The sequence below is a fragment of the Aegilops tauschii genome, chromosome 5 (genome assembly GCF_002575655.3).
Source record: "Aegilops tauschii subsp. strangulata cultivar AL8/78 chromosome 5, Aet v6.0, whole genome shotgun sequence".
Classification (NCBI taxonomy): domain Eukaryota; kingdom Viridiplantae; phylum Streptophyta; class Magnoliopsida; order Poales; family Poaceae; genus Aegilops; species Aegilops tauschii.
The window spans coordinates 538,186,568-538,258,656 of record NC_053039.3 but is presented as its reverse complement, the minus strand read 5'-3'; the positions used below and the strand labels follow the sequence as shown (position 1 = coordinate 538,258,656).

The 72,089-nt window shown below is 44.7% G+C and overlaps 2 protein-coding genes across 2 annotated transcripts; both read left to right on the top strand.

Moving 5' to 3' along the window:
- Window positions 1-33,180: 33,180 nt before the first annotated feature.
- Window positions 33,181-34,046, top strand: LOC109774939 (F-box protein SKIP19-like). The gene is made up of 2 exons (XM_020333700.3): window positions 33,181-33,497; window positions 33,686-34,046. Exons 1-2 carry the CDS (start codon window positions 33,181-33,183, stop codon window positions 34,044-34,046), a joined length of 678 nt encoding a protein of 225 aa, XP_020189289.3.
- A 664-nt stretch (window positions 34,047-34,710) lies between these two features.
- On the top strand, window positions 34,711-36,008 carry LOC141023124 (uncharacterized). Its single transcript, XM_073499452.1, has 2 exons — window positions 34,711-35,516; window positions 35,663-36,008. Exons 1-2 carry the CDS (start codon window positions 34,711-34,713, stop codon window positions 36,006-36,008), a joined length of 1,152 nt encoding a protein of 383 aa, XP_073355553.1.
- Window positions 36,009-72,089: the final 36,081 nt, after the last annotated feature.

Genomic DNA, 72,089 nt, shown 5'->3' with positions numbered 1-72,089 from the left:
TGTGCAACATTTGATGTTTGATTGTGTGGTGGCACAACATGTGTGGGGCTTTATATCCGATCTTTTTGAGATTGATAGAATTACTAGTTTTGACAATATTTTTGCTTTCTGGCGAGTGCATAAAAAAAAGCCTGTGCTTAACATGGTTATTGCTGCTTCCTTGTGGAGTTTGTGGAGACTAAGAAACAAATTTTGTTTTCAGGGGCAGAAATGAAGAAACGTGAACTGCATTCTTGCAAAACTAAGCTGTTATTTGCACCAGTGGAAGGTTCTCTGCGACGATGCTCAAGCAACCCTGCTGCAAAGGTGCATCCTTCTGTTGGACAAGCGACGTGGAGAACTGATGCGGATCGTCTGGAAGTGAGGTGTGGGAGGGGAGCATGAGGGGGGCGACCAGTGGAGAAATCTATCGTTGTTCCCTTTCCTTCTGATGTGGCTCTGTCATAATAAGTACCTAGATTTCGTTCCTGCTATGTTGGAGAGAACTTCTGCTCTCGAGCTCTAGGTAGCGTAGTCTCCTGGAGAGTAGTTTTATTCGCTACTTAGGCGCTGTGAAACTGGTTGTGACTGCTTTATCTGCTTCAATCTATAAAATTGGGGCAGGGGGGCAACCCCTTTCATTCAAAAAAAAAAAAAAAAGTGGCTGGTGGTGGGATGGATAGCTTATGACGGAGGATCATAGCATTGCGACGTTTCCATAGGTTGTTGTCTCTGTTTTCAGCCCATAAATCTTGAATATCTTCAGAGTTTGTCGGGCAAAAGCTGTGCAGTTTTCCACATTCGCATTTATTAATCGATCCCTTGATTCCTTGTTGATGGAGCTTTGCCAATTGGACACGTGTGGGGAGGACATGTTCTTTATATGGCACATCTTGAGAGTGCGGCATGTGTCGATGTGCTTGATCTAGCAACTGGTATGATTGGTTCAGTACCACATTGATCCATATAGTTGTTTTAACATGGTCAAGAACAACCGGCTGGCCACCTTTATATGTCCGGGCAGTCTGAAGGAGATGGAAGTCCAACAAGGAGCTATGTGTGTCGCCACGAGCTCTTGGGGGAGGTACTGGTGAGGGTGGGGGTGGGCGTGGGACTTTAACTCCAAGTTGCATGTACAACCCGGCCACAACTGCAAATGCAGCCAATTTATTTAAATACATGGAAAACAATGAATATATTTTAAATGCATGACCAATACTTTCAAAATACACAGTTAACATTTTTAAATACAAGTAAAAATTTAAATATGTGATGAACATTTTAGAATAAACATGATAGTTTTTTTAAATAATGTTGACCTTTTTTGAGCGACGAACATTTTCTATATAATCAGCGAAATTTTGAAATACAATTTGAATATTTTGTAAATATGTGATGATCATTTTCAAATATGTTTAACAATTTTAAATGCATGATGAACACTTTTTAAAATGTGCGATGAACATTAAATTTGAAGCTTGTCTTAGTTCTATGGACGTTTTAGGCCTCAAAAATACTTTTTACACTTGCAAAAAAAATTATTTTTGTGAAGATATGTTTTAAATTCATGTTTTTCTAAAAAAATACCCTCTCCTATCCTAATTATTTGATGCAGGCTTAGTACAACTTTGTATAAAGATGCGTCCATTAATTTGGATCGGAAGGAGTACTAACATTTTTTACTCATGCACACAACACAAATGTCTGGTGTCGCCTTTTCTATAGAACGGCACATAGTGTTCTTTGTTATCTTTTTTTTCAAAAATATCAGATATATTAAGATTCATCAGAAGTACAAAGCACCTCAAACATAATCAAAATTACATCAAAGTCCATGGACAACCGAACGACCATTGCCGCCGCCAGAATGAGACGCCGACGCGCCACTATCGCTGCTCCCATACCGGAGTCAGCCTGACCTTGTCGATGACAGGCGGGAAGTTTTCGTGCGCGTGCCTCTAAGGACCAGCGTTCGAGAGCCGCAGTCGTCGCCACTGAATCCTTGAATCGACCTAAAAATCCCGACACCCAATCTCGCTGTTGCGTACACACGACGAGAAACCCTAACCTCACCGCTATGGGGAGCTGGCAGGAGTCTACGCTGGAGTCTGTCTAATCTGTCCTGACGAACAAACTTGAGGAGGATCGGAGCCCTGAAGACTGATTCGAAGAAGAAGCGTCGTCATCCGTCTAAGGGTCGCCCTTGCGAGAATCAAAACCCTACCTATCTAAGCCGAGGCACCAGAAATACCATTCCCGCCACATACATGTACCGTAAATATTTACGGAATGTGACATTGGACCTATAAATTTTTCTTTTCGACCGCCGAAGCGGCAGGCAGATGGGTGGCGTCCACGGAAAAAAAAGCTAGGAGTACAAGGAAAAAAAAAGAATGATGTCACATGGCATCTACATACAAATATCAATACTGCTAGCATTGTGAGTTTCAAAAAATAAATACCGCTAGCATTGTGAAAAGAATTATTAGCGTTAAACATGATCATTAGTGATTAATACATACTCCTTCCGTCAAATAATAAGTAACGTTGATTTAGTACAACTTACTAAATCTTCGACACTTACTTTGGGATGGATGGATATTTTTTAGGCATTAATCTAAGCAAAAATTTGTGTTGGCCTAGTTAGAGTGCCTTGATACACTTCCTAGCTTTACGGTTTAACATAATCTACTATATATTAATAGCTAGCCTCCACTACTCGGAATTCTCTGCCTTCTCTTTGAACCACATCACCTAAATTAATTTAGCCATTGGATATACCACATCAATCTACAATAGCGATCAGATCTATACATTAAGAGCAGCTGCACCAAGGGCTTCCAGTAACTGAAGCATTCATGCAAATATGCATGGAGTAATGATAGAGACGAAGGTGTCCCGATGTTTCGATGAGATAGCAATCGTTTTCTGTGGGAGTCGACTTTGACGATCCAACTATGAACGTGCGAAGACGTCGCGCCTTAGCAATCGCTAAACCAACTTCCGAGGGGTTACTGACCATACCGGAGCACGATCAACCTGACCATGAGGGTCTATTTCCTGCGAGCAAACGAAGAACAAGCCAGAAACTGAGATTGCAATCTGGATATTGCGAATAAAAGAGGAAAGCTTTATTAATGAAGGTCGGGTTCTATGACGCCTGTGTCTGGTCGTTGAACACAAACGAAGTACGCGAAGTTGCCGCTATGGCGAACTTTTAATCTAAACAAAACCCAAATTCTAAATGATGCCCTAAGGGCTGTATATATGGAGTAGAGAGGGGGGAATTTCGTGGCCTTGGAGGAGGGGTCCGAAACCAACCCTAACTCTTGTTTCCCCACACATACGAACTCTAAAAACTGCCTATAATCAAGTATTTCAAAATTACATGGGCCAGGCCCAAAAGTAAGGTGACGCAGCACCTAGGATAGCCTCTGGACGAAATTTATGAAATGGCATCTTGTATATTTCGTCCAAGGCTTCATGCACTCATTATGGTGGCTTCAAAGTCCTGGAATCATCACTTGTAACTCCGTTCTTGTTCCCCTTGCGCATGCCATCATCTCCATGCTTGAACTTGCTCCAAGGTTCATCTTTCTTGTCCAAGCTAGGCCCTTCATTTGTAAGCAAAACAAATGTATCCAATTTAGGCAGCATCATATTCTCATGAACATTAGAATTGTTACCAAGAAACAAAAGTACCTGATAATTCAATTGGCGTGCGCGAGCTCTAGTAATTGGTCCGGTATGTATAGCAGCAGGGGCTGTGGGTGTAACAATGGTATTCATGTCCTCATCATCCTCCCCATCTTGAAATGAAGTCGTCCTCGACGAAAGCTCATCTTCCTCTCCCAAATAAGGCTTCAAATCTGCAATGTTAAAAGTGGGACTAACCCCAAAATCTGCAAGCAGCTCAAGTTTATATGCATTATCATTTATTTTCTCAAACACCTTAAAAGGACCATCAGCACGTGGCATTAGCTTTGATTTGCGCAAATTAGGAAATATATCCTTACGCAAATGTAACCAAACAAGATCTCCAGGTGCAAACACAACATGTTTTCTACCCTTATCTCCAACAAGTTTATATTTAGCATTCATACGCTCAATGTTTTTCTTAGTTAACTCATGCATTTTTAAAATCAATTCAGCACGTTCTTTAGCATCAAAATTAACCTTCTCCGAAGATGGAAGAGGCAACAAATCAATAGGTGCACGAGGTAGGAAACCATACACAATTTCAAAAGGGCACATCTTAGTAGTAGAATGCAATGAACGATTATAAGCAAATTCAATATGAGGCAAGCATTCTTCCCACATTTTCTTATTATTCTTCAAAACAGCCCTAAGCATAGTAGACAATGTTCTATTGACTACTTCAGTTTGTCCATCAATTTGGGGGTGACAAGTAGTACTAAAAAGCAGTTTAGTCCCCAACTTAGCCCATAAACATCTCCAAAAGTGGCTAAGAAATTTAGTATCATGATCTGAAACAATAGTATTTGGCACACCATGCAAGCGAATAATTTCACGAAATAATAAATCAGCAACATTAACAGCATCATCGCTTTTATGACATGGTATAAAGTGTGCCATTTTCGAGAACCTATCCACGACAACAAATATGCTATCCCTCCCCTTCTTTGTTCGAGGTAAACCTAAAACAAAGTCCATAGATATATCCTCCCAAGGAACACTAGGTACAGGCAAAGGCATATATAAACCATGAGGATTTAGTCGTGACTTAGCTTTTTGACATGTAGTGCAGCGAGCAACAAAACGCTCAACATCACGTCTCATCTTTGGCCAAAACAAATGTGTAGCAAGTATATCCTCTGTCTTCTTCACGCCAAAGTGTCCCATTAATCCTCCTCCATGCGCCTCCTGCAACAACAAAAGACGAACGGAGCTAGCTAGAATGCATAGCTTGTTAACACGAAACACAAATCCATCATTAATGACGAACTTGTTCCACGTTCTTCCTTCATGCACATATAGATCTTTGATGGTCTCCAAACCAAATATTTTGAAGTCAAGTTGTGAAAGCATAGTATAGCGACGAGACAATGCATCAGCAATAACATTTTGTTTACCCTTCTTGTGGGAAGACGTCAGCAAACTCCTGCAAAATGTTAGTGACAGCAGGGGGCAAAGAGGAAGGCACGTCCTCGAATGAAAATAATGCCTCTTTGCACACAAAAGCATAGCAAACAGATTTGCTAAAATCTAGCTCATCAATATCAGATTTTGTGGCAAGTAAACATGCACTTTTCAATTTAATTTAAGAAGCAACACTAGATGGTTTATTATTAGGTTTCATTTGTTCCTCAAATCCTTTTGCCACAATCTGATTTTCACTCTTATTTTTCTCCTATTTTGCTTTATTAGCTCTATTAATATCATCTTTCAAAATAGATTCAGGAGTCATAGGAAGCAAAGTAATATGGCTATCCTTATGAATAAGAGTATACTGATTATTTCTACCATGGTGTACAGAATTTTTATCAAATTGTCATGGTCTACCAAGTAATAAGGAACATGCTTGCATGGGTACCACATCACAATCAACATAATTAGCATATGTAGAGATACTGAAATGCACACGAACAGTACGTGTTACCTTAACCTTGTCGTTGTTGTTGAACCATTGGATGTAGTAAGGATGTGGATGTGGTCTTGTGGTGAGAGATAGCTTCTACACCATCTCCATGCTAGCCAAGTTGTTGCAGCTCCCTCCATCTATGATGACGCGAACATAACATTCCTTCACAACTCCCTTTGTATGGAACAAATTATGCCTCTGATTTTGCTCAGCTTGTGTGACCTGCACACTCAAAACACGTTGAGCAACTAAACATTCATACCTATCAGCATCTTCAGGAGCCATGTATTGCGTCTCATGATCAGAATCATCTCCACCGTGTTCTTCACGTGTAATAAGAGCCAAAGTCTCCTCATCATAGTCACTAACGGACTCATATCCACCATCCTCAGTAGCAATCATCACACGCTGAGATTTGCATTCTCTCGCCAAATGTCCTCTTCCCTTACAACGACGACAAATAATATCACTTGTGTGCCATGTTGATGCCATGGAAGAAGAAAAACTCAGTGCAGGCCCGATAGGTGTGCTCTTGGCAGATAATGGTGGTTGTGCCTGCTTCCTTGTATCACGGCTGGATGTAACAGCTGATGGAGGTGTTGGTGCAGTAGAATGTGTGGAAGTAGAGGATGCACGCGGTGTCCATGATGAAGGTCGACCTGCAGAAAAGTTAGTCCGCGCCAATGCCTGTCGATCCTGCACTTCACGTTCAGCTTTACAAGCAAGATGGAATAAACGAGTGATATTATTATAATCCTTATACTCTAGAATGGTCTGGATCTCTCTATTTAATCCACCCATAAAACGTGCAAGCATAGCTTCATTCTCCTCAACAATACCACATCTAATCATGTCAGTTTGTAATTCCTGATAATATTTTTCTACATAATTTTTTCCTTGTCTTAAGCGCTGCAATTTTTGAAGTAATTCACGTTGATAATATGGTGGAACCCAACGAGTACGCATAGCAGTTTTCAAAGCAGCCCAAGTAGCTGGAATAGGATATAATCTACAATGTTCAGACCACCAAACACATGCAAAACTAGTGAAAGCACAAACAACAGTAGGAACACGTCTCTCCTCGGGATATTGTAAACATGTAAAACGTTGTTCAGTTTCTAACTCCCAAGTAAGATATATATCAGGAACATATCTACCCTCAAATGGTGGAATATTCAATTTTAGTTTAGGGAGATGGTCATGATCCCGTACCTCATGTGGTGGTGCATCCCTACCGTTGCGATGATATGCATGAGGACGACCTGGTGGTGGTGGTGCTGGTGGTTGCACGTAGTTCTGATTTTGATCAACCTTATCCTCGTAATGGTCCTCCACCTCTGCAGTAGCAGCAGGAGCTACAGAAGCATCAACAGCGGCACCAGAATTTTTCCCAGGGTCAATGGGAACGCGCTGTGCTTGTCCCACTTGATTTGAAAGGCGACGTTGCTGTTGTTGTTGTAGAGGTGCGACAGGTGCAGCCGGTGGTGGTGGTGGAAAACGCGAAAGCAATTCAGTAAACTTGTTATCGAGCTTTGCTTCAAACGTCTTCTCCATGCCATCTATCTTCTCCATGGCCTCTTCAAATCTGTTTAGCACATCTTGCACCTGTCCACTCATCATTTGCTGAAACTTATCATGAAGCTCCTTGTTCGTCAAGTTCTCCCAGTCAATCTCGCCGGGTTGTGATCCTGCCATGGTTAGCAGCAATAGAAACACACAAGAATATGATCCTACAGACTACTAGAAAATGGCGATGGTGGGGTGTCACAAATCCGTCAAGCAAATCTCAAATTCTTACCAGTTCTTACCCAGCAGCAGTCGGTGAACAGCAACTGTTGTAGTCATAACTCTCAAAGCTTGAATAGAGCGATTACCAGGGAGAGTCAAACGCACGCCGTAGATGTATGTGGAGCTGGGAAGGCTTATAATATGGTAGCAAAAAGGGTCGGCAATAATCAATTCAGAGATGCAAAGTTGAATAAACGCTCAACGACGGTACTGTGCTGGTCCTAGGCTAGACCGTGCTAGAGACGCGAGCCTAGAACACTAACAAAATCACGACGCTGCACGTAAACAAGGGAAAAGCACACTCTGGAAAAAAATCGCTCTGTTTTTTTTGTGCTCCTCTTTTTTTTTAGAAAAATCACTATAATGCCAAGTGTCTCAAAACTCTTCCCAGGTTAAACTGACAGGATGGGCATGAATTTTTTTTTTGACTTTTTTCCGTAAATCAGGGCAGCGACGACGAAGTGCGACAAAAAATCACTATGATGGCACGTGGCTCAAAAGACTCCGAAAAGACTAAAAATAGGGTAGGGAAAAAATATTTTTGCCTGCGAAAATTTTGGCCTAAAAACTACCCGGGGGTCTCCAGACTAAAAATTTTGGCCTAATTTGTTTTCCCGAAACCTACTCAAGCAAGGAAACACGAATCGGAAATTAGACGGATCTCGAAAACAAACCTAATATGAAAGTAACTCGGATTGGTGGTGGATATATGGTGGTAGGATATGGCAGCGGTGGTGGTATATGGATACGGATTGGTGGTGGTATATGGATACGGGTTGGTGATGGTATATGGAGATGGATCGGCGGCGGATAAGCAGTGGTGGTAGATGGCAGGGGCGATGATGATGGTGCGGCGGCGGCGTGACAACTTATGACCAGAACTCGAAACTCTAAAAGACTAGACTCTAAGACCAGCAACTAGACACGACGATGCAACCGCAAATTCAACAAAGAAAAATACTGAAAAGACTATGCAAAGGCTCAGACTGGTTCGGATATGATGAACTAACCCTAATTTTTTTTTGGCTTTTTCGTGGACTGTAGGTATGAAGAACAGACTCGATCTAAACTACGAAAAACTGGAAAATCTCACCGAGCAACTTGGAAATCTGATACCACTTGATAGAGGCGAAGGTGTCCCGATGTTTTGATGAGATAGCAATCGTTTTCTGTGGGAGTCGACTTTGACGATCCGACTACGAACGTGTGAAGACGTCGCGCCTTAGCAATCGCTAAACCAACTTCCGAGGGGTTATTGACCACGCCGGAGCATGATCAACCTGACCACGAGGGTCTATTTCTTGTGAGCAAATGAAGAACAAGCAAGAAACTGAGATTGCAATCTGGATATTGCGAATAAAAGAGGAAAGCTTTATTAATGAAGGTGGGGTTCTGTGACGCCTTTGTCTGATGGTTGAACACAAACGAAGTACGCGAAGTTGCAGCTATGGCGAACTTTTAATCTAAACAAAACCCAAGGTCTAAACGATGCCCTAAGGGCTGTATATATGGAGGAGAGAGGGGGAATTTCGTGGCCCTTGAAGGAGGGGTCCGAAACCAACCCTAACTCTTGTTTCCCCACGCATACGGACTCTAAAAACTTTCTATAATCAAGTATTTCGAAATTACATGGGCCAGGCCCAAAAATAAGGTGATGCAGCACCTAGGATAGCCTCTGGACGAAATTTATGAAGTGGCATCTTGTGTAGTTTGTCCAAGGCTTCATGCACTCATTATGGTGGCTTCAAAGTCCTGGAATCATCACTTGTAACTCCGTTCTTGTTCTCCTTGCACATGCCATCATCTCCATGCTTGAACTTTCTCCAAGGTTCATCTTTCTTGTCCAAGCTAGGCCCTTCATTTGTAAGCAAAACAAATGTATCCAATTTAGGCATCATCATATTCTCATGAACATTAGAATTGTTACCAAGAAACGAAAGTACCTGATAATTCAATTGGCGTGCGCGAGCTCTAGTAATTGGTCCAGTATGTATAGCAGCAGGGGCTGTGGGTGTAACAATGGTATTCATGTCCTCATCAAGTAACTGCCGCGTAAAGTCTGACGTAGTTCGAAAATAAAATGACGCATGCATGTATATGACACTTGGTGCTCCATGAAAGAAAATGAGGTATGTATGTATGTTTTGTTTAGTTATGCTCCATTTTATACTTATACAAATAGACACACATTTATTTATTTATTTAAATATTGATAAACAAGTTATCTTGCTATATGAGAAACTATAAGGGTTAATTATCCTTTTGCCCTTAGTGGTGTCCATGTGCTCAGTTTTGCCCTCAGATGTGAATTGTGCTCAGTTTTGCCCCTAGTCCGTGCGCACCGACTCGTTCCGTGAACTCTGCCGTCTCCGTCAGGTCAACCTTTTGACTCGGCCCTTACAGGTGGGACCAAGCGGCAGAGACGACCAATTTTATTCAGACCATTGCATGCGTGGCTTGTGGGACCCAGCAGAGAGCCGTTCAGTAGAGAGTCGTTGCGGGTGTGCTATATAAGCGGGCGACAGCGGCGGTGACCACGGCGACAGAGAGCACGGTGGTGACCACGGTGACAGAGAGAGAGCACGGCGGTGGGAAGCTAGTTGTGGAGGGCGCGGCGGTGGGAAGCTAGCTGTGGAGGGCGCGGCGGCGTTGAGATCCCCTTCGGCTCCAAGCTCCATGTCTTCCTCAAGCTCCCGCGCCACCTCGCGGATGCAGAGCCGGGCGCGTGTGGACATGCCTGTCTTCGTCTGTCCGCGGTGCCGGGCGGGCGTTGATCGGAGGGTTTCTCACACACCGAGGAACCAGAATCGTCCGTTCTACGTGTGCAGTGAGAATGGGGTAAGAATCGGGGCAATTGCACCATTTTCGTGGTCGGGATCTTTGAGCAATGGGTTGATCTGTTTGGTGTTCATGCAAGTGACATGCTTATTTCTTTGGGTCGATGCTCTAGCCAAGACTCTGATGAATGAACTGCAAGAAGAGCATGAAGAATGGTTGCGCATGCTGCCACGTACGGCAGTGGCCGCAGCACGAGCTCCGAAAGAAGAGATGGAGGGCGAAGCACACACTGACAGAGAGCTAGCTGTTCAGCTTAGGATGTTGAAGAAGAAGGTTAGGAAGCTTGAAGATCAAGCACTACCAATACCCACTTGCAAATACTTTTGGGCATTTGTAGGTATGGTAATCGCATTGGTTGTAATGTTGAAAATGTATGGAAAGGCATGAATTATGGAGGAATTTGTAATCTTGAAATTGTATGAGAAATTCACCTAGTTTAAATGTTGGTCAAAGTTGTTTAAATGTTGAAAAAAAGAGAAGAAGTGACCAACATTTAAATATGTTGAAAAAAAGAAGAAGAAATGAGGAATTCAGAAACTTTTGATCAATGAAATGCAGCTCTCTGCTCTGCCTTTCTGTCAAAAAAAAAAATGGTTGCTCTTGGGCCAAATTCAGAGCGTAGAGCCAAGTGCAGGCTAGACTAATGGGCCAACTGCATCCAATTAGGCCCATTCGGGGGTTCTCTTGCGTGTTTTTCTGTTTTCTGTTCTGATTTAATTTAGGCAGTAAATCATAATGCTGGAACTTTTTTGTGGAAGCTAATTGAGTTATTCCAGAGCCAAACAATTAAGGTTATAAATTTTTTGGAGCTGTTAATTAATCCAATTCAAATACACCATGATTTAAATCAAAGACCAAAATGTCATGGAAAATGTGCCTCAGCTCTGGTAGAGGTTTACACCTGCTGCCAAAATAAATGAACATTTTTTAAGGGCATTACATTGAGAAAAAATAATTTGTCTAAAAAATGAAAGGTGGAAAATGCACAAAAAATTGGTGCGGCTGGGGACTCGAACCCAGGACCGCGTGGTTTGTGGTGTTTAGGGCTGCGCTGGTAACAGCTAGGACAGATGGCAAGACTTTGACATGGGTAGGGAAGGAAGGTATACATAGTGAGACTGTGAAAATTGTCAAAAAAAATAGTGAGACCATGAATGTTTGCACACGCGTGAGAGTGGTTTTCCTTTGTTTTGCACTGAAATTTTGGAGGGTTGGAAGGTTGAAAATATATGTTTGCACTGCCACATGATTTTGGTTAGAGTGGCACTTGGTTTAGGGTTAGAGTGGCACTTGGTTTAGGATTTAAAGGAAATAAATTTGCATGTTAGTTCATGACTTATTTTTTTGAATGAAACAGAGGGCTTCTCACCCCCTCCGATTTTCATTAATGAAAACCACAAGTTCTCGAACTTCATGACTTGGTTTACGTAAGAAATGATATGTTTGGGCACGGACATTTTTTAACACACATAATAAACCATAATAACTTAGATAATATGCAACACACCGTACCATTACAATACGACACATGACGAAACATGACACGACATGACACGGCATAGAAAAGCAACAAAATAAAAAACGAAACATGACGAGCTTGACTCCGGGCTTGAACATCTTCATCTTGACCTCCTTCTTCCACCTTGGCCGCGCGGGCCCCTTCAACAACGTCTTCATCTTCACACCTCCTCCTCCTCCTCCTCGTAGGGAAGGGAGTGCATCTGGGCTGGAGTGGGGAAGATGCTCTCGTAGTTGGTGTAGATGTTGTACACGGTGAAGAAGATGGCCTCGCAGCCGCACCAAAAGACTTGGCTGAGGAGCTCGCCCAAGTCAAACGGGTTGGTGAAGGTGACCGTGAGCAGTAGGAGGATGCCGCCGCGGTCACAAACCTCGTTGAGGGTTAACATCCTCGGCGAGCCCCATGGGAGGTGGGCATAGCCGGCTCTGAGGAAGGCGCGGGTGAGTTCGACGGAACCCCTCCACCTTGAAATAGCCCACACACGGGGCTCCCTCTCCACGAGCATGCCCGGTGGGTAGCGCAGCTCCGGCACGACAGGCGGACGGTTGAAGGTCGGCCCGTTGAACTGCATCTTCACTTGGTCTCGCTTGGGGAGGGCTCGGTCGCTTGGGTGTTTGAAGTTGGAGAGAATGGATTGGATCTGGCTTGTGGGTGGGAGAGGAAGAGAGGCACCCCATTTATAGGCATGTGGGTGGGAGAGGAAGAGAGAAAGGATGAGAACGGTGCGTGTGTGTATCCGGACGCGTGTGTGTATCCGTTATGTTTTGCACTCTTAATTTTTGCATGAAAACGATGCATGGGGCGCGTGCGTGCATCTGAATCAATGCATAGCTCTTTGACCGGGCGGTGCATCTGACTCGCTGCCCTGAACCACTACCCTGAACCACCTAGCTCGCCTCGCTAGCCTAGCTCACCTAGCGCGCCTCGCTCGCCTCGCTCGCATGCATGCACGTCGCCGCCTCCCACGCATGCAAACCCACGTCGCTGCCTCCCATGCATGCAAGGCCTGGAAAGGCTGAGACGGGCTATTTACCGCGGTCTCAGGCCCAGACAACGAGACGGCCCAATGGTCCATCCAGCGCGCCCGGTATTTGTTTAGAAAAAACAATCTCCCAGTCAATCAGATTGCATCTCGCGGATCGCCCCCTCCTCCCCACAGATTCCTTCTAGAAGGGTTAGATCGGCCCTTGACCGCCGCTAGGGTTAGATGAACGGTCCTTGTTCAGCGTTAGGGTTAGCGGGGTTTGGGACGGGTTTGGAGCAGTCAAAGCTATGTTTGACCAGATTTCAAATGAGCATAATAAATTCAATAAAAATCAAAAAATAAAAAACCTGCGCACATAGTCTTCTTATGTCATATACTAATGATTTAAGTTGATAAACAAGGTTTACATACATTTAAACGATAAGTTCATGTGTATTGTGTGATATCTCGAGTATCTAAAACTCTTTTGTATGAAGTGAAGAGAAGTGTTTTGGGGAAATGAACATGAAAATTTCAAAAAACTGACCACAGCTTCATTTTGGAGTGACTAAGAAGAATCCAGGCTTAGTTTTTCATTTTGATGTTTTACACTTGTTTAAATCTTGGTCAAAGTTAAAGTTGACCAGAATTCAAATGAGCAAAACAAATTAAAAAAAATAAAAAAAATGGAAAAACCAGCGCACATAGTCTGTATATATAGAATATATGTGTAGGAAAGTTATTTGGCTGATTTAGACAAGGTCGGAAAAAACCTTGCTTACAAATGAGGCCGTTTACCCTACCTTTGGACCCCTCTTTTTAGCAAATTTTTCATGAAAATTTCAAAAACCTCACCACAGCTTCATTTTGGATTGACTAAGAAGGATCCAGGCTTAGTTTTTCATTTTGATATTTTAGACTTGTTTAAATCTTGGTCAAAGTTAGGTTTGACCAGAATTCAAATGAGCAAAACAAAATTCAAAAAAATAAAAAAAAGGAAAAACCATGTGCTCATTCAAACATCATCCAACAGATTTAAACATCATGTCAAACATAGTTCTAACATAGGTCCAACATCATCCAACAGAAATACAACATGTCAAGTGATAAATGTTTCATAATACAACATCATCCCTTATTCATAATGTTTCATAATTATTCATATATAGCGTTGGGGCTTCTGTCTGTTCCTTGAGCTTCTTGCCATCACTTTGCTCCTCGTGCACCTTGTGCTCATTGCTTCTTCTCTTCTCCTCTTGGTTGTCGGTACCTTGCGCGTCTTCTTCAAACCTATCATAGAGTTGTGCAAAACATAAAGGGTAATGAGATCATGTCAAGTGATAAATGTATAGTAGTATTTGACCCTTGCAAGATTTACATACCTAGCAGAACTCACAACAACAGAAGGTTGGTCGCCATTTGGAGCCTCACTTGGATCATCATTTGGGGCCTCACTTGGATCACCATGATCACCATTTGGAGCCTCACTTGGATCACCATGATCACTATTTGGAGCCTCACTTGGATCACCATTTGGAGCCTCACTTGAATCATTATTTGGAGGATATTTTGGATCATCATCAAAATAATGCGGTTGTTGACCATCATCATTTGGAACCTCGTCAAAATCCTCATCTGATGCAACCGGCTGTTGACCATCATTTTCATCATCTGTTGAGGCAACCGGCTGCTGACCAACATTTTCATCGAAGCCTTCATCGAAACTCTCTACGAACGCTGGATCTACTGTGTTATCACAATACTTACCGAAATGACCAGACCCACCACACCTTGTGCACTTACGCTTCCTCGCTCCAAGTCCAGCTCCTTCGCTGCGAGGTCTGATTTGACTCTTCCTTGGTCTACCTGCTGCTCTCTTCAGAACTGGAGCACAAAGCTTGAATCCAGGGTCCACCATGTACCATTGTTGTTTTCCCTCCATAGCAGGCAAGGCATAAGCATATGTGGCTTTGAAACTTGCAACAGAGTAGTAATCATGCACATACTGTTGTATGTTCCCTGCTAGACCTGGGTGAGAAGTGGTGAAAAATAAGGCATGAATGTGTTGGGGAACGTAGCAGAAATTCAAAATTTTCCTACGCTCACCAAGATGCATCTATGGAGTCTACTAGCAACGAGGGGAAAGGAGTGCATCTACATACCCTTGTAGATCGCGAGCGGAAGCGTTCCAATGAACGTGGATGACGGAGTCGTACTCACCGTGATCCAAATCACCGATGACCGAGTGCCGAACGGACGGCACCTCCACGTTCAACACACGTACGGTGCAGCGACGTCTCCTCCTTCTTGATCCAGCAAGGGGGAAGGAGAGGTTGATGGAGATCCAGCAGCACGACGGCGTGGTGGTGGATGTAGCGGGTCTCCGGCAGGGCTTCGCCAAGCTTCTGCGAGAGAGAGAGGTGTTGCAGGGGAGGAGGGAGGAGGGAGGCGCCCAAGGCTGTAGGTCGCTGCCGTCCCTCCCCCCTTTATATAGGCCCCCTTGGGAGGGGGGGGCGGCCAAAACCCATCTAGGGTTGGGGGGGCGGCGGCCAAGGGGTGGAAAGGGGTGCCTTGCCCCCCAAGGCAAGGGGGAAGTCCCCCCACCCTAGGGTTCCTAACCCTAGGCGCATGGGGGGAGGCCCATGGGGGGGCGCCCAGCCCACTAAGGGCTGGTTCCCTTCCACTTTCAGCCCATGGGGCCCTCCGGGATAGGTGGCCCCACCCGGTGGACCCCCGGGACCCTTCCGGTGGTCCCGGTACAATACTGGTAACCCCCGAAACTTTCCCGGTGGCCGAAACTTGACTTCCTATATATAATTCTTCACCTCCGGACCATTCCAGAACCTCTCGTGACGTCCGGGATCTCATCCGGGACTCCGAACAACTTTCGGGTTTCCACATACATATATCTCTACAACCCTAGCGTCACCGAACCTTAAGTGTGTAGACCCTACGGGTTCGGGAGACATGCAGACATGACCGAGACGCCTCTCCGGTCAATAACCAACAGCGGGATCTGGATACCCATGTTGGCTCCCACATGTTCCACGATGATCTCATCGGATGAACCACGGTGTCGAGGATTCAATCAATCCCGTATGCAATTCCCTTTGTCAATCGGTATGTTACTTGCCCGAGATTCGATCGTCGGTATCCCAATACCTTGTTCAATCTCGTTACCGGCAAGTCTCTTTACTCGTACCGTAATGCATGATCCCGTGACTAACGCCTTAGTCACATTGAGCTCATTATGATGATGCATTACCGAGTGGGCCCAGAGATACCTCTCCGTCACACGGAGTGACAAATCCCAGTCTCGATCCGTGCCAACCCAACAGACACTTTCGGAGATACCCGTAGTGCACCTTTATAGTCACCCAGTTACGTTGTGACGTTTGGCACACCCAAAGCACTCCTACGGTATCCGGGAGTTGCACGATCTCATGGTCTAAGGAAAAGATACTTGACATTGGAAAAGCTCTAGCAAACAAAACTACACGGTCTTTTATGCTATGCTTAGGATTGGGTCTTGTCCATCACATCATTCTCCTAATGATGTGATCCCGTTATCAATGACATCCAATGTCCATAGTCAGGAAATCCTGACTATCTGTTGATCAACGAGCTAGTCAAGTAGAGGCTTACTAGGGACACGTTGTGGTCTATGTATTCACACATGTATTACGATTTCCAGACAATACAATTATAGCATGAACAATAGATGATTATCATGAACAAAGAAATATAATAATAACCATTTATTATTGCCTCTAGGGCATATTTCCAACAGAATGCATGGAAATCCAGTTATCTGCCATTGCCTACAACTGCAAGTTCTAGCTTCTAAATCCACTGGATATCTCCATTCCCTCTTCTCTTTATCCAAATATGATATCTCTTCTATGGTACCCGAGCAAAGAGTTATGTTCATTTCCAAGCCTGTTGTTTTCTGCTTCAGTTCATTCATCACGGCAGGGATGATAATGTGGCCCATGAATTTTGCCTCGTCTATTCCTGCACGATAATGAAATTTCTGCATGTATTCTATCCTGATCCTGTCAAGCAAATCCACCACATAATGACCCTTTAGTTTCCCGATCGTTGAGTTGAAAGACTCTGCTAGATTATTGTGCACATAGTCAACTTTGCTCACTTCACTGAATTGGCTTCTGGCCCATAACTTGGAGTGGTGTGTTTCCAAGTATTCTTTCACTTTGGGATTCATGTATAACTGCCTCAAGTGGTAGTTGTGCTTCTTCACATTGCAAGTCAAAGATGCTGGCCATAAATTGTCGGTATACACCTTTCCTTTGAATTTCTTCATGAAATTTGCAGCAAGGTGACGCATGCATTCCCTATGCTCTACTCCAGGGAACACATTGTCCACGGCCACTTCTAAACCTTTGCAGGCATCTGTATGAATGACCAACCCATTGGGATGTGCAATAGCCTGGCGCAGATTATGCAAAAACCAAGTCCAGCTCTCCTCAGACTCTGTCTCCAGCACATCGTAGGCAACTGGAAATACAAAACTGTGTGCATCAACTGCACAAGCTGCTACTAACTGTCCTTTAAACCTCCCTGTGAGAAAAGTGGCATCAATAGCCAAATAAGGCCTGCAGCCTGCCAAAAAACCCCGGCGACAAGCCTCAAAACAGACAAAAACCCTCCTAAAGCATTCCTTGGTCTTTGTCACTCCCCTGAATGTGTACTCCACGGTGTGGTGATCAATATCTACAATACTACCTGGGCTTGTCCTCTCCACTTCACCTTTGAATGAATACAACAATTGAAAACTTTCCTGCCAGTTACCATAAATAGACTCCATAGCATGTTGTTTACCATTGAACAACCTCATGTATGGTAAATCTATCTTGAACTTATCTTTGATGTTCTTCTGCAATTCCTTTGGACCCACTTGCTGGTTTTCTTTCACCCACTTCTTTACTTCTTCTGCCACCCATCTTGACTTGGCTCTACTGATTGTATCCTTCCTAAGGGTTGATTCCTGGCATGTGTGCTTAAAAGGGTTCACTTTGACCTGAACATTAGTGCTATTTCTCATTTTAGATGCGAGCAGCCTCCATGGACAACCCTCAGTCAGACAGTGCACTCTGTAACGTACTTGATCGCTCTTGTCAACTTTGAAAGTACGTTCTACATTGATGCAGTATGTTACAAGTGCATTTCTACACTCATTCATGGATGCAAAAACTGTACCTTCTTCCATATGAGGGTTCAAAGGGTCCCATTCAACAGCTGCAAGTTCTTCATCCTCACCCACCGCGTCATCATCCACACGGACTGCATTGTGAGCCTCATCTTGGTTTTCAGCCCGAGTTGCCCGTCATAAATTCCGAATAACATCAGAATATAGCTTCTCTTCATCAACCCCGGAATTGTAGTCATCAGGCTCCACTTCAAGGGGGACCCTACTGCAGTTTCCCACACTTGTCGAGCCACCACGTCGCCGTGCACCAACTGAACTGTTCTGGCTAGAGATGCCATTACGACGACTTGGTTCTCCCCGAGATGTTGCACCCGTCATCCTAGGTCCAAATGCCTGCTCAAGCACATCAACTTGCAGCCTCACATGAAAATTATCTTTCTCTTTATGCCTAACAAACATGGTAGCTAGCTCTTCATCATTACTAACTGTCACCCATTTCTTTTCCCCATCATAGTATTTGTATACCACTTCATCAAGCAAACCCCAAGGATATTGGCTACAAATTACCTCCCCAAATTGTCTGAAACTCCAATTACTAGCCATTGGCAACCGATAATCAAAACCTCCTTGGTATTTCTTATTATCCTTTGCATCGAACATGTACCGGTCCCTTCTAATGTGCACCATGAAAGCAAACCGCAACTCCATCCTAACCGGCGAAAAACAGAGACGCAATGAGCACACTAATTGGGCAAACCTACTCGAATCGAGTGTTCAAATGCACAACTAAGCTCAATCTAAACAAGAGGCGAGACATACCCCTCGGGAACCCAGTCGTGGACGCGGCGGATCTCCGGCCCGATGCCTGATAACCCACAAGTATAGGGGATCAATTGTAGCCTCTTTCGATAAGTAAAAGTGTCGAACCCAACGAGGAGCTAAAGGTAGAACAAATATTCCCTCAAGTTCTATTGACCACCGATACAACTCTACGCACGCTTAACGTTCGCTTTACCTAGAACAAGTATAAAACTAGAAGTACTTTGTAGGTGTTTTTGGATAGGTTTGCAAGATAATAAAGAGAGAGTAAATAAAAGCTAGGGCCTGTTTAGATGAAGACACAACTAAGTTAGTTTCAGTAGAGAGCTTTTTGTCACGAGAAAGTTATTTGTCCCTAGGCAATCGATAACTAGACCGATAATCATTATTGCAATTTTATTTGAGGGAGAGGCATAAGCTAACATACTTTCTCTACTTGGATCATATGCACTTATGATTGGAACTCTAGCAAGCATCCGCAACTACTAAAGATCATTAAGGTAAAACCCAACCATAACATTAAACTATCAAGTCCTCTTTATCCCATACGCAAACAACCTACTTACTCGGGTCTGTGCTTCTGTCACTCACGCCACCCACCATAAGCAAATCATGAACATATTGCAAACCCTGCAGCGGGAATCTCTCACGCTTGCGCGACACGGAGAGCACCATAGGACAACACCAATAATAAAACATGCAATTCAAACCAATCTTGATCATCAAATAACCCATAGGACAAAACGGATCTACTCAAACATCAAAGGATAGCCATACATCATTGGGAAATAATATATAGCATTGAGCACCATGTTTAAGTAGAGATTACAGCGGGTAAGAGAGAGGTTACACCGCTGCATAGAGGGGGGAAGAGTTGGTGATGATGGCGGTGAAGTTGTTGGTGAAGATTGCGGTGATGATGATGGCCCCCGGTGGCACTCCGGCGCCACCGGAAGCGAGGGGGAGAGGGCCCCCCTCCTTCTTCTTCTTCCTTGACCTCCTCCCTAGATGGGAGAAGGGTTTCCCCTCTGGTCCTTGGCCCCCATGGCGTGTGAGGGGCAAGAGCCCCTCCGAGATTGGATTTGTCTCTCTGTCTCTCTCTGTTTCTGCGTTCTCCTCTGCTGCCCTTTCACCGTTTCGTATATATATGGAGATCCGTAACTCCGATTGGACTGAAACCTTCGCCGTGATTTTTTACCAAAAATTAGCTTTCTTGCGGCTGAAGAAGGGCATCAACCGCCTTACGGGTGGCCCACGAGGGTCAGGGGCGCCCCCCTGCCTCATGGCCACCTCGGGCACCGTCTCGTGTGGATTTTTCTTCCGGAATTTTCCAAATATTCCAAAAATAAGCTCCGTCCGTTTTTATCCCGTTTGGATTCCGTTTGATATGGATATTCTGCGAAACATAAAACATGCAACAAACAGGAACTGGCACTGGGCACTGGATCAATATGTTAGTCCCAAAAATAGTATAAAAAGTTGCCAAAAAGTATATGGAAGTTGAATAATATTGGCATGGAACAATCAAAAATTATAGATACGACGGAGACGTATCAGCATCCTTAAGCTTAATTCCTGCTCGTCCTCGAGTAGGTAAATGATAAAAAAAATTGATGTGGAACTCTACCTAGCATAATCTTGATCATATGTCTAATCATGGCATGAATATTAAGACACGAGTGATTCAAAGCAATAGTCTATCATTTGACATAAAAGCAATAATATTTCAAGCATACCAACCAAGCAATTATGTCTTATTGAAATAAGATAGCCAAAGAAAGCTCATCCCTACAAAATCATATAGTCTGGCTATGCTCCATCTTCACCACACAAAATATTCACATCATGCACAACCCCGATGACAAGCCAAGCAATTGTTTCATACTTTTGACGTTTCTCAAACCTTTTCAACTTTCACGCAATACATGAGCGTGAGCCATGGACATAGCACTATAGGTGGAATAGAATATGATGATGGGGGTTATGTGGAGAAGACAAAAAAGGAGAAAGTCTCACATCAACGCGGCTAATCAACGGGCTATGGAGATGCCCATCAATTGATGTCAATGTGAGGAGTAGGGATTGCCATGCAACGGATGCACTAGAGCTATAAGTGTATGAAAGCTCAAACTGAAACTAAGTGGGTGTGCATCCAACTTGCTTGCTCATGAAGACCTAGGGCATTTGAGGAAGCCCATCGTTGGAATATACAAGCCAAGTTCTATAATGAAAATTCCCACTAGTATATAAAAGTGATAACTCAAGAGACTCTCTATATGAAGAACGTGGTGCTACTTTGAAGCACAAGTGTGGTAAAAGGATAGTAACATTGCCCCTTCTCTCTTTTTCTCTCATTTTTTTGTTTTCTTTTTTTTCTCTTCTTTTTTTTGGGCCTTCTCTTTTTTTGGCCTTTCTCTCTTTTTTTATTCCCTTTTTATTTTTTCGTCCGGAGTCTCATCCCGACTTGTGGGGGAATCATAGTCTCCATCATCCTTTCCTCACTGAGGCAATGCTCTAATAATGATGATCATCACACTTTTATTTACTTACAACTCAATATTACAACTCGATATCTAGAACAAAGATATGACTCTATATGAATGCCTCCGGCGGTGTACCGAGATGTGCAATGATCTAGCGTAGCAATGACATCAAAAAATGGACAAGCCATGAAAACATCATGCTAGCTATCTTACGATCATGCAAAGCAATATGACAATAAATGCTCAAGTCATGTATATGATGATGATGGAAGTTGCATGGCAATATATCTCGGAATGGCTATGGAAATGCCATAATAGGTAGGTATGGTGGCTGTTTTGAGGAAGATATAAGGAGGTTTATGTGTGATAGAGCGTATCGTATCACGGGGTTTGGGTGCACCGGCGAAGTTTGCACCAACTCTCGAGGTGAGAAAGGGCAATGCACGGTACCGAAGAGGCTAGCAATGATGGAAGGGTGAGAGTGCGTATAATCCATGGACTCAACATTAGTCATAAAGAACTCACATACTTATTGCAAAAGTCTATTAGCTATCGAAACAAAGTACTACGCGCCTGCTCCTAGGGGGATAGATTGGTAGGAAAAGACCATCGCTCGTCCCCGACCGCCACTCATAAGGAAGACAATCAATAAACACCTCATGCTCCAACTTCGTTACATAACGGTTCACCATACGTGCATGCTACAGGAATCACAAACTTCAACACAAGTAGTTCTACGATCCACAACTACCCACTAGCATGACTCTAATATCACCATCTTTATATCGCAAAACTATTGCAAGGAATCAAACATATCATATTCAGTGATCTACAAGTTTTATATAGGATTTTATGACTAACCATGTGAATGACCAGTTCCTGTCATCTCTCTAAATAGATATAAGTGAAGCAAGAGAGTTTAATTATTTCTACAAAAGATATGCCCACGCTCTAACAAATATAAGTGAAGCAAAAGAGCATTCTACAAATGGCGGTTTTCTATGTGAAGAGAAACGGGCAATCCAAACTTCAAATGATATAAGTGAAGCACATGAAGCATTCTATAAAGCCATACTCAAAGAATATAAGTGAAGTGCAATGAGCATTCTATAAATCAACCAAGGACTACCTCATACCAGCATGGTGCATAAAAGAAAAATGAAAACTAAATGCAAAAGATGCTCCAAGATTTGCACATATCGCATGGACGAAACGAATCCGAAAACATACCGATACTTGTTGATCCCCAAGCTTAGACGCTTGAGTCTCCTTGAATATTTACTTGGGGTGCCATGGGCATCCCCAAGCTTGAGCTCTTGCCTCTCTTCCTTCTCCTCACATCGAGACCTTCTCGATCATCGAACACTTCATCCACACAAAACTTCAACAGAACACTCGGTAAGATCCGTTAGTATAATAAAGCAAATCACTACTCTAAGTACTGTTGCAAACCAATTCATATTTTGTTTTGTCATTGTAGCTACTGTAATATAACTTTTCCATGGCTTAATCCACTGATATAAATCGATAGTTTCATCAAAACAAGCAAACTATGCATCAAAAACAGAATCTGTCTAAAACAGAACAGTCTGTAACAATCTGAACATTAACCATACTTCTGATACTTGAAACATTCTGCAAAAATTAGGAAAAATAAAAAATTTGTATATAAAGACAGTGCAAAAATAATCAGAACCGTTTGACATTCCAGTAAAAAATTAAAAATCGCGCACTACAGCCAAAGTTTCTGTCCTGCACCGTACAAACCAACAAGCATTGTAAACATCCTAAAGGCAAACCTTGGCACATTATTTTTATAATAGAATGGAATTGTACAAGGGGATAATTATTTTTGTTGAAAAGTTTCTGTAATCAAGATTCACAAAGTTGCCGTGAGCATGAACAAAGTTCAAGGAGCTCTCCCACTTCAACAATGCTTGTCTTTCTCACTTTCACTTCCCTTTCTGAAAAGTTTTGGGTTCCCCTCTTTATTTTTGTTGTTTTTAAACTATATGAAAGCACTAAACAGAAATAAATGACTCTCTAAAACTTCCGGGTTGTCTCCCTGGCAGCGCTTTCTTTAAAGCCATTAAGCTAGGCATATAGTGCTCAAGTAGTCAATCCACCCGGATCCCAAGGTATATCAAAGCCAATTTTAATTAGCAATGATTTGTAATTTAGTAGTGAGCACAAAGTAACATATATCATGTAATGACGAATTCTAACTCTCTTTCTATGCATCGGCATGTCATAAAAGAACAATTCATGCACACAAAGTAAAGGCCAATGCATAGTATAAACAGTTTCTTGCAATTTTATCGTGTGGGAAACATAGAGAGGTGGAGATATAGTTACTCTCTCATAATAATTGCAAGTAGGAGCAGCAAGCACATGCATATTATATCTATCAAAATCATCATGTGCAACGGTAAAAGGCAACCCATCAATGTAGTCCTTAATAAGTGCAAACTTCTCCGATATAGTGTAGTTTGGAGAATTCAAAAAAATAATAGGACTATCATGTGTGGGTGCAATAGCAACAATTTCATGTTTAACATAAGGAACTATAGCAAGTTCATCTCCATAAGCATAATTCATATTGGCATCTTGGCCACAAGCATCATCAAAAAGGGATATTTCAAAAGAGTCACCGGGATCATAACAATTATCATAGCAATCATCCTTCGGTAAGCACGAAGGGGAATTAAACAATGTATGAGTTGAAGAGTTACTCTCATTAGAAGGTGGGCACGGGTAGCTAATCCGCTCTTCCTCCTTTTATTCTTCGCTCTCCTCATCATCTTTTTCATCCAATGAGCTCACAGTTTCATCAATTTCTTCTTCCATAGATTCCTGCAAAATATTAGTCTCTTCTTGGACAGCGGAGACTTTCTCAATAAGTGCATTAATATCGGAATTGTATTCATAATTCTCATAGCAATATTTGAGGACAGCTAAATTTTCAGGTCTATAAACAGCATCATCAAAATCTTCAAACTCTTTAAACATAGATTCAATTTCATAAGCACCCATAAAAGCAACAAATTCTTCTATTTGTTCCACATCATAATAATCATATATCCCACTAGCATAAGAAGCTAAGGTTTTATTATCATTAAATTTGCATGAAAAGGGAAGGTGTGGAGCCTTCATCCTAGAGCAACAAGTATAATCATATCTCAAGCATAGTTGCCTAGCATACCACTTCAATATATGAATTTGATCCCATAATAGTTTCCCTTTTTGTGTCAAGCGATAATCCCTAAAGTATTCACGTTGATCCAACATTACTCCCATTACATAGTTGAATGGGGTTTTCTCAGGATTATCAAAGTAGTTTATAATATCTTTCACATAACCAGCATCGAGGGTTTTAGGAGGTCCCCCATCTCCATGAGCAGCAAGTACACCTAATTTTTTTTGGTATTTCGTGTTCCATATCCATAACTAAAGATAGAGAACAACTAAGAACAGCAAATAGAAATTACTTAGTGATAAAGCAAACAAGCACACACGAGATTATTCACCCCACGCTATTACTCCCCGGCAACGGCGCCAGAAAAAGGTCTTGATAACCCACAAGTACAGGGGATCAATTGTAGCCTCTTTCGATAAATAAGAGTGTCGAACCCAACGAGGAGCTAAAGGTAGAACAAATTTTCCCTCAAGTTCTATTGACCACCGATACAACTCTACGCACAGTTAACGTTCGCTTTACCTAGAACAAGTATGAAACTAGAAGTACTTTGTAGGTGTTTTTGATAGGTTTGCAAGATAATAAAGAGCGAGTAAATAAAAGCTAGGGGCTGTTTAGATGAAGACACAACTAAGTTAGTTTTAGTAGAGAGCTTTTTGTCATGAGAAAGTTATTTGTCCCTAGGCAATCGATAACTAGACCGGTAATCATTATTGCAATTTTATTTGAGGGAGACACATAAGCTAACATACTTTCTCTACTTGGATCATATGCACTTATGATTGGAACTCTAGCAAGCATCCGCAACTACTAAAGATCATTAAGGTAAAACCCAACCATAGCATTAAAGTATCAAGTCCTCTTTATCCCATACGCAAACAACCTACTTACTCGGGTCTGTGCTTCTGTCACTCACGCCACCTACCATAAGCAAATCATGAACATATTGCAAACCCTACAGCGGCAATCCCTCACGCTTGTGCGACACGGAGAGCACCATAGGACAACACCAATAATAAAACATGCAATTCAAACCAATCTTGATCATCAAATAACCCATAGGACAAAACGGATCTACTCGAACATCATAGGATAGCCATACATCATTGGGAAATAATATATAGCGTTGAGCACCATGTTTAAGTAGAGATTACAGCGGGTAAGAGAGAGGTTACACCGCTACATAGAGGGAGGAAGAGTTGGTGATGATGGCGGTGAAGTTGTTGGTGAAGATTGCGGTGATGATGATGGCCCCCGGTTGCACTCCGGCGCCACCGGAAGCGAGGGGGAGAGGGCCCCCCTCCTTCTTCTTCTTCCTTGACCTCCTTCCTAGATGGGAGAAGGGTTTCCCCTCTGGTCCTTGGCCCCCATGGCGTGGGAGGGGCGAGAGCCCCTCCGAGATTGGATCTGTCTCTCTGTCTCTCTCTGTTTCTGCGTTCTCCTCTGCTGCCCTTTCACCGTTTCGTATATATATGGAGATCCGTAACTCCGATTGGACTGAAACCTTCGCCGTGATTTTTTACCAAAAATTTGCTTTCTTGCGGCCGAAGAAGGGCATCAACCGCCTTACGGGTGGCCCACGAGGGTCAGGGGCGCGCCCAGGGGGCAGGGGCGCCCCCCTGCCTCGTGGCCACCTCGGGCACCGTCTCGCGTGGATTTTTCTTCTGGAATTTTCCGAATATTCTAAAAATAAGCTCCATCCGTTTTTATCCCGTTTGGATTCCGTTTGATATGGATATTCTGCGAAACATAAAACATGCAACAAACAGGAACTGGTACTGGGCACTGGATCAATATTTTAGTCCCAAAAATAGTATAAATAGTTGCCAAAAAGTATATGAAAGTTGAATAATATTGGCATGGAACAATCAAAAATTATAGATACGACGGAGACGTATCAATGCCTGCCTCGCCAAATACTCTGGGGTCACCGCTGCTCGTCATTTCGCCCTAGGGTTCTTCCTCCTAGTTCAAATAGCTCCAGCAGCCCCCCACCTTTGAGCGCTCCGTCCGGGCGCATGGAAGGAGGCCGCGCTGCGGGTCGAGCAGGTGGTGGGCTCCCCACCCGTGGCGTTGCAGGAAGGTGGCGGGCGTCTCAGGTAGCCGTGGAGCGTAGGCGCAGGACGGTAGCGGCGGAGCAGGCCGTGCAGCTGGTGGCGGGGCAGGTGCTGGCCGCGGCGCAGGTGGCGGCGGCGCGGGACAGCCGGCCGGCGGATGGGCAGAGTGAGCTAGAATCTTACGAATGATTTGGGGATTTAGTTGCACGGGCCTACATGTCAGCTCCGGGCCCACGTCCACGCGGTCCCACGTGTAAACTCCGGACCCACAACCATTAACACCGGCGGACGGAATGGACTCAAATATGGCCGTTTGGCCTCGTCATAGTTGCTGTGCATGGACTAGGGGCAAAACTGAACACAATTTGCATCTGAGGGCAAAACTGAGCACATGGACACTACTGAGAACAAAAGGATAATTAACCCAAACTATAAACACACTAGCTAGGTTATGTGCAGTTCTTATTTTATACAAACTCATGAGCAACGCGCGGGACATTCGTCTAGTTGCCTTCGAGCTAGAACACCCAAGACAAATGCGGAACAAGCACTAGCCACGATGGGAAAAGTGCATTTGCATGTAGACCATGGTCGATAGACACGAAGAATGGGGCAACACAATTTTCTTAGTGGCGAGTGGTGGTAGAAGACCTCCAAGCCCTTCAACGCCCTTTTTCTAGAATAAATACTTAGCCCTCGGCATCTTCAACATTGACCCACAAATTGGACACCACATCCGTCTATAGATAAGGAGGATCAGTCTATGGACACACATGCGGGAGCCGGTCATCCAATGCTATCCGCATACATTTTAAACACCATTTCAACAAAGCGGACAAAATTCATGCAAACCAGATGTACAAACCGGAGCACGTTCATTATATTTCCGATAGTTTTTATTAGAAAAAGGGGCCTAAACCTAGAATACGGTGGCGTCCATCGTCTAAGTCCTTGTTGTTCCCTTTCGGGGACCGCGTTCTCCATCCGCCGTCTCCATGTGTGGCAGCGACAAGACCCATGAAGTGAAGGTGTGGCCTCTGATGAGGAAGAATAAAACATGGGGGATGGACCAGGCCACTTGCGACACAATGCCCGCTTCTGGGAGATCAGACGGAGCTTGATTAGTTTCTGCTAGACGAGGAATAAGGAACATAACCAATACGGGGAACAAGGGAATACCGGACCATATCTGCTTTTGCGCCCAGCCGCCTCCCGTGCCCTATCGTCTGACGAGTCGGCGACCTCTCTGTCGTCGACGGACGTGACATCCACATGATGTAAATGGAGGGGACGACACTCTCGCCGTCCCACCAGCATGGCCAAACAGTGTTTGGTGACACATAGGACGCGCAGTTGGCGGCGCACTCAGAGTAGCCGTGCATTTCTGCTTAGCAGAGAAAAAAAGTTGGCCGTAGCAATCCCTTATGAGCTTGAAGTAGTCATCATGTGCCTCCACTCCCTCCATAATGCGCAAAAACAATGGTTAGCGCATCCGAGAACAGCGACAAAACCATGGATCATCCGGCAAAGTTGGGTCCGAAGTAAAGTAGTCCTTGCGCAGTAGCCATGCTCCGAAGAACCTATCCCGATTGATCACACTTCCTTTGATTGAACGCTTGAAGTTGAGAATGTGCTCCACCTGCCTGTCCATTTTCTCTTCCATGCTCATGAGCATGATCATGTCCACTACTTCGTCCGAATCAGACGAATCAAATAACTTGGTTTCAACCATTTTTTCAAGCTCCGTCGGTCCATACTCCTCGTCCGACGAAGCATCGGAATTCATCGTTTTCCCTACAAATAAATCGTAAAAACCCGGATCGGACAATGTGTCGAACACATAGAGTGCAAGGGGCAGCCCGATAGTTGCCGGACATACCGTGGTGGCGTTCGAAGCGGCAACGATGTCCACAGCAGCGAGCATGGAAGAGAGGACTGTTGTGCCCGGGCATCCTCATATCCACCTCATATTTGCCCTGTATATAAGGGGTGCTGGTCAGCCCGGACGTTCGAGGCCCATTTAAAGCGCCCGTCTGGGTCGGATTTTTGAACAGTCACTGACCTGCCCGTCCGCCCGGGCATTTGAGGGGGTTTAGAGTGCCCGGTTGTAGATGCTCTTAGTCATGAGTTTTTTTGGAGAAACTCTTATTCATTAGGTTGGCAGGCGGTTGGGCCCAGCACACAAGAGGCCGCGTGATCGTCCAATTGATTTTTTTTTAGACAACCGTCCAATTGACCTGTTTTGTTTAGATAGAAGAACCGTCCAATTGACCTGATCGCCCAACACACACGACCCTGACTCAGCAGGCCCTTTCAATTCTGGAAAGAAAGGAGGCAGGCCCTGGTGGTCTTCGTCATCAATCAGAGTCAAAAAAGGCCGACGATTCGCGTCCCCCGTCCGACTTCAGTTTCCGAGTTCGCAAAAAAAAAACAATTTCTTTAAATAAAGTGGGCTCTTAATTCATCATAGTATTTTGAAGATGAGAGGACAGATTGTGCAATGTGATATGAGTATATTGTGATCCTTGTATAGCGTGCATCCTTATTGTCGGCCAATTCTGGCGTGTACCCTTTCTCCTTCCGTGATGCATTTTAGTACCTTTGCCTCAAGTTTTGTATCGAAGGATCTGTCACTTTCCTGAGAGAAATAATAGCTTGACTTGAGTTTGATGATGAAGTTAGTACTCGTATATCTATTTTGGACTAACACCTATGCACATCCCAGCCTGGAAACTTGCAATAAGAGCCAATTATGGTTCTAGACAAACTAATATTAGTTAAAGGCTTTGCTAAATTTCAGTCTAAGGCTTAGTTATATGTTATTCAATGCTATATTCGTGACATCTTATGCAAAGATCAATGCAAAATTTTCTTTTTAGTTTTTTAATGTTATGTATATCTAAACATGATGATTTCAGTCAACTGCGATCTAGCCACTCTTTGCTTGTGAATAACAACATCGTTGTAATAACTCCACATAAAGAACATATTCTGAAACGAAGATCTTGTTAAATTCCGAGTGACATGGAACCTAATATGAAGAGTGTGACGCAGGAATATCCATGGTCTCCACATTTACCTTTCTCCATGGGTCCCATGATTCCTTATTGATGGAGCTTTGTCAATTGGGACAAGTATGGGGAGGACATGTCGTTTGCGACATATCTTCAGAGTGCAACATTTGTCGATGTGCATGATCTAGAACTTGATATGATTGGTTCAGAACAACATAGCCCATAGGATTGTTTTCAAATATATACTGGGCCACCTTTATATGATGTACATGCCACTCTAAAGGACATGAAAGTGCACATTCTTGATCTTACTCACCGCCCCTTGAGAGTCCGATTCGAGGATCACCTTCTCTACTAATGGGCAACTAGTACAGGAAATCAAAGGGTTACTAAGCTCTTTTCAGGACTTTAGAGTTGCTTGGGTGCGACGTTCGGCAAATAAATTCGCTCATGTCCTCGTTAGGGAAGATTGTATTAGATCGCTATGTAAAACTTGGCTTCATGTCTTTCCTGAGTGTGTTAGCTCAGAGATTGCTCTGAAAGAGCTATGCATTGAATGAAGTGGCAACTTTTTCCCCTTAATTTTTTTCTTTCATAAAAAGAAGTATACACATTTTTTAAAAATAAAGAACTTTTTAAATTACTAGCACATATGCCCGTGCGTTGCAACGGAAACAATTAATGTTTTGTGCAAGCAAAATGTCCCACGACACCAGCTTCACTATGAAGAACATGCTGCAACGCAGCATCCTTCTACAAAATGAACATAAAAAAATATGATGCAATTTAGCCGTGTTCATATTTTCTTTGCTGGACATAATCTCCTACTGATTTCATTTAAGTATAATCCTTCCTTTAATTACCATGACGTCATCACCTGTTTTAGTCGGGAATCAAATCCTTCCTTTTTCAATTTAGTAGCCCCACACATTGAAGCCTAGAGATCCTTCCCTTTAATTATCATACTTTTTACCTCAAATCCTTCCTTTAATTAGCCTCATCTATTTGAATATTCTATTTATTAAGACCACAATCTTTCTTTTAATTATTCCACCTTTTTACCAGAGCTAAATAATACACGAGTGCCTTAATTTGTTCTGTGCGGTCAGTTTGGTGCCTAAAGTTGTAAAATACATAAAAGTGGTGCTTCAACTTGTCCAGGCGTGCAAAAATGGTGCCTCCAACCGTATCCGGGTGTACGCCTTTGCCCATGTGGCGCGCCAGCGTGGCGACGGTCTGCATGTCAATGAGTGAGAGCATTTTATTTACAGACAACTCCCTTGGTTTTATTCAATTACACATAAATGTATGGCATACGAATGTAGACCGATGATGGACCCGACATGTCACGTTTGGGTCCTGCATATCAACACGGGCGAGCGGATGAAAAAAAACAGTAATACGAAACACAAAGGACGAGCCTAGAGGGATTCAATGCTAGGACATCGCATGCACAACATTCACATGTTAACAAATAAACTACACCAAACATGGCTGTGTTGTTTTTCTTAATACTGGATGTCGTGTGTGTGGTATGCATCCATGCACACGTCAATGACAATTTATCTGTTTGGTGTTACCATGCAAAAAATATATTTGTTTGCTGCACCTAAATTCTTCACTTGTTATCGTATTGCAGGAGACTTAGGGAATATGCTTGTGCATTTGAAAAGAATGTTCAACATATTTTATTTTTTTCACGTGTATTATAAAATTATAAACGTGTTTTTGAATGATGTTTGCCATGCATTCAAAAAATTCACAACATGTACTTCAAAAAATGTTCAATGTGTATTTTAGAATTTGTTGCGTAAATTTTTTCTTACATTTCTGCAAACACCTTTAACAGGTTTTAATACGTTTCTAGAATTACTATTATTACACGATAATTTTTTAAACACATTGAACAATTAAGCTGTCAATTTTTTTGTAATTGTAGGTTTTAAAAATACAATGAAAATACACAATAATTGTCCTTTCTTGTGGTCCTGCATGAATATACATAAATTTACACAATAATTCTTAATATATTGAACTGTCTAAATCTACATAAATTTTAGAATTAGTTCATGTTTACCTCTTCAAAGTACACAATACTAAAAATAAAATAAAGAATTAAACTACACAATAATTGCCTACTGATCATTATTGTATTTTTTATATGACAAAATTTACATATCATGAAAACTAAAGAGAAACTTGAAAAAATGTAGAAAATGTGTGAAGGAATTGCACATCTATAGGCGATATTGTTGTACACACATTTCTAGTTACTAGTAGAATGTATAACTTATTTTAGTCAGGTGGCCAGCACGTGCCTGCATTAAGCAGGAGTTCCATGCTGCAATTTATTTTAGTGATTTCTCTCTCTACTAACACATGGGACCCATATTTCTAATTTGAAGGGCTTTTCTATGTAATAAAATAAAAATGAGGTGGTTTCTGCAAAAAAAAACATCACTCGTCTAATTCCAGCCACTTACATGCGGGCCGCCGCCACGCTGGTGTGCCACACGGGCAGGGCGTACGTCCGGATACGGTAGAAGGCAATGTACTTGCATGGACGTGCAAGTTCAAGCACCACTTTCATGTATTTTACAACTTTAAGCATCAAAATGAACGCACATGACAAGTTAAGACACTCGTGGTGTATTTAACTCTTTTTACCATAATCCTTTCTTTAATTAGTCACGTCCGTTTAAATATTCGATTTGAGCCCACAATCCTTCTTTAATTAGATCATTCGCTTAATTAGCTCGCTCTAAACATGAAGACTGCCACTTGTATATTTAAATTGAGTTGCGATTAGTAAATATGAAAGGCGTTTAGGTCGTTGGTTGTTACATCTAAGAGCCAGAAATGAGGTCCTGTGTTCAATTCTCACAATGTTGATATATTTTGACCCAATTATTTTTCGCGGTCTCTATATGAAAGCCCATAAAAGGCCCATCAACAATAAGTACCTGGCCCAATTCGCTTAGCGTGTGTACGAGCCAAAGGTAAGAAACTTTAGCGTGCACTCATACCAAACGAAAAAGACTGAACCAAACCAAGAATACATATTCCCTTTAATAGGATATATATATAGTTATAGGTATAGATATATGTCTGAACACTTCTCAAAATTATAATGAACACACTTTTAATTTTATAACCATATTATAAAATGCATGAAACTCTTTAAATTACATGAAAATTTTATAAATTGCATTGAAACTTATAGAATACATGAATCATTTTAAAAATGTTTTTATAATTTCAAAAGTAAATTTACATGATCAAATTTCAAAATGTGCAGACACCTTTTTTAATTACTGAATATATTTTTTCTAAATATACAAACTTTTGTAACAAAATGATTTTTTACACCTTTATTTTTTCACACGGTTATACATAGTTATAAATAAAGATATTGAAATATATGTCGATGGAGAAGAACATGCAAACTTTTGTAACAAATTTTTGACACCTTTATTTTTTTTGACACCGTTATACAGAGTTATAAATAAAGATGTTTTCCAAATACATATCGATGGATAAAAACAGCGCGAGAAAAGCTACGTTTGCTGCCTCGGTGGGCCCGGCCCAAGTTGGCATGCAATTATTAGTCCTGTAACACGCGAGAGGCCGGATGACCGTCCAGTCTTATTCATCAACAGTCAAAAAGGCGGACGATACACATCCCTCTTGACTTTCTTCTGTTTCCGACGACCCCCGTGCCAGTCAGATCGATCTATCATCATCGTCGTCGATGGACGATACAGCGCCGCCAGCGAGGGACTGGTCGCTGCTGCCCCTTGACGTTCTTTCCTCGATCTTCATCAGGCTTGGCGCCGTCGACGTCCTCACGGGCGCCGGCCTCGTGTGCCGCTCGTGGCTCCAGGCGGCCAAGTTGCCAGACGTGTGGCGAGTAGTAGAGATCGACGACCACGGGATCCTGCACCCCAGGAACCTAGTTGCCCAGCACACAATGGCGAAGGCTGCCGTCGAACGCTCCGACGGACAGCTCCGGGTGTTCGCCGGGAAGCACTTCGTCACCGATGACCTCATCAAGTATATTGTGGAGAGGTGTTTTTCGTTCATGGTTACTTGATTTCTGCTCCAAATTTTATTTTACTATAACTAATCACAGCTCTGCGTCAGATTTTTTTTCCACTTCATAGTTCATAGTTTCATACACCACCTTCAAACATCGTGTCCGCATTCGCTCATGGATCATCCCGACTAAATCATCGCCCTGCTGTTCCTGTTTGCAGGTCGCCCTCACTAACAACCCTTCGGCTTGTATCCTACAGCCACGTCTTCAGCCAACAAGTCGCCAGTGCTATAAAAGAGTCGCCTCTTCTGGAGCTGCGTTCCCTTGAACTCGGCGACATTGACATCACTGTGGGAGAGCTGACAGCCGTCCTTGAGTACTGTCCTGCTCTGGAGGTTCTTCGGCTGCACAATTGTTTGGACATCGACGACACGCATACCCTGCAAGCGAAGTTCCCCAGGATCAAGAACCTGACGCTCGAGTGGGATAATGCGTACTGGTCCCGTTTTTATACCGATACTAGCTCTTACAGCGACTCTGCTCCTGATTCTGAAGATGAGAGGACAGATGGTTCAATGTGATCCGAGTATACTGTGATCCTTATGATCGGCACCTTATTCAACGTGCATCCTGATGTTCGTGACAGAGCTTCCGGATGCGCTTTACTCTCATATATTGGTTATAAATTATAATAACATCTTATATTATAGGACTGCGGGAGTGTATCTAAGGAGTTGTCATTTAGTAGTATCTTTTTTGAGTAAGAAGATACTACTACCTCTGTCCGCTGCTGCGCGACCAAGACAGAAAGGCACGCGGCATTCGACAGCGCTGTAACTTGACTTGAGTTCGGTGATGGGAGCAACACTCGTATCTATTTTGAACGTAACCCCTATGCACATCCTAGCCTCTGAACGTGCAGCAAGCGCTGAGTATAGATCTAGTACCAGTGCCATGTAGACAACATAATACTGCAGCAGGATACAACACGATTGAGAGAGGGAGTTGCGTTACAGGGCTACGTGTCTCTCTCAGTAATACTCTAGTCTCTAATCAACGTTTTCTTTTCCTCTTTGGCGCAGTGACTTGAACATTGCATCAGGTCATCAGCACACCGCCTTGTCGTGGTATGGAGAGCTTCTAGTTCATGGCAGAGGATCATATCATTTTGACGTTTCCATAGGTTCCATAGAATCGCGATGATCACAGCACATAAATCTTGAATATCTTCAGACCTCGCCCTCCATGACATCTATATGCATGGTCGGCGTTATACCTGGTCGAACGAGCAGGCCGACCCCACCCCTCGTCCGTAACGATCGCGTGCTGTGTACCTCTTCGTGGGAAACCTCATTCCCGCAGTGCTTCCTAAGTTGTCTTGCTTCTGCCGTCTCCGATCACTGCCCTCTCCTCGTCGATTGTACTCCGCAACAAGGCGGGGCACCCAGGTTCCACTTCGCGCGGTACTGGACAAAACTCGATGGTTTTCACCAGACTGTGCAGGAAGCATGGAACTCCACCCCGTCCGTAGACGACCCTTTCTGCCGCATCTACGCGAGGTTAAAGGCAACAGCTCGCCGCCTTCAGAGTTGGAGCGCCAGGACCACAGCCACCATCTCTAACCAGCTGGCGGTGGCTCGCGAACTGATCGTCCGCCTCGACATGGCACAGGACCACCGACCGCTCTCGCCTTTGGAGGCCTGGCTCCGCAGGGAGCTCAAGCGCACTTACCTCGGTCTCGCTTCCCTCGAAAGAACCATCAGCAGGGAGCGGATTCGCCTACACTGGCTGCATGAGGGAGACACGAACTCGGCCTACAGCAAAATCCACGCCGCCAACCGGCGGAAACGGAACCGCATCCGTGACCTCCTGGTGGACGGCCACACGATCTCGAGTGAACCGGACATGGCCCATGCCGCGTACGGGCACTTCTCATCTTTGCTTGGCACGGCCATGAATCGAGACTTCTCCATCAACCTCCAGGCCATTGACCAGCGCCACTTCAATCTATCGGAGCTCGATCGCCCCTTCTTCGAGGAGGAGATCTGGAGGCAATCAAGAAACTTCCCACGGGCAAATCTCCAGGCCCTGACGGCTTCACAGCCGATTTCCTCCGCTCGTGCTGGGGCATCATCAAAAACGACATCTGCGAGGCTTTCGACAAGCTATTCTCCTCTAATGGCCGCGGTTTCCAAAGGCTGAACGAAGCGCTGCTTATCCTGCTCCCCAGAGCTGACGCCTCCTCCTTATCCGACTACCGTCCGATCAGCTTGATACATCTCATCGCCAAGCTGTTCGCGAAGGTCCTCTCCCTGCGCCTTGCACCCAGACTTGGCGAGCTTGTGTCCGTGAACCAGAGCACTTTTATCGCCGGCAGAAGTGTCCACGACAATTTTCTCCTGGTCCAACAAACGGCGCGTGTGCTGCACAACATCAAGGCCCCATGTGTACTCCTCAAGCTCGACATTGCACGTGCGTTCGACTTAGTGTCCTGGGCTTTCCTCCTGGACGTCCTGAACCATCCTGGGTTCGGACACCGCTGATGCAACTGGATCGCGCTCCTGTTGTCCACCGCCTCCACACGCGTGCTCATCAATGGCACCCCGGACCGCCCATCCCCCATGCCAGTGGATTCAGGCAGGGCGACCCACTCTCGCCTATGCTCTTCGCCATCACCATTGATGCCCTCAATTCCCTGCTACAGACAGCGATAAACAAGGGCATTCTCCGTCGCCTCATGACTCGGCACGCCGCCTCGAGCATCTCCCTGTTCGCGGACGACGTCGTCGTCTTCTGCCATCCCGACCCCCAGGAGCTTGAGGTTGTGCGCATGCTACTCCAGTTCTTTCGCGATGCCACTGGCCTTGGGACTAGCCAAGTGCTCGGCCTCCCCAATCCAGTCCTCCCCCGCGGCCTGTGAGGCCATCGGTGCGGCCATGGCGTGTCCGGTGAAACCATTCCCTATCACCTATCTCGGGCTACCTCTCTCCATCCGCAAGGCCCCCTCCTCGACACTCCTCCCCTTGTGGAGCGGATGCCCAAGAAGCTAGCGACCTAGAAGGCATCCTTACTCTCCCGTGGCGAGCGCCTCTCGCTGGCACGCCACGTCCTTTCTGCCATGCCGGTCCATATCCTCCTCGCCATGGCCATCAACCCTCCTATTTTGAAGAAAATCGTCCGCATCATCCGGGATTTCTTGTGGCACGGCCGGAAAGATGCCAAGGCCGGCACCTGCCTTGTTGCTTGGGCCCGAATCTGCCGCCCCCTCGCTCTTGGAGGGCTTGGCATTCGTGACCTACACCGTACGGGCATCGCGCTGCGTACAAGATGGCTTTGGCTCCGGACCACCGACGCTTCCCGCTCATGGCGCCACCTTCACCTACCTAGAGATCCGGTTGTCACACAATTCTTCCGAGCTTCGACTTCCTGGATCATCGGAGACGGCTGAACCACCAAGTTCTGGTCTGATCATTGGCTCGACGGAAATCCATCGCGGAGCGCGCACCGGCCCTGGTGGCCTTGGTCGCCAAGAGCGCCCGCAGGCAGCGCCTTGTGTGCGATGGCATGCACAACCGCTCTTGGATTGCCGACATCCGAGGCGCCTTGGGACCCCAGGCAACCCTCGAGTATATGGACATTTGACGGCGCCTCCAGAACCTGGCCACATCCGAGGAGCCGAACCGGCTGATCTGGCGTTGGACGGCCAACGGCCAATACTCGGCCCGATTATGCTATCATGCTCTCTTCCTGGGTTCCACGTCCTCGCCCACCTGGCAACTTACTTGGCGGAACTGGGCTCCCCTGAACACTAAGTTCTTCATTTGGCTCGCCTCTCTCGACCGTTGCTGGACTGCCGATCGCCTTGCGCGTCACGGAATCCAACACGACCGCGACTGCTCACTCTGCCCTCAGGAACCGGAAACCCTGCACCACCTCTTGGTGGGCTGCGCCTTCTCCAAGATCACATGGCACGAGATTCTATCCTGGTGCCGAGCGACGATTGCTCCACCTGACGGATCGGCCACCTTCTTCGCCTGGTGGTCCGATTCCATCGACAACTCCCCTGCAGGCCTCTGAAAGGGCATTGGCACCATCATCATCCTCACGGCATGGCACCTCTGGAAGCATCGCAATGCTTGCGTCTTCGACGGCGCACAACCCTCCAACACGGTGCTTTCCCGCGACATCAAGCAAGAGGCCCGCCTTTGGGCGCGAGCGGGCGCCACCGGACTGGCCAACATACTGCCTGTAACATGAACCCTTTGCATCGAGGCTGAGCACCCTCCCCCTATGCTCTCTGCTACCCTTACGCGCGCCATCTTGTGTACACGGTTATGGACGGCACCCCCCTGTTCTCTATCCTAACTATCAATGAAATGATACGCAATCGTTGCGTATTCGCGAAAAAAGAATATCTTCAAAGTTCGTCGAGCAAAAGCTGTGCAAGTTTCTCATCTCGGCTGAATGAGGACGCATCGAAGCATGTGGCCAGTTGATTCCGAGGAAGAGCACAAGGGGTAAACATCGGCCAGAGCAAGGCCTCGCCTGACCCTGCCAGGCTGCGCCCATTTGTAAATAGCCTATTTTTTAGAGCAAGACAAAGAAACATCCTACATTTGTTGGGATCAAAGTTCTTCTACGCGGGTCCAGCGGCTTATTAGCAAAAGTAGGTCCAGTTCTTTTGGGCGATTCTCCCAGAATCGCCCCCCTCCATAGCTTCTCCCTGAATCGTCACTTCATATTTTTCTTACAATCCTAGCTAATTAGACCTTAACTAGATAGGATTGTAAAAAAAAATTATGAAGTGACGATTATGGAAGAAGCTGGGGAGGGGGACGATTCTGGGAGAATCGCTCAAAAGAACTGGGCCTTAGGATCATACGCAGACCTCATGGAGATTGCTTCCTCATCAAGGGCCTCTTTGATTCGTAGAATTCTAAAATCGGGGGAACAGGAAAAACATAAGATTGTCATTACATGCCCATATCAAATCCTATAGGATTTTGGTTTGTTTGATTACATCATGGGAAGTAGTACAAAAAAATCCTTAAAAAAATCCTACGGGGGTCAGCCTTATGAATCAAACAACCGGCGTGATTGCGATGACCGTTGAGAGGTCAAGGATCAAGGGAGGAGGCGGCCGCAAATATATAGGGTTAGGGGAGGCTTGCTCACTTCGGAGGGGTGATAGAGAGGTGTGTTTTGTTCGGGTTGGGAGAGAAGAGAAATGATTCAGATCGTGACATGTGAGGGCGGATGAACACAAAACCTTACTCTTTTTTGGATACGAGAGATTTCGAGTACAACCAGTCTCTTTTCGAAAAAAGTACAACCAGACTCTGTTTACACTCCAAATAGAATTTTTTTTCCTGCTTTATAAATAACATGTTCACGAACCACACCGAAAATAAAATAGTCTGATGAGGCAATAGCAGAAACATGCCCAAACGAAAGCATAAAAGAAAGATGAAAAAAGACCACCAAGTGGTCGACTGGTCGGGAGCTCACGCAATCTCCGACGAAGCAAGATAGTGCGCAACAGCAGTCATCACGTCCCCATGTGTCCTAGCTGGTCTCGATCTAGCTTTCTAGAGAGTTGGTGTCAATGCTGTGGAAAATACAAGGAATTTAAAGATAGAATCAGAGGTCTATCTAAGAAAGACATGCTCAATCACCATTTTGTTGCGTGTCAGCACCGGATTTTCGGGATATTAATTCTCCTGAAAAAGGCCCTTGTACTCACCAGCCCCAGGATTACTGTTAGCTGATGAGACACCAACTTGATACAAGAATTCCAAGCAAAGTACAAAAATATGTAGTACAAGACCATTGTGGCCTAGGAGTACAACATTTGGTTTCTAGTGGTTGATGGCGGAAGCGGTTTGTGGTGTATCTGCGTCTATGGGACTCCATTTCCCACAAGAACAGCTGACCAGGATAACTCCTATCTTCGCGGGGCTGCTGTCAACACTGCGTAGGTTCCGGGCTGTCGTCGCAACGCTCTTCTTTACGCAAGAAAATCTGGCCAAGACAATAGCCAGGCACAAGCCAGTGAGTACGTTTGAATGTACTCGCAAACATCAAGAACACGGGTATAATATATCAAAACATGCTCCGAAATAATTCTATGATCACAACGTCTGTCACGAAATATACGAAATCCATGATGCACGCATGCGGGAAAAATATGAGTATGCAATATAGAAATAGAATGTAGTGATCGAGTGTCTGAAATGACTCCTTGAAAAAGGGGTGCAAATAAATTAACAATGCCGCAGTCGGGCGTCTGGGCGACACCACATAAAGGGCTTATAAATAAAAGGAATAACAAACAGGCTATAGTCGGGCGTCTATGCGACACCACATAAAGGGCTTATAAATAAAAGAAATAACGAGCATGTCACAGTCGGGCGTCTATGCGACACCACATAAAGGGCTTATAAATAAAAGAAATAACAAGCATGCTACAGTCGGGCGTCTGAGCGACACCACATAAAGGGCTTATAAATAAAAGAAATAACAAGCATGCCACAGTCGGGCGTCTGAGCGACACCACATAAAGGGCTTATAAATAAAAGAAAAAAAACAAGCATGCCACAGTCGGGCGTCTGAGCGACACCACATAAAGGGCTTATAATAGAATAGTTGCAGTGAGTATCCAGGAGGTGGAACCGTCCCAGGGATACTTAATAATTTAAAATAATGAAAAGGGTTAGTCCACAATAATAGTAATCATAATCGTCACAAGTCACAAGTCGTGATCCAAGTTCTGGTTTAGCAGCTTTTCCTCCGAAGACCGACACTAAGACCGACACTTGACCTATCCCAGACTGTAGTCCTTAACCATGCACACGGCTATTCGAATAGATGTATAATCTCTGCAGAGGGTGTACTCTTTACCCACGGGTAACGGATTTCTTTAGTCCATCGGGACTAATTCCGTCTACGGTCTTTTAATTGAAAACACGCCTGACCTGCACACACCAGCTTAACTTACCGGTGTCTGGAATCACCCACGACACATGTCAAGCGAAACTCTAAGTGGGCAGGCTACAACCTCGACGTAGCATGGGATCACAAAATTTATACCGCGCGCAAACTAGGGGAGCTACCCCTCCGGCTACAACCGAAACACCCATGCCCCCGGACCGGATGACTGGCTTTAATCCATGGCCATGGGACCCTCATCACGGCCTCTCTGTACGGTGTGTGCTAAAAAGGGTTGACAACTTACTGAACCGTACCCTACCTAAGGCAGGGACAAGTGGTAGTTCCAGGCAAGTATGGGGGTTACTGGACAAGACTCGATCTAAGGCCGACTCAGGAGGTTCAAGTGTTCCCTGCATGATTAGCATAACAAAAATATTTCCATTAACAGGTAAGCTCACCGCTCATCAAGCCTCACCATGCCATACCGGACATTCTCGTCTCAACGAGGAACTGGGGTCTAGCTCGCGTCTACCCAAGACCGCGACTTTCCCGACTTCCTTCCGGCATGCATGAGAAGCTTACGAGGATGATCACTATCACCAACATATCCATTTATCACAGCAAAGAAAACTCCACCATGCACTCATGCATATGATTTTTATCGTCACATAAAATAGCGTATGCATCCAAGTCAAGGTGATGTTGCAACCGTATCAACAACATCCAAAAATATTAAGCCAAGGTTCAGGATGCTTGCCTTCAAGTGTATGCATGTGGGGGTGCACTTTTTGAAGGTTGCCTTTTCTCCAAAATCCTATTTTGAGAAATATACAAATAACACATATTTCAAAAACAGTACAAAAAGTTGTCCCAAATATTTTTGAAATAAATCTTAAAATAAACTAGATGAAATTTGAGAGAGGTAGGAAAAAGAATCAACTCATTTGGAGTTTTATTTTAAAAGTTATAGTCAGTCAAAGATCAGTCAAAGTTCTGTTTTAATAAAATCAGAAAAAGAAAAACGCTTCGGGGAAAATACGCTTTCGAGGCAGGGGACACGTACTCCGGACTTTGCGCTTTCACTTAAACAGAGAGGACGGGCGCGCGGGTCGCTGACAGTGGGTCCAGGGGACCCACTGGTCAGGTTTGACTGGTCTCCCCTCCCTCCTCTCTCTCTGCCCGAACGGTGGCGGGCCTCCGGCGATCGCCGTCGACGAACGGCAGCTCCCCACGGGGTCCTGAGGGCAGGGATGGATCCGCCTGACCGGGGCGGTCCTCCCGGTGGGCGCTAGGCAGGTGGGGACGGGGGAGGTCACCGGCGGCGAGCTCCGCGGCGGGCGGTGGTTCGGGAGCAAAGTGCGTTTTGGGCTCCGGTGGTCTCCGATCGAGGCGGAGGCGCTGGGCAGCTGCGCAAGAGCAAGAGGAAGCGACTGGTGGCGTTGGATTGGCGGGGGAGGGCCTGGCTGTGACGCACGGCACCGGAGCTCGGTGGCGGCCGAACTGGCCGGAGACGAGGAAGAAAGCCCCTCCTCGTCGATTGCTGGCTACGGGGGTTCTATGGAGGTGGCCTGGGGTTGCCTGAGTGCTCGGTTGAGCTCGGGGTCCCCTTTTATAGCGCGATGGGGCTGGCTCCGCGGCGGTGGATAAGATCGACGAGGAATCGCCGTTGCTGTAGCTGCAGGGCGTCGTGGCGGCGACGAGCGCGTGCCGACGAGCATGTGGATAAGCTCGGCCTATTCCCAGGGGGCAGCTGGCGCGCGGGTGGCTTGGGCGGCGCCGTCCATGGTAGAGCCCGCTGCCGACGCCGGCGTGCCGCCAAACGTTCTGCCAGCGGCGTTGTAGGGCGCCAGGGGTGGCGTGGAGAGTGGGTGAGGCTAGTGCGCTGCTCAGCAGGCGAGCAGGGGCCAGGGACGGGTCGCGTCGAGTGCGGCAGTGCGACGCGGCGGCTCAGTGCGCGCGCGTGCAAAACGTGCGCTCTGGGCGCGCCCAGAGCACGCACAGTAGGTGTTCGACGAAATGCCAGTGCGCGCTAGAGGGCTTGGGTGAGGCTGGTAGCTAACAGGCCAGGGTTAGGGATAGGTAGGAGGTTAGTGGACATGCTGGATGGGTCAGGGGCTCAAGTCCACAATGCAAACTAGAAGACATGCAAAAACTGTCCCTGCACACAGGGTGTTCGACAGAATGCCCTGGGCATCTAGGCAACTCTTGGGGTGGCCAAACTCTCCAGATCCTGGTCTCTTTAGGAGCTCAAGAAGGTGGTAAGGTGAGCTTGGCAAAAACAGAAACTAGATAGTGCAAGATTTTGAGAAAACCAGTTTTGGGCAGAAACTATAGGCTATCATTGCATGCACCAAAAATGCTCAAATGGGTCCAATCTCCTGGGCTTAAGAGTTTGGTAGGGAGGACTATAAGTAGGAAAAAGCTCATGGGTATTAGAACAAAATAAAATGGGGTTGCAGTACAAATCACCCAACTGGACCAGGATGGAAATGAAGATGATTCACTCAAATATTTCAAAGAACATCACTGGGTTTTCTGCATGAGGTTGCATTATAAGCATCCACTGACATCTCCAAACACTTGGAAGAATTTTTAGAATAATATTTAAATAGGTTGTAGTGCAGAAATACCTACTGAACCAGATTTGAAAAATTGATGTAGAGCTCAAAATCTCCAATGACCAGAAGATATTTTTGCATAAAAGTAATGTGGAAACCTCACATGACATCCCCAAATTTTGGTGGAAATTTTAAAAGCATTTATCAAATGGTAGCAGTGCAAAACAGGCTCCAAATTCAAAAGAAATCATTTAAAAGAATAAAGCTCTGAGAAAACAAATCTTGAAATTTAAATCCACTGATAAAGAATTGTTTTATTATAGAGAGTATTCAAGTCCAATAATCCTTTTGGAAAGTTTCCACTTGAGGTAAAAATCCACAATATCAAAAGGGTAAATCTTGACAAATGGGAAAGTTTTATTTCCTGGCAAAAATTTTAATTAATAAAACAAGGTCAAAAATTTTGGGGTGTTGCATTGCGCTTTTCCCACTAGTGGAGAAAGTGCCAGTCCCAACTTTCGTTGGTGGCGCGCCATTTTCAACCAACGCCAGCACTATTTTATTCAAATTGTGGTGGCGTTGGCTTGTTTGGTATGACATTAGTAGGGGCATAGTGGTGGCGTTGGTAAATAGGTGAGCGTTAGAAGTATATGGGATCAACAATTTGTACCAGGCATAATATAGTCCTGGCGTGGAATAGCATGGAACACCAGCAGTATTATGTTTAGTTGTGGCGTGCTATTGGTTCCCACGTCAGTATTTTTATTTTGTCAATGCGAACATTCTTATATTATGTAATCTTTTTTATAGTATATTAAAGTTTACTTTTATTAAATTTATATTATTTTAAATGAAAATACTGACATTTTTTATAATATGTACTTTGGGACTTCAAATTTACTTTTTTCATTTTTAGTTTGAAACTTGAAATATATAGTTTTGAGCCTTCAAATATGTCGTTTGGCACTTCCAATTATATTGTTTTTTAGTTTTTTTATGTGGTGATCTTTTTATAGTTTATTTTTATTAAATTTCTATTATTTTAAATGGAAATAATGACATTTTTTTAAATATGTACTTTGAGACTTCAATTTTCTTTCTTTTTTAGTTTGAAACTTGAAATATATAGTTTTGTGCCTTCAAATATGTAGTTTGACACTTCAATTTTGTTTTTGTTTTTTATGTGGTGATCTTTTTTATAGTATATTATAGTTTACTTTTATTAAATTTCTATTATTTAAATGGAAATAATGACATTTTTAAAAATATGTACTTTGGGACTTTAAATTTACTTTTTTCCTTTTTAGTTTGAAACTTTAAATATATAGTTTTGAGGCTTCAAATATGTAGTTTGACCCTCCCATTTTTTTCTTTTTAGTTTTTTATGTGGTGATCTTTTTTTATAGTATATTATAGTTTACTTTTATTAAATTTCTATTATTTTAAATAAAAATATTGATATTTAAAATATGTAATTTGAGACTTCAAATTTACTTTTCTTGGGCCAAGCCCAAGTATTAGGAGGCCGTGGGGGTCAAAACCAGGGCAACGGCACCCTCGCGCCACTCCCTCTCTCACATTCCCCTTCCTCCCCCTCTCTCCCCGCTCGTCGTCGCCGCTATGATTCCGGCCGGTTCGTCACCGACTGGTTAGGTAATCTTCCTCTCTCTCTCCCCCCCTCTCTCCCTCTCTTGCTGCTCGTTGCCCTCCATTTTGATTGGAGTTCAGTTCGTTTTGAGCTAGGGTTTCTTCGACGGCGGCGGCGGAAGCGACGGACTGCTAGGGTTCATCCTCTCCATCTTCATCCCTCGGTGAGTTCATCGCCCCTCCACTTTTTTTCAGGGACAATCTTAATTAATACCATAAAATTTGTGTGCCGCAAAGAAATTCAATGGCATTACACAAATCTCACTGATCTTACTTGAAGTTTGAGATTAATTACAAATAGTTTGTTGCGTTTTTACTGTTTGGTCTTTGGTAAAGGAAGAGCGTAAAACAAACTCAAATGTAGTGTTCCTAATGCTAAAAGGACTTGCTAGTTATCACTGCTAGTATTTGTAGTATATACATTTTCTTTGCTTGTTTATCACTTTCTTAGGTTCCTACAACATAACTAAAATGAAGCAGAATCAAGGATAAATGAAGATAGCATGTGGTATCATTATCGAGGCCTTTTAGTTGTATGGTAACATGAATGAACATATGACAGTGGCAATGGCATTTTGTATCTGCATTTTGCATCAATGATCATCGTGTGGATGTTTAGATCAGGGTTCCATTGTTTACTCCCATAAAAGAACATAATTTTCTTTGTTTACTTGACAAGTTGCCATGCCTATGTATAGATCAGTTAGGTTGTAGAATTTGTGTAAGTGTTTGATCAGCAAGGCAATATTCTGGACTCTGAGATTCAGAACACGAAGTCCTCCTTGCTTTTTTGGTCTACAAATCATTTTCCAGCTTGCAAGGAAGTTTCCTTTCTTGTTTATGTCATTACCATACCAAAGGAAATTTCTGCTGGCTTTATTGACATGATCTATAATGGTGTAGTGAACCTTAAGGTGCACATTGCAAAGATGGGCATGGATGCAACCACTCCAGGTACTCTTTTATCAATTCTTGTTATGACTAGCATTAGATCACTTGCCATACTTTGACATGTGTGTTTGGTTCTTGTCAGAACTAAGGAAATTTTTTGTTAGCACTAAGGCCCACATGCTATCTAGTTTGCAAGGCCATTGTGATGCTATCTATATTTTTGTAGTGATTGGCATTAGATCACTTGCCATACTTTGACATGTGTGTTTGGTTCTTGTCATAATAACGTATACTTGTTATTATTTTGAAGTTCCAGCAATGACTAGCTGGAACAACCACTACCAGTCCTCGTGCAACTACGCGGCCTATGAAGTTGACAAAGGCAAAACGAGCACCAACCAGGTAAGATTACAAAAAAATCCATGAGCATTGCAAACACATGCATATATACATATATCATCTAACCATTCATTATTGATGATTTCAAATATTTGACTTGCCAGGCGTATGTACGTGACCCATCTCCAGAACCGGTCCAGCAGCAGCTACTGGTACGTGACGTGGACATTCTCAGCCGTGAGCTTGTCGCGTCAAAGGAGAGTACAATGAAGGCACTTAAGGAGTTGAATGACTCCCTGAAGAATAAGAAGGAAGAGATGATCGATAAGAACTCTGATCTCTGCGATCAGAAATTGAAGCTCATTGACCAGAAGGACAAACTGGTGACCGAGATCGAGTCTATAAAGAAGGAGATACGGCTCCTGAAGGCCGAGAGGGCGGAACTGAAGACCCGCAAAGTCCATTACAGAAAGGAGGGACAGAGCAACAGGAACAAGTTGCATGAGATGAGGATCATTCTTCATCGTCAAGACATGTAATGCGTGCATATATGTAGGTCCTACTTTAGCTAACGGATAACTTTTGCTTGTAGGTAGCAAGAGGATAACTTTTGCTTGTAGGTAGCAAGCTAGTTGATCACTATTGTTTGTGGATTTGAAGTTACCATTAGAAGTTTAAATGGCTGCACATATACTAATAGCTGGGTATATTTTTTTATTACTAAAAAATACAAACTGCCGGCGCTGTCTCACAATAAACGCCATAGGTAACACAATATATTGCTGGCGTTAGCCAGGTGGCACACCATCAGTACTAAAATACCGCTGACATGTCTGCCAACGCCACCACTAAATTGTTTTCATTGGCGCCATATTGGTGGCGTTGGGTGTCTACGCCAGCAAGGCACTTTTTGCCACGCCATAGCTAGGCTTTTTTTCCATTAGTGTCCTGAGGGTCCAAGCTCACGCCACGGGCACAAGCCAGAAGAGGTGCCTCCTCCTGGTATGGTTGGCACAGGTTTGTAGGAACCCAGCCAGGACGAAGGCCTCCCAGTCAAGCCTAGAGCCGCACGAACATTACTCCAGAGGCATCTTGCCACCATGCACGAGAAAAAGATCTGTGCCCCCTCTCCGTAACACCACAAAAGGTGGCACAACCTGTCGCCAGGGACATGGCGCTTGATCACCTCCATCCTAGATGTGAGACAATCCTGCAATGTTCTCAAACAAAAATCTTGATCTCCAGTGACACGGGTGCTTACAATAGTGGAAAGGTCCAGCACAGAGACGACCATCGACATAAGGCATGATACGCCAAGACAACCAGGAATTGAAGGAAATATGCCCTAGAGGCAATAATAAAGTTATTATTTATTTCCTTATATCATGATAAATGTTTATTATTCATGCTAGAATTGTATTAACCAGAAACTTAGTACATGTGTGAATACATAGACAAAAACAGAGTGTCCCTAGTATGCCTCTACTTAACTAGCTCGTTTATCAAAGATGGTTATGTTTCCTAACCATAGACATGTGTTGTCATTTGATAAACGGGATCACATCATTAGGAGAATGATGTGATGGACAAGACCCATTCGTTAGCTTAGCATTATGATCGTTACAGTTTCATTGCTACTGCTTTCTTCATGACTTATACATGTTCCTCAGACTATGAGATTATGCGACTCCCGAATACCGGAGGAACACTTTGTGTGCTATCAAACATCACAACGTAAATGGATGATTATAAAGATGCTCTACAGGTGTCTCCGAAGGTATTTGTTGGGTTGGCATAGATCTAGATTAGGATTTGTCACTCCGTGTTTCGGAGAGGTATCTCTGGGCCCTCTTGGTAATGCTCATCACTATAAGCCTTGCAAGCAATGTGACTAATGAATTAGTTGCGGGATGATGCATTACGGAACAAGTAAAGAGACTTGCCGGTAAAGAGATTGAACTAGGTATGATGATACCGACAATCGAATCTCGGGCAAGTAACATACCGATGACAAAGGGAACAACGTATGTTGTTATGCGGTTTGACCGATAAAGATCTTCGTAGAATATGTAGGAGCCAATATGAGAATCCAGGTTCCGCTAGTGGTTATTGACCAGAGATGTGTCTCGGTCATGTCTACATAGTTCTCGAACCCGTAGGGTCCGCACCCTTAACTTTCGATGAGGATTTGTATTATGAGTTATGTGATTTGATGACCGAAGTTTGTTCGGAGTCCCGGATGAGATCACGGACATGACGAGGAGTCTCGAAATGGTCAAGAGGTAAAGATCGATAATTGGAAGGCTATATTCGGACATCGGAAAGGTTCCGAGTGATTCGGGTATTTTTCGGAGTATCGGAGAGTTACGGGAATTCGCCGGGGGAAGTATGGGGCCTTAATGGGCCATACGGGAAAGGAGAGAAGGGCCTCAAGGGGTGCCCCCCCCCATGGGCTGGTCCGAATTGGACTAGGAGGGGGCGGCGCCCCCCTCCTTCCTTCTCCCCTCTTCCTCCTTCCCTTCCTTCTCCTAGTTGGAATATGAAAGGGGGGGCCGAATCCTACTTGGACCGGGAGTCCAAGTACGACTCCCCTCCTTGGCGCACCCCTTCTAGGGCCGGCCTCCTCTTCCTCCCTCCTTTATATACGTGGGCAGGGGCACCCCAACGACACCCAAGATTTGTCTTAGCCGTGTGCGGTGCCCCCCTCCATAGTTACATACCTCGGTCATATCGTTGTAGTGCTTAGGCGAAGCCCTGCGCCGGTAACTTCATCATCACCGCCATAACGCCGTCGTGCTGACGGAACTCTCCCTCGGCCTCAACTGGATCAAGAGTTTGAGGGACGTCATCGAGCTGAACGTGTGCTGAACGCGGATGTGCCGTACATTCGGTACTTGGATCGGTTGGATCGCGAAGACGTTCGACTACATCAACCGCGTTACTAAACGCTTCCGCTTTCGGTCTACGAGGGTACGTAGACACACTCTTCCCTCTCATTGATATGCATCTCCTAGATAGATCTTGCGTGATCGTATGAATTTTTTTGAAATTACTGTGTTCCCCAACAGTGGCATCAGAGCTAGGTCTATGCGTAGATGTTATATGCACGAGTAGAACACAAAGAGTTGTGGGCGATAATAGTCATACTGCTTACCAGCATGTCATACTTTGATTTGGCGGTATTGTTGGATGAAGCGGCCCAGACCGACATTACATGACCGCGTTCATGAGACTGGTTCTACCGACGTGCTTCGCACACAGGTGGCTAGTGGGTGTCTGTTTCTCCAGCTTTAGTTGAATCGAGTGTGGCTACGCCCGGTCCTTGTTGAAGGTTAAAACAGCACACTTGATGAAAAATCGTTGTGGTTTTGATGTGTAGGTAAGAACGGTTCTTGCTAAGCCTGTAGCAGCCACGTAAAACTTGCAACAACAAAGTAGAGGACGTCTAACTTGTTTTTGCAGGGCATGTTGTGATGTGGTATGGTCAATACGTGATGATATATAAATTATTGTATGAGATAATCATGTGTTGTAAAATTTATCGGCAACTGGCAGGAGCCTTATGGTTGTCGCTTTATTGTATGAAATGCAATCGCCATGTAATTGCTTTACTTTATCACTAAGCGGCAGCGATAGTCGTAGAAGCAATAGTTGGCGAGACGACAACGATGATTCGATGGAGATCAAGGTGTCAAGCCGGTGACGATGGTGATCATGACGGTGCTTTGGAGATGGAGATCAAGGGCACAAGATGATGATGGCCATATCATATCACTTATATTGATTGCATGTGATGTTTATCCTTTATGCATCTTATTTTGCTTAGTACGGCGGTAGCATTATAAGATGATCTCTCACTAAATTTCAAGGTACAAGTGTTCTCCCTGAGTATGCACCGTTGCTACAGTTCGTCGTGCCGAGACACCACGTGATGATCGGGTGTGATAAGCTCTACGTTCACATACAACGGATGCAAGCCAGTTTTGCACACGCAGAATACTTGGGTTAAACTTGACGAGCCTAGCATATGCAGATATGGCCTCGGAACACTGAGACCGAAAGGTCGAGCGTGAATCATATAGTAGATATGATCAACATAGTGATGTTCACCATTGAAAGCTACTCCATCTCACGTGATGATCGGACATGGTTTAGTTGATTTGGATCACGTGATCATTTACATAACTCGAGGGATGTCTATCTAAGGGGGAGTTCTTAAGTAATATGATTAATTGAACTTTAATTTATCATAAACTTAGTCCTGGTAGTATTAGCATATCTATGTTGTAGATCAATAGCTCGCGATGTCGCTCCCCGTTTATTTTTATATGTTCCTAGAGAAATATAAGTTGAAAGATAATAGTAGCAATGATGCGGACTTGGTCCGTGATCTAAGGATTTTCCTCATTGCTGCACAGAAAAATTATGTCCTTGATGCACCACTAGGTGACAGAACTATTGCAGGAGCAGATACAGACGTTATGAACGTTTTGACAAGCTCGGTATGACGACTACTTGATAGTTTAGTGCACCATGCTTTACGGCTTAGAACCGAGCAAAAATGTTTTGAATGCCACGGAGCATATAAGATGTTCCAAGAGTTGAAATTGGTATTTCATACTCATGCCCGTGTCAAGAGGTATGAGACTTCTGACAGTACTTTGCCTACAAGATGGAGGAGAATAGCTCAACCAGTGAGCATGTGCTCAGATTGTCTGGGTACTACAATTGCTTGAATCAAGTGGGAGTTAATCTTCCAGATAAGATAGTAATTGACAAAGTTCTCTAGTCACTACCACCAAGTTACTAGAACTTTGTGATGAACTATAATATGCAAGGGATGACGAACACAATTCCCAAACTCTTCGCGATGCTAAAATCGGCGAAGGTAGAAATCAAGAAAAGCATTAAGTGTTGATGGTTGACAAGACCACTAGTTTCAAGAAAAAGGGCAAAGGGAAGAAGGGGAACTTCAAGAAAAACGACAAGCAAGTTGTTGCTCAAGTGAAGAAGCCCAAGTCTGGACCTAAGCCTAAGACTAAGTGCTTCTACTGCAAAGGGACTGGTCACTGGAAGCGGAACTGCCCCAAGTATTTGGCGGATAAGAAGGATGGCAAAGTGAACCAAGGTATATTTGATATACATGTTATTGATGTGTACTTTACTAGTGTTTATAGCAACCCCTCAGTATTTGATACTAGTTCAGTTGCTAAGAGTAGTAACTCAAAGCAGGAGTTGCAAAATAAACAGAGACTAGTTAAGGGCGAGGTGATGACGTGTGTTGGAAGTGATTCCAAGATTGGTAAGATCACCATCGCACACTCCCTTTACCTTCGGGATTAGTGTTGAACCTAAAATAAATGTTATTTGGTGTTTGCGTTGAGCATGAATATGATTGGATCATGTTTATTGCAATACGGCTATTCATTTAAGTCAAAGAATAATTGTTGTTCTATTTACATGAATAAAACCTTCTATGGTCATACACTCAATATAAATTGTTTATTGAATCTCGATCGTAGTAATGCACATATTGAAGCCAAAAGATGCAAAGTTAATAATGATAGTGCAACTTATTTGTGGCACTGCCGTTTAGGCCATATTGGTGTAAAGTGCATGAAGAAACTCCATGTTGATGGACTTTTGGAATTACTTGATTATGAATCACTTGATGCTTGCGAACCATGCCTCATGGGCAAGATGACTAAGACTCCATTCTCTGGAACAATGGAGCGAGCAACTGAATTATTGGAAATAATACATACCGATGTATGCGGTCCGATGAGTGTTGAGGCTCGTGGCGGGTATCATTATTTTCTAACCTTCACAGATGATTTGAGCAGATATGGGTATATCTACTTAATGAAACACAAGTCTGAAACATTTGAAAAGTTCAAAGAATTTCAGAGTGAAGTGGAGAATCATCGTAACGAGAAAATAAAGTTTCTACGATCTGATCGCGGAGACGAATGCTTGAGTTATGAGTTTGGCCTTCAATTAAAACAATGTGGAATAGTTTCACAAACTCATGCCACCTGGAACACCATAGCGTAATGGTGTGTCCGAACATCACAACAGTACTTTATTAAGATATGGTACAATCTATGATGTCTCTTACCGATTTACCACTATCGTTTTGAGGTTATGCATTAGAGACAGCTGCATTCACGTTAAATAGGGCACCATCTAAATGCGCTGAGACGACACCGTATGAACTGTGGTTTGGCAAGAAACCTAAGCTGTCGTTTCTTAAAGTTTGGGGCTGCGATGCTTATGTGAAAAAGCTTCAACCTGATAAGCTCGAACCCAAATCGTAAAAATGTGTCTTCATAGGATACCCAAAGGAGACTGTTGGGTACACCTTCTATCACAGATCCGAAGGCAAGATATTCGTTGCTAAAAATGGATCCTTTCAAGAGGAGGATTTTCTCTCGAAAGAAGTGAGTGGGAGGAAAGTAGAACTTGATGAGGTAATTGTACCTACTCCCGAATTGGAAAGTAGTTCATCACAGAAATCAGTTCAAGTGATGCCTACACCAACTAAGTGAGGAAGCTAATGATAATGATCATGAAACTACGGATCAAGTTACTACCAAACCTCGTAGGACAACCAGAGTATGTTCCGCACCAGAGTGGTACGGTAATCCTATTCTGGAAATCATGTTACTAGACCATGACGAACCTACGAACTATGAGGAAGCGATGATGAGCCCAGATTTCGCGAAATGGCTTGAGGCCATGAAATCTAAGATGGGATCCATATATGAGAACAAAGTATGGACTTTGGTTGACTTGCCCGATGATCGGCAAGCCATAGAGAATAAAATGGATTTTCAAGAGGAAGACGGACGCTGATAGTAGTGTTACTATCTACAAAGCTCGAATTGTCGCAAAAAATGTTTTCGGCAAGTTCAAGATGTTGACTACGATGAGATTTTCTCACTCGTATCGATGCTTAAAGTCTGTCCGAATCATGTTAGCAATTTCCACATTTTATGAAATCTGGCAAATGGATGTCAAAACTGCATTCCTTACTAGATTTATTAAAGAAGAGTTGTATATGATGCAACCAGAAGGTTTTGTCAATCCTAAAGGTGCTAACAAAATGTGCAAGCTCCAGCGATCCATCTATGGACTGGTGCAAGCATCTCGGAGTTGGAATATACGCTTTGATAAGTTGATCAAAGCATATATTTTTATACAGACTTACGGTGAAGCCAGTATTTACAAAAGGTGAGTGGGAGCACTACGGCCTTTCTGATAAGTATATGTGGATGACATATTGTTGATCGGAAATAATGTAGCATTTTCTGGAAAGCATAAAGGAGTATTTGAAAGGAGTTTTTTCGAAGAAAGACCTCGGTGAAGCTGCTTACATATTGAGCATCAAGATCTATAGAGGTAGATCAAGACACTTGATAAGTTTTTTCAATGAGTACATACCTTGACAAGTTTTTGAAGTAGTTCAAAATGGAACAGTCAAAGAAGGAGTTCTTGCCTGTGTTGCTAGGTGTGAAGTTGAGTAAGACTCAAAGCCCGACCACGGCAGAAGATAGATAGAGAATGAAAGTCATTCCCTATGCCTCAGCCATAGGTTCTATAAAGTATGCCATGCTGTGTACCAGACCTATTGTATACCCTGCCCTGAGTTTGGGATGGGAGTACAATAGTGAACTAAGAGTAGATCACTGGACATTGGTCAAAATTATCCTTAGAGGAGTAAGGAAATATTTCTCGGTTATGGAGGTGATAAAGAGTTCGTCATAAAGAGTTACGTCGATGCAAGCTTTGACACCGATCTGGATGACTCTGAGTCTCGATCTGGATACATATTGAAAGTGGGAGCATTTACCTAGAGTAGCTCTGTGCAGAGCATTGTAGACATAGAAATTTGCAAAATACTTACGGATCTGAATGTGGCAGACCCATTGACTAAACCTCTCTCACAAGCAAAACATGATCACACCTTAGTACTCTTTGGGTGTTAATCACATGGCGATGTGAACTAGATTATTGACTCTAGTAAAACCTTTGGGTATTGGTCACATGGCGATGTGAACTATAGAGTGTTAGATCACATGACGATGTGAACTATTGGTGTTAAATCACATGGCGATGTGAACTAGATTATTCACTCTAGTGCAAGTGGAAGACTGTAGGAAATATGCCCTAGAGGCAATAATAAAGTTATTATTTATTTTCTTATATCATGATAAATGTTTATTATTCATGCTAGAATTGTATTAACCGGAAACTTAGTACATGTGTGAATAAATAGACAAACATAGAGTGTCCCTAGTATGCCTCTACTTGACTAGCTCGTTTATCAAAGATGGTTATGTTTCCTAACCATAGACATGTGTTGTCATTTGATAAATGGGATCACATCATTAGAAAAATGATGTGATGGACAAGACCCATTCGTTAGCTTAGCATTATGATCGTTATAGTTACATTGCTACTGCTTTCTTCATGACTTATACATGTTCCTCAGACTATGAGATTATGCAACTCCCGAATACCGGAGGAACACTTTGTGTGCTATCAAATGTCACAACGTAAATGGGTGATTATAAAGATGCTCTACAGGTGTCTCCGAAGGTATTTGTTGGGCTGGCATAGATCGAGATTAGGATTTGTCACTCCGTGTTTCGGAGAGGTATCTCTGGGCCCTCTCGGTAATGCTCATCACTATAAGCCTTGCAAGCAATGTGACTAATGAGTTAATTGCGGGATGATGCATTACGGAACGAGTAAAGAGACTTGCCGGTAACGATATTGAACTAGGTATGATGATACCGACGATCGAATCTCGGGCAAGTAACAATACCGATGACAAAGGGAACAACGTATGTTGTTATGCGGTTTGACCGATCAAGATCTTCGTAGAATATTGATACGTCTCCAACGTATCTATAATTTATGAAGTATTCATGCTATTATATTATCCATCTTGGATGTTTTATATGCATTTATATGCCGTTTTATATGATTTTTGGGACTAACCTATTAACCTAGAGCCCAGGGCCAGTTTCTGTTTTTTCCTTGTTTTTGAGTATCACAGAAAAGGAATATCAAACGGAGTCCAATTGACCTGAAAATTTACGGAGATTATTTTTGGACCAGAAGAAGCCCACGGAGCATCGGAGATGGACCAGAAGAGTCCCGAGGCCACCACGAGGGTGGAGGGTGCGCCCTACCCCCTGGGCGCGCCCCCTACCTCGTGGCCGCCTCGTGGACCCCCCCTGACTTGTTCCCAACGCCAACACCTCTTATATATTCCCAAACTTCCAGAAAATAACCTAGATCGGGAGTTCCGCCGCCGCAAGCCTGTGTAGCCACCAAAAACCAATCGGGACCCTGTTCTGGCACCCTGCCGGAGGGGGGATCCATCACCGGTGGCCATCTTCATCATCCCGGCGCTCTCCATGATGAGGTGGGAGTAGTTCACCCTCGGGGCTAAGGGTATGTACCAGTAGCTATGTGTTTGATCTCTCTCTCTCTCGTGTTCTTGATTTGGCACGATCTTGATGTGCCGCGAGCTTTGCTATTACAGTTCGATCTTATGATGTTTCTTCCCCTCTACTCTCTTGTAATGGATTGAGTTTTCCCTTTGAAGTTATCTTATCGGATTTTGTCTGTAAGGATTTGAGAACACTTGGTGTATGTCTTGCATGTGCTTATCTGTGGTGACAATTGGATATTCACGTGATCTACTTGATGTATGTTTTGGTGATCAACTTACGGGTTCAGTGACCTTGTGAACTTATGCATAGGGGTTGGCAGACGTTTTCGTCTTGACTCTCCGGTAGAAACTTTGGGGCACTCTTTGAAGTTCTTTGTGTTGGTTGAATAGATGAATCTGAGATTGTGTGAGGCATATCGTATAATCATACCCACAGATACTTGAGGTGACATTGGAGTATCTAGGTGACATTAGGGTTTTGGTTGATTTGTGTCTTAAGGTGTTATTCTAGTACGAACTCTAGGATAGATCGAACGGAAAGAATAGCGTCATGTTATTTTACTACGGACTCTTGAATAGATCGATCAGAAAGGATAACTTTGAGGTGGTTTCGTACCCTACCATAATCTCTTCGTTTGTTCTCCGCTATTAGTGACTTTGGAGTGACTCTTTGTTGCATGTTGAGGGATAGTTATATGATCCAATTATGTTATTGTTGTTGAGAGAACTTGCACTAGTGAAAGTATGAACCCTAGGCCTTGTTTCGAAGCATTGCAATACCGTTTACGCTCACTTTTGCAACTAGTTACCTTGCTGTTTTTATATTTTCAGATTACAAAAACCTATATCTACCATCCATATTGCACTTGTATCACCATCTCTTCGCCGAACTAGTGCACCTATACAATTTACCATTGTATTGGGTGTGTTGGGAACACAAGAGACTCTTTGTTATTTGGTTGCAGGGTTGTTTGAGAGAGACCATCTTCATCCTACGCCTCCCACGGATTGATAAACCTTAGGTCATCCACTTGAGAGAATTTGCTACTATCCTACAAACCTCTGCACTTGGAGGCCCAACAACGTCTACAAGAAGAAGGTTGTGTAGTAGACATCAAATATGTAGGAGCCAATATGAGCATCCAGGTTCCGCTATTGGTTATTGACCGGAGATGTGTCTCGGCCATGTCTACATAGTTCTCGAACCTGTAGGGTCCGCACGCTTAACGTTCGATGACGATTTGTATTTATGAGTTATGTGATTTGATGACCGAAGTTTGTTCGGAGTCCCGGATGAGATCACGGACATGACGAGGAGTCTCGAAATGGTCAAGAGGTAAAGATCAATATATTGGAAGGCTATATTCGAACATCGGAAAGGTTCCGAGTGATTAGGGTATTTTTCGGAGTACCGGAGAATTACGGGAATTCGCCGGGGGAAGTAGTGGGCCTTAATGGGCCATACGGGAAAGGAGAGAAGGGCCTCAAGGGGTGGCCTCGCGCCCCCCCCCCCCATGGGCTGGTCCAAATTGGACTAGGAGGGGGAGGCGCCCCCCTCCTTCCTTCTCCCCTCTTCCTCCTTCCCTTCCTTCTCCTAGTTGGAATAGGAAGGGGGGGGCGAATCCTACTTGGACCGAGAATCCAAGTAGGACTCCCCCCCTTGGCGCGCCCCTTCTAGGGCCGGCCTCCTCTTCCTCCCTCCTTTATATACGTGGGCAGGGGGCACCCCAACGACACCCAAGATTTGTCTTAGCCGTGTGCGGTGCCCCCCTCCACAGTTACATACCTCGGTCATATCGTCGTAGTGCTTAGGCGAAGCCCTGCGTCGGTAACTTCATCATCACCGTCACCACGCCATCGTGCTGACTGAACTCTCCCTCGGCCTTAACTGGATCAAGAGTTCGAGGGACGTCATCGAGCTGAACGTGTGCTGAACGCGGAGGTGCCGTACGTTCGGTACTTGGATCGGTTGGATCGCGAAGACGTTCGACTACATCAACCGCGTTACTAAACGCTTCCGCTTTCGGTCTATGAGGGTACGTGGACACACTCTTCCCTTCGTTGCTATGCATCTCCTAGATAGATCTTGCGTGATCGTAGGATTTTTTTTGAAATTACTGTGTCCCCCAACAGAAATATCCCCGATGAGGTCAGCCACCAAGACACTGTGTCCAGATAATCCACGAGCACCGACGGGAGTGCAGCTCGCAAGTTGGCCCACTCTACGGTTTCCACGGGTCCAAATATATGTCGAAACAAGATGTTCCACTGGCCATTGTGATCCACCATGGAAACCAATGCCATTGGACCCAAGCACATAGCAAACAAGTGAGGGAACTCCTCAGAAGTTGATATCCGCCAATCCACACGTCAAGCTAGAAGAGGGTCCCCTCTTTGTTGCCTATGGTTATAGAGAACCCATTGCAAATCTCATGGTTGATCCGCTAGATGGATTTTGAGAACTAAGACCCCTCTGCGCTCATAGGCAAGTAGGAGTCGGTCCTGCGGGTACTTTGCTTGAATAAGCTGCAGCCATAATTCCGCCTCCCCTCCCCACGAAGTATTTGCCGAACCCATCTTAGCATAAGGGCCCCATTCCGGCAACGGGACGCAAGAATGCATATCCCCGCCTAAGTCTTTTGGCATGCAAACATGAACCCACTTGACCATATGATACTTTTGCAAGCCATCCATCGCTTGTCAGTAGAAGCGGGCCCTCTGGCAAGATAAATAACCCCATTATATACATGGGTAGACTAGATATGGAGGAGTCAATAATGATGGTCTTACTCCCTTTGGATGTAAAGCGATCGCACCATTGCTCCGCCCTAGACGCGATCCGGCCCATAAGTGTATTAAACTCGCTCACGTATACCCTCAAATTAGACAGCAGCATCCCTAGAAAAGTAATTGGAACAGAAAGCAACTTGCAATTGAGTTGTTCGCAAATCCGCCGTTACTCGTCATCTGAGTACCCTAAAACCACAACTTCACTCTTATCGAAGTTGAAATTAAGACCATTGTTTAAACTCCATGGGTTGTGGTAATTTTCTTTCTAAGGAATTACCCGACAAGTCTCTATTTTGGCACACAAAACATTTTTTGTTTATTCCTCGTGGGCCGCGAATATTGCTTAGAAACAAAATTACATAACCAGTGTCAGCTCCCAATATGCGCCCCCGGCTCCGACCTAATTTCCTAATTGACGCTCGTTGCGTGTTGTCGACCTAACGCAAAGAACGAGCGAAGCGATTGTGGGCCCGCCCATTTAGCATCCTTAGTGTACCGTTTTGGGAACATTGTAGATCGTTTTTTGTTTTGTTTCAGGAACCTTCTAGGTGGTTCCTAAACCCTCTTTTTCCTTTTCCTTTTCTTTTTCGTTTTCTAGTTTTTCAGTTTCTTTTTCTCTTTTCAAGTTTTTTTCATGTTTGTATTTTTCAGAAAATGTTTGTAAATTTCAAAAAATGTTTTTGTTTTCCAATAAATTGTTTGAAACCTAAAAACTTGTCCATGTTATAATTTTTTCACAAATTAAAAAAAATCTCTTTTTCAAAAAACATTTGAATTCTTTTAAAAAATTGTACTTTTCAAAAAAATTCAGAAGTTTGATTTTTTTAAAAAAATATCACAAATTCAAAATATGTTTGTGATTTAAATTTTTTTTTAGCAAATTTGAAAAGATGTCCGCCTTTTCAGAATTTTCTTGGGAGTTTCAAAATTTTGTTCATAAATGCAAAAAATTTGCATTTTGATCACGTATTTTAAAAGTGTTCATGTTTTACTTTTTTCATGATTTTCAAATTGTTATCGGTTTCAAAATTTTGATCACAAATTAAGAAAATGTACATAGTTTCAAAATTGTTCAGGATTTTCAAAACTAATTTTTGTTAAATAATGTTCAATAAAATGTTTGACATTTTCCAAGATGGTTCATTCATTTAAAAAATGATTTTTAAAAAATTAAGTTGTTCAAAAAAATTATTTTGAAAACAATAAATAATAATTTCCAAGAAATGTTCAAAAAAATTGGAGAAGTGTCTGGATTCTTTGTTGTAGTTAGTTCTTAAGCTTTTAGGCTCCACATTTTTCACTCGCGCGCACTCCCTTTGCGAATAGCGTGCGTCAAATTGGGGCTCCTAACATGCGCCCCGTTGCGAATCAACTTGTGGTTGGATAGTTAGGTGGACAGTGATATCCCATGCTCACCAGGGTTCAAGTCTTGATGCTCATATTTATGCTGAATTTATTTCAGAATTTTCGGCGATACACGTTCATTGGGAGGAGAAGTTTCCGTCGACTACGAGACGCCTACGGTGACTTCGTAAAATCTCAAGACTATACGCCGACTCAGTCTCTCAGAGAAGCTCATAGGGGTAGGATATGCGTGTGTGCATTCATGACAATACTACACGCACGGATGAAATCAAACGGGCTTTCACGGACTGGACTGCATGCCCTACATAATTGGTCTCCCTGATTTTAACTGGTGGGCTTGCCTCGCTTAAGCAAATCCCAGCCAATCAAATTTTAACCACTCAGTAATCCCTTTGTAAACGTCTGTGTGTCTAGCATTGCTCGCGTGTTTATAGGGTGAATGTAGAGAGCAACTAGTTAACGAGCGCACCTTCGGGAGCCTCGCAATGATCAGCGCCACTTGGCGCTCTCAGCCATTCGCCACGTGTCACGCTCTGGACGCTCCTTTCGGATTTTTTTTATTTTTCCGCACGCGTTTTCGGCTTTTTAACGGGTTTTTTTCAACGTTTTGGTTTCCCAACGGTCTTTCTTAGCTTTTTGTAAAAAAATGATTTTTTCCGCTAAAAAACGAGTTTTCTTTTTTTTTTTCTTTCTTGCGCGAAAGTCACAGTTTTGCTTCTGCGAAGGCACGATTTTGCTTTCGCGAGAGTCATGGCCGTGAATCTCAGAAACGGAAAAAGCGCGTTTTCTGTTTTTTTTTTCTTTCGCGAGAGTCACGATTTTGCTTCCGCGAGAGGCACGGTTGTGCTTTAGCAAGAGTTACGACCGTGCGTCTCTGAAACGAAAAAAAACGCGTTTTCTGTTTTTTTTCTTTCGCGAGAGTCACTGTTTTGCTTTCGCGAGAGGCGCGGTTGTGATTTCGTGAGAGGCACAGGCGTGCCTCTTTCGGAAACAGAAAAAACCCGTGCTACCGGTTCGGGTGTTTCGTCCGATTTGTTTTTTTGAAAAAAGTTCGTCAAAACCTATCAACATGGGGATCTAGTTTTGAAGATCTCGACGCGAGGAATTCAACGGTGAAACCGATTTGAGATTTGGACGCATGGTTTAAAAGATAAAATATTTTCAATAAACGGATATACGAAAAAAGGAAAAACTCCCGGGTTGCGACAAGGGTCCCAACCAGTCTATATGGGACACGATTCAAATCGCCCAACATGGGCCCCTGCTCCCGACCAGGCCCATGGTCATATATTGGTCTCTGAATTCACCGGACGCTCTGACTGTTTTTCTTTTTAGTTTCCGACGTCCCCAACCCCGGTCCCATCCTCCCACGAGATCGATCTAGTATTCATCCATGGACGATGCGGCGCCGCCGGCCAGGGACTGGTCGCTGCTGCCCCTTGACGTTATCTCCTCAATCTTCGTCAGCCTCGGCGCCGTCGTCGTCCTCACGGGCGCCGGCCTCGTGTGCCGCTCGTGGCTCGAGGCGGCCAAGTTGCCAGACGTGTGGCGAGTCGTGGACATGGACAACCATGAGGCCGTGCTCCTCAAGGACCGAACTGTCCTGTCCGCAATGGCGATGGCGGCCGTCGACCGTTCCCATGGGCAGCTCAGGGTGTTCGCCGGGAAACGGTTTGTCGGCGATAAGCTCATCAAGTATATGGTGGAAAGGTGTTTTTCTTACGTTTTATACTTAGCTTTCTGTACGAAACATTCTTTTCCGCGTTTACCTTGGAGCTACAAGATGTATGTATATAATCCCGACGATACATTACAGCCTGGAGCACTGGGACTGCCCTTTAGCTTTCTGTACGAAACATTGTTTCCGAGTTCACTCTTCTGAAAAGATTTACCCCACTGCTCGCAGGTCGCCCTTACTGACTCTCCTTCGGCTTGTATCCTCCAATGGCAATGGCATCTTCGGGCTCTCCGGTGTTTTAAAAGAATCGCCTCCGTTTGAGCTGCGTTCCCTTTGAACTTGAAGGCGCCTACCTCACCGTGGAAGAACTGACCACCGTCCTTGAGAGCTGCCCTGTCCTAGAGGTTCTCGGGACGAGCTATTGTTGTGTGATGTGTGACGAGCACAAGGATGCCCTTCGAGCAAAATTCCCCCGGATCAAGATCACGAGCTCCGGAAGCACATTCTTGGGGTCCTGAACTCGTGATCCAAAGGTGCCATACCTCCATTAAAACAACGAAACTAGTACCACGTCCAGGTTTAGGTTCAGCAGACTCACCCCGGTGCCACCAAAGAAAGAACACGGCGTTTGAGTGTGACGATGAGTCCCACTACTGTTCTGATTTGGAGAGCGAGGACTTGGACTACGTTTCTGATTTTTGAAGATGAGAGGACTGATAGGTCCTTAGAGCAACTCTAGCAGACCCCGCAAAACGTGTTTGCAGTTTCACGAAAATCGTGTTTGCAGGTCGAAAACCAGCGCGGCCGAACAGATACTGTAAAACAAATTGTAAAACTGAAATAAAGAGCTCCTTCCTTCAGTCCGGCCGTTGCCGCCCCTTCCTCCAGCCGGCCGCGCCCAACCCCGTCGGCCGCAGGCCATGCCCCGTCGCCCGTCGGCCGCGCCCCATCGCCCATCGGTCGCGCCCCGTCCCTGCCGGTCGCGCCCCATCACCGCGCCGGTTGCGCCCAGCCACGCCCCGTCGCCTCCGTCGTCCGCGCCCAGCCTTGCCGGCCACGCCCCGTCGCCTCCGTTGTCTGCGCCTTGCTCTATTGCCAGGCGAGCCGTGCCCCTTTGCCTGCCACGTCGGGAGGATTCCGGCGGCCAAGCTGAGGTCATCGGAGGCCACGACGATGTCGAGCTGGTCCAATTCGAACCGGCGGCGATCGATTGCAACGTCTAGCGGCCTTTTCCGATGTGTGGCGATGAATTCCGGCGAGTTTAGGGTGGATTCCGGCAAACTCCGCGGCGGCGTGTTTGCTCCGACGAGGTTTGACCGGTATACGGGGCCCCCTATATTCGGCCTCCAACCTCCAAAGATAAGGGTTTCGGCTGTGCATTTGCGGCGGCCCTTAAAATTTTTACGGGTTGGACTACTTTTACGGTTTCTGTTCTGGACACTTTTTTCGCCCAAAACTGTAAAATGCAAAAATTTTGCGGGTTTGACCACTTATGCGGGGTCTGCTAGAGATGCTTTTATGATCGGTACCTTACATCAGATTGCATCCTTATGTTTGTGACCTAGCTTCGTGAATGTACGTCCCGCTTAATTTTCCATGAATTCTGGTTTGTATCCTTTTTCCCTTCCCAGTGCATTTTATCTTTGCTTCTAGGCTCTAGCGTTGTATTTGAAGGGTTGTCATATGTTTGTTGAGAACAAAAAAAAATCTGACTTGGGTTTGGTTATGAGAGCCGCATCAATTCTCTGACGTATCGCAACATCCCAGCCTCGACACGTGCAATAAGTGTGAAGTACATATCTGTTGGAAATATGCCCTAGAGGCAATAATAAATGGTTATTATTATTATATTTCTTTGTTCATGGTAATTGTCTATTGTTCATGCTATAATTGTGTTATCCGGAAATCGTAATGCATGTGTGAATACATAGACCACAACGTGTCCCTAGTAAGCCTCTAGTTGACTAGCTCGTTGATCAACAGATAGTCATGGTTTCCTGACTATGGACATTGGATGTCATTGATAACGTGATCACATCATTAGAAAAATGATGTGATGGAAAAGACCCAATCCTAAGCATAGCTCAAAGATCGTGCAGTTCGTTTGCTAGAGCTTTTCCAATGTCAGTATTTTCTCCTTAGACCATGAGATCGTGCAACTCCCGGATACCGTAGGAGTGCTTTGGGTGTGCCAAACGTCACAACGTAACTGGGTGACTATAAAGGTACACTACGGGTATCTCCGAAGTGTCTGTTGGGTTGGCACGGATCGAGACTGGGATTTGTCACTCCGTATGACGGAGAGGTATCTCTGGGCCCACTCGGTAATGCATCATCATAATGAGCTCAATGTGACTAAGGAGTTAGTCACGGGATCATGCATTGCGGTACGAGTAAATAGACTTGCCGGTAACGAGATTGAACAAGGTATTGGGATACCGACGATCGAATCTCGGGCAAGTAACATACCGATTGACAAAGGGAATTGTATACGGGATTGATTGAATCCTCGACATCGTGGTTCATCCGATGAGATCATCGTGGAACATGTGGGAGCCAACATGGGTATTCAGATCCCGCTGTTGGTTATTGACCAGAGAGGCGTCTCGGTCATGTCTGCATGTCTCCCGAACCCGTAGGGTCTACACACTTAAGGTTCGGTGACGCTAGGGTTGTGGAGATATGAGTATGCGGAAACCCGAAAGTTGTTCGGAGTCCCGGATGAGATCCCGGACGTCACGAGGAGTTCCGGAATGGTCCGGAGGTGAAGAATTATATATAGGAAGTCAAGTTTCGGCCACCGGGAAAGTTTCGGAAGTCACCGGTATTATACCGGGACCACCGGAAGGGTCCCGGGGGTCCACCGGGTGGGGCCACCTATCCCGGAGGGCCCCATGGGCTGAAGTGGGAAGGGAACCAGCCCTTAGTGGGCTGGGGCGCCCCCATGGGCCTCCCCCTGCGTCTAGGGTTGGAAACCCTAGGGTGGGGGGGCGCCCCACTTGCCTTGGGGGGCAAGTCTCCCCCCGGCCGCCGCCCCCCATGCAGATGGGTTCCTGGCCGGCGCCCCCCTCCCAGGGGGCCTATATAAAGGGGGGAGGGAGGGCAGCAGTATAACAGCCTTTGGCGCCTCCCTCCTCCCCTGCAACGCCTCTCCCTCTCGCAGAAGCTCGGCGAAGCCCTGCCGAGATCCCGCTACATCCACCACCACGCCGTCGTGCTGCTGGATCTCCATCAACCTCTCCTTCCCCCTTGCTGGATCAAGAAGGAGGAGACGTCGCTGCACCGTACGTGTGTTGAACGCGGAGGTGCCGTCCGTTCGGCACTCGGTCATCGGTGATTTGGATCACGGCGAGTACGACTCCATCAACCTCGTTCATTAGAACGCTTCCGCTCGCGATCTACAAGGGTATGTAGATGCACTCCTTTCCCCTCGTTGCTAGTACACTCCATAGATGATCTTGGTGATGCGTAGGAAAATTTTAAAATTCTGCTACGATCCCAACAGTGGCATCATGAGCCAGGCCTATGCGTAGTTACTATGCACGAGTAGAACACAAAGCAGTTGTGGGCGTAGATGTTGCCAATTCTTCTTGCCGCTACTAGTCTTATCTTGTTTCGGCGGTATTGTGGGATGAAGCGGCCCGGACCGACCTTACACGTACGCTTACGTGAGACAGGTTCCACCGACTGACATGCACTCGTTGCATAAGGTGGCTAGCGGGTGTCTGTCTCTCCCACTTTAGTCGGAACGGATTCGATGAAAAGGGTCCTTATGAAGGGTAAATAGAAATTGGCACATCACGTTGTGGTTTTACGTAGGTAAGAAACGTTCTTGCTAGAAACCTATTCAAGCCACGTAAAAACTTGCAACAACAATTAGAGGACGTCTAACTTGTTTTTGCAGCATGTGCTATGTGATGTGATATGGCCAGAAGATGTGATGAATGATATATGTGATGTATGAGATTGATCATATTCTTGTAATAGGAATCACGACTTGCATGTCGATGAGTATGACAACCGGCAGGAGCCATAGGAGTTGTCTTTATTATTTTATATGACCTGCGTGTCATTGAATAACGCCATGTAAATTACTTTACTTTGTTGCTAAACGCGTTAGCCATAGAAGTTGAAGTAATCGTTGGCGTGACAACTTCATGAAGACACAATGATGGAGATCATGATGATGGAGATCATGGTGTCATGCCGGTGACGAAGATGATCATGGTGCCCCGAAGATGGAGATCAAAGGAGCAAATGATATTGGCCATATCATGTCACTATTTGATTGCATGTGATGTTTACCATGTTTTGCATCTTATTTGCTTAGAACGACGGTAGTAAGTAAGATGATCCCTTATAATAATTTCAAGAAAGTGTTCCCCCTAACTGTGCACCGTTGCGAAGGTTCGTTGTTTCGAAGCACCACGTGATGATCGGGTGTGATAGATTCTAACGTTCGCATACAACGGGTGTTGACGAGCCTAACATGTACAGACATGGCCTCGGAACACACGCAATACACTTAGGTTGACTTGACGAGCCTAGCATGTACAGACATGGCCTCGGAACACGGAGGACCGAAAGGTCGAGCATGAGTCGTATAGAAGATACGATCAACATGGAGATGTTCACCAATCTTGACTAGTCCGTCTCACGTGATGATCGGACACGGCCTAGTTAACTCGGATCATGTTTCACTTAGATGACTAGAGGGATGTCTATCTGAGTGGGAGTTCATTGAGTAATTTGATTATATGAACTTAATTATCATGAACTTAGTCTAAAATCTTTACAATATGTCTTGTAGATCAAATGGCCCACGTTGTCCTCAACTTCAACGCGTTCCTAGTGAAAACCAAGCTGAAAGATGATGGCAGCAACTATACGGACTGGGTCCGGAACCTGAGGATCATCCTCATAGCAGCCAAGAAAGATTATGTCCTAGAAGCACCGCTAGGTGAAGCACCAATCCCAGAGAACCAAGACGTTATGAACGCTTGGCAATCACGTGCTGATGATTACTCCCTCGTTCAGTGCGGCATGCTTTACAGCTTAGAACCGGGGCTCCAAAAGCGTTTTGAGAAGCATGGAGCATATGAGATGTTCGAAGAGCTGAAAATGGTTTTCCAAGCTCATGCCCGGGTCGAGAGATATGAAGTCTCCGACAAGTTCTTCAGCTGTAAAATGGAGGAGAACAGTTCTGTTAGTGAGCACATACTCAGAATGTCTGGGTTACACAACCGCTTATCCCAGCTGGGAGTTAATCTCCCGGATGACGCGGTCATTGACAGAATCCTTCAGTCGCTTCCACCAAGCTACAAGAGCTTTGTGATGAACTTCAATATGCAGGGGATGGAAAAGACGATTCCCGAGGTATATTCAATGCTGAAATCAGCGGAGGTGGAGATCAGAAAAGAACATCAAGTGTTGATGGTGAATAAAACCACTAAGTTCAAGAAGGGCAAGGGTAAGAAGAACTTCAAGAAGGACGGCAAGGGAGTTGCCGCGCCCGGTAAGCCAGTTGCCGGGAAGAAGTCAAAGAATGGACCCAAGCTTGAGACTGAGTGCTTTATTGCAAGGGAAGTGGTCACTGGAAGCGGAACTGCCCCAAATACTTAGCGGACAAGAAGGCCGGCAACACAAAAGGTATATGTGATATACATGTAATTGATGTGTACCTTACCAGTACTCGTAGTAGCTCCTGGGTATTTGATACCGGTGCGGTTGACAGAACGTCCCGCTACTGACACTTGAAAAAGCTGCTTTCAAGGTCTCGTCGCTTCGGTGAATCACTTGAGCCCTGAGACATTTTCGGTGCCATGGAGCTAGACCAGTGAGCTATTACGCTTTCTTCAAAGGATGGCTGCTTCCAAGCCCACCTCCTGGTTGTCATCGCTCGATCACTTCCTTTTCCTATTTGTAACTCAAAACAGGAACTGCGGAATAGGCGGAGACTGGCCAAGGACGAGGTGACGATGCGCGTCGGGAATGGTTCCAAGGTCGATGTGATCGCCGTCGGCACGCTACCTCTGCATTTACCTACGGGATTAGTTTTAAACCTCAATAATTGTTATTTAGTGCCAGCTTTGAGCATGAACATTGTATCTGGATCTCGTTTAATTCGAGATGGCTACTCATTTAAATCTGAGAATAATGGTTGTTCTATTTATTTGAGAGATATGTTTTATGGTCATGCCCCGCTGGTCAATGGTTTATTCTTGATGAATCTCGAACGTGATGTTACACATATTCATAGTGTGAATACCAAAATATGTAAAGTTGATAACGATAGTCCCACATACTTGTGGCACTGCCGCCTTGGTCACATTGGTGTCAAGCGCATGAAGAAGCTCCATGCAGATGGACTTTTGGAGTCTCTTGATTACGAATCATTTGACACGTGCGAACCATGCCTCATGGGTAAGATGACCAAGACTCCGTTCTCCGGAACAATGAAGCGAGCAACCAACTTATTGGAAATCATACATACCGATGTGTGCGGTCCAATGAGTGTTGAGGCTCGCGGAGGATATCGTTATGTTCTCACTCTCACTGATGACTTAAGTAGATATGGGTATGTCTACCTAATGAAACACAAGTCTGAAACCTTTGAAAAGTTCAAGGAATTTCAGAGTGAGGTTGAGAATCAACGTGACAGGAAAATAAAGTTCTTACGATCAGATCATGGAGGAGAATATTTGAGTCACGAATTTGGTGCACACTTAAGGAAATGTGGAATCGTTTCACAACTCACGCCGCCTGGAACACCTCAGCGAAATGGTGTGTCCGAACGTCGTAATCGCACTCTATTGGATATGGTGCGATCTACGATGTCTCTTACCGATTTACCGCTCTCATTTTGGGGCTATGCTTTAGAGACTGCCGCATTCACTTTAAATAGGGCTCCATCGAAATCCGTTGAGACGACACCATATGAATTATGGTTTGGGAAGAAACCTAAGCTGTCATTTCTAAAAGTTTGGGGATGCGATGCTTATGTCAAGAAACTTCAACCTGAAAAGCTCGAACCCAAGTCGGAAAAATGCGTCTTCATAGGATACCCTAAGGAAACCATTGGGTATACCTTCTACCTCAAATCCGAAGGCAAGATCTTCGTTGCCAAGAACGGGTCCTTTCTGGAGAAAGAGTTTCTCTCGAAAGAATTGAGTGGGAGGAAAGTGGAACTTGATGAGGTGATAGTCACCCCTTCCGAACCGGAAAGTAGCGCAGCGCGGGAAGATGTTCCTGTGGTGCCTACACCGACTGGGGAGGAAGTTAATGATGATGATCATGAAGCTTCAGATCAAGTTACTACTGAACTTCGTAGGTCCACAAGGACACGTTCCGCACCAGAGTGGTACGGCAACCCTGTCCTAGAAATCATGTTGTTAGACAACGGTGAACCTTCGAACTATGAAGAAGCGATGGCGGGCCCGGATTCCGACAAATGGCTAGAAGCCATGAAATCCGAGATAGGATCCATGTATGAAAACGAAATATGGACTTTGACTGACTTGCCCGATGATCGGCGAGCCATAGAAAATAAATGGATATTTAAGAAGAAGACAGACGCGGATGGTAATGTGACCATCTATAAGGCTCGACTTGTCGCTAAGGGTTATCGACAAGTTCAAGGGGTTGACTACGATGAGACTTTCTCACCCGTAGCGAAGCTGAAGTCCGTCCGAATCATGTTAGCAATTGCCGCATTCTATGATTATGAGATATGGCAAATGGACGTCAAAACGGCATTCCTTAACGGCTTTCTTAAGGAAGAATTGTATATGATGCAGCTGGAAGGTTTTGTCGATCCTAAGAATGCTAACAAGGTATGCAAGCTCCAGTGCTCCATCTATGGGCTGGTGCAAGCATCCCGGAGTTGGAACATTCGATTTGATGAGATGATCAAAGCGTTTGGGTTTACACAGACTTATGGAGAAGCCTGTGTTTACAAGAAAGTGAGTGGGAGCTCTGTAGCATTTCTCTTATTATATGTGGATGACATATTATTGATGGGAAATGATATAGAATTCTTGGAAAGTATAAAGGCCTGTTTGAATAAGTGTTTTTCAATGAAGGACCTTGGAGAAGCTGCTTATATATTAGGCATCAAGATCTATAGAGATAGATCGAGACGCCTCATTGGTCTTTCACAGAGTACATACCTTGACAAGATATTGAAGAAGTTCAAATGGATCAGTCCAAGAAGGGGTTCTTGCCTGTATTGCAAGGTGTGCAATTGAGCACGGCTCAATGCCCGACCACGGCAGAAGATAGAGAAAAGATGAGTGTCATCCCCTATGCCTCGGCCATAGGGTCTATAATGTATGCCATGCTGTGTACCAGACCTGATGTAAACCTTGCCGTAAGTTTGGTAGGAAGGTACCAAAGTAATCCCGGCATGGAACACTGGACAGCGGTCAAGAATATCCTGAAGTACCTGAAGAGGACTAAGGATATGTTTCTCGTTTATGGAGGTGATGAAGAGCTCGTCGTAAAGGGTTACGTCGATGCTAGCTTCGACACAGATCTGGATGACTCGAAGTCACAAACCGGATACGTGTATATTTTGAATGGAGGAGCAGTAAGCTGGTGCAGTTGCAAGCAAAGCGTCGTGGCGGGATCTACATGTGAAGCGGAGTACATGGCAGCCTCGGAGGCAGCACAGGAAGCAGTCTGGATGAAGGAGTTCATTACCGACCTAGGGGTGATTCCCAATGCGTCGGGCCCAATGACTCTCTTCTGTGACAACACTGGAGCTATTGCCCTTGCGAAGGAGCCCAGGTTTCACAGGAAGACCAGGCATATCAAGCGTCGCTTCAACTCCATTCGTGAAAGTGTTCAAAATGGAGACATAGATATTTGTAAAGTACATACGGACCTGAATGTAGCAGATCCGTTGACTAAACCTCTCCCTAGAGCAAAACATGATCAACACCAGGACGCAATGGGTGTTCGATTCATCACAATGTAACTAGATTATTGACTCTAGTGCAAGTGGGAGACTGCTGGAAATATGCCCTAGAGGCAATAATAAATGGTTATTATTATATTTTTTTGTTCATGGTAATTGTCTATTGTTCATGCTATAATTGTGTTATCCGGAAATCGTAATGCACGTGTGAATACATAGACCACAACGTGTCCCTAGTAAGCCTCTAGTTGACTAGCTCGTTGATCAACAGATAGTCATGGTTTCCTGACTATGGACATTGGATGTCATTGATAACGGGATCACATCATTAGGAGAATGATGTGATGGACAAGACCCAATCCTAAGCATAGCTCAAAGATCGTGTAGTTCGTTTGCTAGAGCTTTTCCAATGTCAGTATCTTCTCCTTAGACCATGAGATCGTGCAACTCCCGGATACCGTAGGAGTGCTTTGGGTGTGCCAAACGTCACAACGTAACTGGGTGACTATAAAGGTACACTACGGGTATCTCCGAAAGTGTCTGTTGGGTTGGCACGGATCGAGACTGGGATTTGTCACTCCGTATGACGGAGAGGTATCTCTGGGCCCACTCGGTAATGCATCATCATAATGAGCTCAATGTGACTAAGAAGTTAGTCACGGGATCATGCATTGCGGTACGAGTAAATATACTTGCCGGTAACGAGATTGAACAAGGTATTGGGATACCGACGATCGAATCTCGGGCAAGTAACATACCGATTGACAAAGGGAATTGTATACGGGATTGATTGAATCCTCGACATCGTGGTTCATCCGATGAGATCATCGTGGAACATGTGGGAGCCAACATGGGTATCCAGATCCTGCTGTTGGTTATTGACCAGAGAGGCGTCTCGGTCATGTCTGCATGTCTCCCGAACCCGTAGGGTCTACACACTTAAGGTTCGGTGACGCTAGGGTTGTAGAGATATGAGTATGCGGAAACCCAAAAGTTGTTCGGAGTCCCGGATGAGATCCCGGACGTCACGAGGAGTTCCGGAATGGTCCGGAGGTGAAGAATTATATATAGGAAGTCAAGTTTCGGCCACCGGGAAAGTTTCGGGGGTCACCGGTATTGTACCGGGACCACCGGAAGGGTCCCGGGGGTCCACCGGGTGGGGCCACCTATCCCGGAGGGCCCCATGGGCTGAAGTGGGAAGGGAACCAGCCCTTAGTGGGCTGGGGCGCCCCCCATGGGCCTCCCCCCTGCGCTTAGGGTTGGAAACCCTAGGGTGGGGGGGGGGCGCCCCACTTGCCTTGGGGGGCAAATCTCCCCCCTGGCCGCCGCCCCCCATGCAGATGGGTTCCTGGCCGGCGCCCCCCCTCCCAGGGGGCCTATATAAAGGGGGGAGGGTGGGCAGCAGTATAACAGCCTTTGGCGCCTCCCTCCTCCCCTGCAACACCTCTCCCTCTCGCAGAAGCTCGGCGAAGCCCTGCCGAGATCCCGCTACATCCACCACCACGCCGTCGTGCTGCTGGATCTCCATCAACCTCTCCTTCCCCCTTGCTGGATCAAGAAGGAGGAGACGTCGCTGCACCGTACGTGTGTTGAACGCGGAGGTGCCGTCCGTTCGGCACTCGGTCATCGGTGATTTGGATCACGGCGAGTACGACTCCATCAACCACGTTCATTGGAACGCTTCCGCTCGCGATCTACAAGGGTATGTAGATGCACTCCTTTCCCCTCGTTGCTAGTACACTCCATAGATGATCTTGGTGATGCGTAGGAAAATTTTAAAATTCTGCTACGATCCCCAACAATATCTTCCAGTAGATAGTCATTACAAAAGAAAGAAGATTCACACAAATCATGTGCTCCGAAATGAAGATTTTCTCACTCCTAGTGACATGGCAGGGCACATGAATGTCTACTGGGAGAAATATCAATGTCCATTCTGAATGTTCATGTATCCATCTATCCTTGATTATTGTTGGCATTCATATCACGGACACTAAGAAGAAGGGGGGAAGGGCACGGACAAGGGTGAACCACCGAAGGGTA

Excerpts from the sequence above, each read along its gene's own strand:
- LOC141023124 (XM_073499452.1), top strand. The coding sequence starts at position 34,711 with ATGACATCTATATGCATGGTCGGCGTTATACCTGGTCGAACGAGCAGG. Across the intron at positions 35,517-35,662 it reads TTCGAGGAGGAGATCTGGAG|GCTGAACGAAGCGCTGCTTA; the intron begins GCAATCAAGAAA and ends CGGTTTCCAAAG.
- LOC109774939 (XM_020333700.3), top strand. The coding sequence starts at position 33,181 with ATGGACGATACAGCGCCGCCAGCGAGGGACTGGTCGCTGCTGCCCCTT. Across the intron at positions 33,498-33,685 it reads ATCAAGTATATTGTGGAGAG|GTCGCCCTCACTAACAACCC; the intron begins GTGTTTTTCGTT and ends TCCTGTTTGCAG.